Raw genomic sequence first — 72,089 nt, forward strand, 5'->3', positions numbered from 1 at the left:
AAGCCACGTGTTACAACAGCGTGGCTTCATAGTAAAAGAGTGCGGGTAGTAGACTGGCCTGCCTGTAGTCCAGACCTGTCTCCCATTGAAAATGTGTGGCGCATTATGAAGTGTTTTGTACATAGAAAAATGTAAAAAGTTGACAAAATACAGAAATTAAAGAAAAACATTTTCAAAAAGTAAAATATAATAATAGATAGGATTAAATAAACTGGATAAATAAATGGAAAAATACATATTAAAATGTGTATTTTCTGTTTTATTAATTACAATATATAAAGATAAATGGTGAAATAATTACAATGGAGTGGAAAACCCTGACAGATTAAAGCAGTGATGAAGGAAAAAGAGAATAAAAAAGTTTTAATAAATAAATAGATTGGAATAATTGCAATGTATCAGCAAATATAAAATAAATGACAGTGCATAAAGATGAACGATTAAATAAATAAAAATGAGTAAAGCCTGTGTGGTGACAAAGGAAAAAGAACAAAAAACAAATGGGAATAATTAAGATTGATCAATAAATAAAAAATCAATTCCAATGTATGAATATAAATGTCTGAATAAAAAAGTGTGTGGTTCCTTCTTTGGCTATTTTTAAGACCATTCTTAAAACCCATTTTTATTCACTGGCTTTTAACCCAGCATGAGACTTTAAACTGTTTTTAACTTTTAACTTTTTTAACTGTTTTTAACCTTTTTAAACTGCTTTTTATCCAACAAATTGTTCTTAGGGTAATTTGCATTTGCTTTTTCAATGTATATTTTTATTTCTGTTTTAAATGTTATTTTTTAGTCTGTCCTTTGCCTCTGTTTCTTTGTGGTGTACAGCCCTATGTTCTTCAACTGTGCTTGTTTTTAAAGGGCTTTATAAATAAAGTTTGTATGGTACGGTATAAAGGAAAAAGAAGAAAGTTTTGAAGAATGAATTAGTGAATAATAATCACATAAATACAAATCTGTGAACTTGATGATTTAGATTAAGCAACAACTTCGATGATGTCATATTTAGCCTGATGTAATAAAAGCAGTGAAAAGTTGTTTATTGCATCATTATGTTTTAGCATCTATGTAACAACATAGTAATAACATGCATATCTGCAAAAAAAATAAAACATTCTCGACTTATTGACGCGAGAAAATGTCTGTTTGATGCTCAGCTATCGTGCTAGTGCGCCCCCTGGTGGCTGTGGGCGGTGCTGGGATGAGATCAGAGCGGTCCAGGAAGTGCTAGCATGTTCCGGCGCCGTGTTTTACGCGCGTGTTCGACTTCCTCGCGTGTGTTCATCCTACAGCAAAAGTCCAAAATTAAGGACTCGTGCTCGGTCACTGGACCAACTGGTCGCGCAGAAGAAGCGGGTTGTGACGTCATCGCTCCGAGAGCGAATAATAGAAAGGCGTTGAATTCGCCAAAATTCACCCATTTAGAGTTCGGAAATCGGTTAAAAAAATATATGGTCTTTTTTCTGCAACATCAAGGTATATATTGACGCTTACATAGGTCCGGTGATAATGTTCCCCTTTAACAACCTTTGTGAACCATTTCAATCGGGGTGGACTACTCTTCTGAATAATCATATATTGTGTCTAACTGGGGCTGCTGAAATTACCCTTCTTCCTTCAGAAGCAGCCTCAGTGATGTAACCAGGGACCTCCCAAATAAATAGAGGAGCACATAGGACTGTACCTTAGAGCGTAGGTTGGAACTGTAACTAAGTGTACAGCCCAATACATCTCTCCTCAATGAGCAAAATTGATCCCTGTCTCTGCATGATTCCTTGCTTCTTGTCTGTTCAATAGATGTCATCAGTGTTTGAACCTGACCAAAATGTTGAAAGAGCCATATTGGACTACAAATACAAAAAAGTAATCTGACTGGAGCCGCAAAAATCAAAAGACTTATAAAAGTGTTATAATGATGGCAACACATGATGTAAGTGGCTAATTAGCTATATTAGCCTACTATCAAAATGTGTCTCAGGCTGTCGCAAATCTTCGTTGACAGAAATGTTGAAATGTAATATTTATTCTACACATTTTTACACCATTGGAAAACATTAGTAAAACTTCTGGAAATGAATGTCTTAGAATGACCAAAGGTATAGATGTGTGTGTCCAAGTTAAAGGAAACAACAGGCTGTCTTCTTCTAATGGATTTATTACAATCTTTACAAGCTGGGTAACGTTTGCTGTGGTCTGGAACAACATCGCCCACAAACAACTATCAGAAATGCAGCCAATATTACATACAGATAATGTATCATGAGACATGGAAAAATGAACTAAATACACAGAGGACATAAGTAAAGGAAATTAAATATACCTACAAACAACACATAATGATGCAATATGTACATACAGCTAGCCTAAATAGCATGTTAGCATTGATTAGCTTACAGTCATGCAGTGACCAAATATGCCTGATTAGCACTCCAACAAGTTAATAACATCAACAAGGCTCATCTTTGTGCATTCACGCACAGCATAAAACATTTGGTGGACAACATGAGACGAAGAAGGAGTGGCATAAAACATGTCCTTCTGTGGCGTGGCGGCGTCGGAGAAAGTTGTATATGTACACCAACTGTTGAGTCACAGTCCGCACAACGGTGAGTTCAAGGGCCGCTGAAAGTAGTAGGACCAAACGGCGCTCGGCAAATACTCTCATCAGTGAAGCATAAACACAAACATATCAAACAGTGGGCTTTCTAACAATCAGGAAGGTTTGTGTCGTGTTTGTGCTCCTACAGAAACCACATTACAACAAATAACATTTTTCATCCCATTTTTTTCCCATTTTTATACATTTTCGAAAAAGCTCCATGGAGCCACCAGGGCGCCGCTAAAGAGCCGCATGTGGCTCTAGAGCCGCAATCCTCTGACTCCCGCCTTAAAGCCCCAGGCATGTTTTTAAAAGTGTGTTGAAGTTCTTAGAGGAACCTGCAAAGAAAATATTAAAGAAAAGTGCATTTCATGAGGGTGTTTTAATCATGCATGTCAATTAAATAGAGAGGAAGAAAACCACTTCTTCCTCTCTAATTCTTTGAACGTCATGACCACTTCCTCTTTGCGACCTGTAGACGCACACATTTCTACTTGTTCACTTACTCCAATATGAGTCTGAAGACAGGCTTTGTGGTCCTCCTTCTCTGCGTGCCAGGTACTACACCTCTACTTTTTTATTTGCTTAAAGTCCTGAATGTGATTGATAAAATATTGCGTTCCTACATAGACTCTCTGCATGCATTTTTTTTTTAAAATCAGTAATCTCAGCTAAATGTGCGATTTGCAGTGAAACATTCATTATTAACATAATTCATGAAGGAAAAGGAATTATAAAGTGACAAACTTTCAAGCTAAATAATGTTGCGTCTGCTCTGAAGTGGACTTTTTCATGTGCAAGTTGAGAATTGTGCTTGCTCACTTCCTGAGATAGACAACATCTTCTCAGTCATTGCAATCAAGTGTTAAGTGGCCAACAGGCGTGGAGGAAAGAAGCAAATGTTCATATTAAGTATATATATATACATATATATGTATATATATGCAGTCCTCAAATTTTAACTTTTCAGGTCAAGGCAAGTGTTCCCTTAAAGAAGGGCTCATATTTTAGAGCACCAAGGCAAACATTTTCTTTCGAGGCACATGTATATATGTAGCAGGTATATAAAATATATGTTATGCATTCCACCAAAATTCCCTCACGTTTTATTTGATTGCTCTATTGTATTCATTGTCACTTTTATTTTGTAATTTTTTCAGCAAATAGTTCGATTTGGGAGCATTTGTCATTTTATTTTGAAGTCCTACCTTCTTCCGGTAGTGACGTTGTCGTCCTCACTTGCTGTTGAGACATGCTGTGAGGAGGTGAGTGTTTTTCTCTGCTCTCGTCTTTTAAAGAGAATGTAGCTGTGAAACGAGGTTATAAGTTACTCTTGTGCTGATAATGTTACTGACATGGTCATGTACACTTGTTTTGCTCAGAGTTTGAGTGTTTTAGCAAACGTTTTGCTAGTGTACTGTTCGCTAGCACTTTTCACTCACACACAGTGGCTGCGGCACTTCATTGAAGTTTTCCCTCCATTTTAGACTGCTGTGCTGCAGAGTCGCGTGTTAATGCTGCCGCATTATTTCCTGTGTATTTCATACATTATTTCCTGTGTATTTCATACATTATTTCCTGTGTATTTCATACATTATTTCCTGTGTATTTCATACAGCAATAAATACGCCACCTGTTTCGGCTAAAGGCAACCACCGAGTCCCCTTGTCTTCCAAGCAACACCAGCAATACACAACGCAGACTCGAACCGGCTACATATACATACCCTGTTTCCATATGAGTTGGGAAATTGTGTTAGATGTAAATATAAACGGAATACAATGATTTGCAAATCATTCTCAACCCATATTCAGTTGAATATGCAACAAAGACAACATATTTGATGTTCAAACTGATAAATATATATATTTTTTTTGCAAATAATCATTAACTTTAGAATTTGATGCCAGCAACACGTGACAAAGAAGTTGGGAAAGGTGGCAATAAATACTGATAAAGTTGAGGAATGCTCATCAAACACTTATTTGGAACATCACACAGGTGAACAGGGCAAATTGGGAACAGGTGGGTGCCATGATTGGGTATAAAAGTCAGATTCCATGAAATGCTCAGTCATTCACAAACAAGGATGGGGCGAGTGTCACCACTTTGTCAACAAATGCGTGAGCAAATCGATGAACAGTTTAAGAAAAACCTTTCTCAAGCAGCTATTGCAAGGAATTTAGGGATTTTACCATCTACGGTCTGTAATATCATCAAAGGGTTCAGAGAATCTGGAGAAATCACTGCACGTAAGCAGCTAAGCCCGTGACCTTCGATCCCTCAGGCTGTACTGCATTAACATCAGTGTGTAAAGGATATCACCACATGGGCTCAGGAACACTTCAGAAACCCACTGTCAGTAACTACAGTTGGTCGCTACATCTGTAAGTGCAAGTTAAAACTCTCCTATGCGAGGCGAAAATCGTTCATCAACAACACCCAGAAACGCCGTCGCCTTTGCTGAGCCTGAGCTCATCTAAGATGGACTGATACAAAGTGGAAAAGTGTTCTGTGGTCTGACGAGTCCACATTTCAAATTGTTTTTGGAAACTGTGGACGTCGTGTCTTCCGGACCAAAGAGGAAAAGAACCATCCGGATTGTTATAGGCGCAAAGTTGAAAAGCCAGCATGTGTGATGGTATGGGGGTATATTAGTGCCCAAGACATGGGTAACTTACACATCTGTGAAGGTGCCATTAATGCTGAAAGGTACATACAGGTTTTGGAGCAACATATGTTGCCATCCAAGCAACGTTACCATGGACGCCCCTGCTTATTTCAGCAAGACAATGCCAAGCCACGTGTTACATCAACGTGGCTTCATAGTAAAAGAGTGCGGGTACTAGACTGGCCTGCCTGTAGTCGAGACCTGTCTCCCATTGAAAATGTGTGGCGCATTATGAAGCCTAAAATAGCACAACGGAGACCCCCGGACTGTTGAACAACTTAAGCTGTACATCAAGCAAGAATGGGAAAGAATTCCACCTGAGAAGCTTCAAAAATGTGTCTCCTCAGTTCCCAAACGTTTACTGAGTGTTGTTAAAAGGAAAGGCCATGTAACACAGTGGTGAACATGCCCTTTCACAACTACTTTGGCACGTGTTGCAGCCATGAAATTCTAAGTTAATTATTATTTGCAAAAAAAAAAAAAAAAGTTTATGAGTTTGAACATCAAATATCTTGTCTTTGTAGTGCATTGAACTGAATATGGGTTGAAAAGGATTTGCAAATCATTGTATTCCGTTTATATTTACACCTAACACAATTTCCCAACTCATATGGAAACGGGGTTGTATATATATATATATATATATATATATATATATATGTATGTATGTATGTATTAATTATCATTATTATCGCGGTAATTTTAAATATGCTCAACATTTTCAAAAGCTACCTATACTGAAATCCTTTAACCAAGTTAAAAAAAAAATGTAAACACAAACAACACATTCAAAATGTATATATGTACCTCAAGTAGAAAGTTGAATGTGCATATGAAAGCAACACAAGCATTTTAAACAAAGTAATATGGCAGAAACAAAATAATACTATAAATAAATACAAATAAATGTGATTTTTTTTTCACATAACATGTAACTGCACTTTTGGTCCATATAGATAAAGATAGTGTTCATATATGAGGTCAAGTCTTACATATGGGACTGCACGATTCTGGGCAAAATAATAATTAAGATTATTTTCATCAATATTCCAATCAGGATTATTCACTATGTTAGGTAAAACAGTGTTGGGGTGTGAACGCGACTCCATCATGCAATTTGGAATATCTCATAAAAATGCTCGAGGTTCTAGATCTATATATTTAAAGACAAATATTTGTGTTTTTGTTCATAAATAGTATCAGCCTGTCAGATTTGTTAGTACGTGATGCCTTTATCTGTATTTTTACATTTTCATAGAGAGAGGTATTTTTTACATGTACTAAGGGTTATTATTTTTGTAACAGCCCGATAAGCAGCACGGTTACAGTATTAATAAATATTTCTGAATGAAGTAGTCATCTTTACTGTCAGCTAGCACATGCCTAAAATACATACTTGCCAACCCTCCCGAATTTTCCGGGAGACTCCCGAAATTCAGCGCCTCTCCCGAAAATCTCCCGGGATAAACATTCTACCGAAAATCTCCCGATTTTCAGCCGGAGCTGGAGGCCACGCCCCCTCCAGCTCCATGCGGACCTGAGTGAGGACAGCCTTTTTTCACGACGGGAGGACAACTGGGTGACAAGAAATAAATCATCCAAACTAGAGATGAATTGTATTATTATGTTTATCTTACCTACAAATAAATATATTTATTAATTTAAAAAAAAATAAAATAAATAAATACATTTTTACTATATTTTGCTAAAAACATCAAAATTAATTGTATTTTTTCTGACTCCTTATTACGTCCAGGCATTAGAATTATACATTAAAATAAACATATTTTAAATAATTAATTTTAAATTATCATAATAATTCATTTGAAATGACCATATTTAATTATTAAAATAATTGCTTGTTTATCAACAACTTTAGCATTTTATTCATTATTACATTTTGAAGCTCTCAGAAGTCAAGTTATGTTATATTCCTTAATATTTATTTATGCAAGTTTGAAGTATCAATTATCTAAACACAGTTTTGTGTGCATATTTTCAGGATGTATATATATATATATATATATATATATGTATATGTATATATGTATGAAACGCTTGACTTGGTGAATTCTAGCTGTCAATATACTCCTCCCCTCTTAACCACGCCCTCAACCACGCGCTGCCCCACCCCCGACCACACCCCCACCCCCCACCCCCCACCTCCCAAAATCGGAGGTCTCAAGGTTGGCAAGTATGCTAAAATATGACACAACTCTAAAGGCCTTTGGCTGAATTAGAACTACTGAATATGTTTACACTCAATAATCTGATTAGTCGACTAATCTTTAAAATAGAATTGATGACATGTCAATGGATGTTGTCATTCATCCAGGTCATTGTCATCTCAATCCATCACAACTGGACCGTTTGGTTTGTCTTAGAAGACGTTTCGCCTCTCATCAGTAGACTTCATCAGTTCATGCTCATAGACTTAGGCTGGTCGGATCTAGTCTTAGATCTAGTCTAGCGGCTAGATCTCTCACATACAACACCGTCCTTTCAACCTTTCCTAAAAGACTCTGCAATTTAGCCTCCAACAGATAAACAACAGAAGGTGACTAGAATGCCAATTGTGCCATTTGTTTACAACTGAATTGAACGCTAACGCGGGGGATTACGAATATTTTGGACTAGTAGTAGTCGATTCACAGCGGTCGTTCTGCCACACAACACCTGAAAGCTAATGAGGGGAAATTACACTTCAATGACTGTCGTTGGCTTGGACAGTTAGGATTGCTCGATTGCATCAAAACAGTTGTTTTTCTCACTACAATAGGGAATAACCATCCTTCACCAGACACACCCTCCTGGTTTTGAATTGTGAGTATTTGGGGTTTTGGCACCAGCTGCTAAACTAGATCTGACCAATCTAAGTCTATGACTAGATCTGACCAGTCTATGTCTAATACTAAATGTGACCAATTTAAGTCTAAGAATAGATGTGATGAATTTAAGTTTAAGACTAGATCAGACCAATCTAAATCTAAGACAAGAGCAGAACACTCTAAGTCTAAGACTAAATCTGACCAATTTAAGTCTGAGACTAGATCTGACTAGTCTAAGTCTAAGACTAGATCTGACTAAACAAAGTCTAAGACTAGATCCGACCAATCAAAGTCTATGATCATGAATTAATGAAGTCTACTTGGATGAGAGGTGGAACATCTAAGACAAACCAAACAGTCCTGTTGTGATCGATGGAATGCATGAAGTACTTGATGAAGTATTTGATGTAGTACTTGTGATGTTGTGTGTTTCAGGGCTGCTCAGTGTGGATTTGGGGGGGACCTACACTGAGAAGGAGATCTGTGCAATTAAAGGATCCACCGTGAAGCTTCAGTGCTTCTTTAAGTTCCCGCCCACAGATGACGGGCGTGTGATCAAGGTCAAGGAAGCATTTTGGTTCACCAAAGATTCAAAAGAAGATTTGAGACTGGACCCTCAGTACTTTGGTGGTGTGCAGTCTGAGTGTCATGGCAACCTCTGCAGTCTGACCATCGCAGACGTGAGACGGAGTGACGAGTACACGTTCAGATTCTCAACTAACCATTCCAGAGGAGCCTTCACCGTCAGGCCTGGTGTCAAAGTGACCGTCACTGGTACTGCTTTCCATGAAACACATTTCCACCAAGCTCAGTCCAGTTTGAGGTCAGGAAGTCCAAGTGCTGATTGTCTGCTGTGAGTAGGCGGGGCCAGCCACAGTGACATCTTGTTTTTGGTCTTCTTCACATTCTGGAAATGACCATTTGCTGTCCTCCAATCAACACACTGCACTGTGTCTGACTCCGCACTTTTAGCTGCTCTACAACCGTACTTGGTACCCTGACAAGTTATTTTAGTACCCTTCACAACTTTTGAGAACAGAAACTGATCCAAACTGTACTGCCTTTGGTGGAAGTGGAGATTAAGACTTTTATTTTGGAATTATTTAAGTTCTCCTTTCATTCCAGATCTGAAAGTACAAGTGCCCGCAAGTGCCAGTTATATTGGGAAAAGTCATTGGTATGATCTGAAGTGTGTCAGCACCACTTGCAGTCCTTGGTCTCCTTCTTCATACGTCTGGTATGAGAATGGAGAGGAAATCCATCATGCAAAGTCTCAAGAGTACAAAGCAGAGTATGACTCCACAGACAGTTACTCCTGTGCTGTAAGAGGACACGAGCAAGATGTGTCTCCTCCAGTGTGTGAGTGGACTCTTCAGTCTTCTGCTGCACGTCACATGTAACTTTGTGCTGACTCAGTTCAATGCTTCTTCTGTCTTTCAGGTGTGTACAGGTCATGTCACAAGGTGGTTTACTACCAGAGACACATCTGTGCCATCCAAGGATCATCAGTGGACTTTAGCTGTGAATACACGAGCTATGAAAGTATCCAGAAAAAATTGTGGTACCGTGCAGATTCTAGTCACTGGGGAAATCTCTCCATGACTGAAGATCTCCTGTCAGACTCTCAGTATGAAGGTCGTTTTGAATTACCTTCAGTGCCTTCTGGAAAAAGCAGACTGAGAATAAAAGATGTGAGGCAGAGTGATTCTGCTGAGTACCACTTCAAATTCACCACTGATGATGGTGTTGAATGGAGGAGTATTTTACCTGGAAGCACCTTGACAGTAGCAGGTATGAACACACCTGACCAAACATGCCCAATAACACAACTATATTACAAGGAATACTTTAGATTAGATAATGAAATATACTGTATATGCAAACCCCGTTTCCATATGAGTTGGGAAATTGTGTTAGATGTAAATATAAACGGAATACAATGATTTGCAAATCATTTTCAAGCCATATTCAGTTGAATATGCTACAAAGACAACATATTTGATGTTCAAACTGATAAACATTTTTTTTGTTGCAAATAATCATTAACTTTAGAATTTGATGCCAGCAACACGTGACAAAGAAGTTGGGAAATGTGGCAATAAATACTGATAAAGTTGAGGAATGCTCATCAAACACTTATTTGGAACATCCCACAGGTGAACAGGCAAATTGGGAACAGGTGGGTGCCATGATTGGGTATAAAAGTAGATTCCATGAAATGCTCAGTCATTCACAAACAAGGATGGGGCGAGGGTCACCACTTTGTCAACAAATGCGTGAGCAAGTTGTTGAACAGTTTAAGAAAAGCCTTTCTCAACCAGCTAATGCAAGGAATTTAGGGATTTCACCATCTACGGCCCCTAATATCATCAAAGGGTTCAGAGAATCTGGAGAAATCACTGCATGTGAGCAACTAAGCCCGTGACCTTCGATCCCTCAGGCTGTACTGCATCAACAAGCGTGTAAAGGATATCACCACATGGGCTCAGGAACACTTCAGAAAGCCACTGTCAGTAACTACAGTTGGTCGCTACATCTGTAAGTGCAAGTTAAAACTCTTCTATGCAAGGCGAAAACCGTTTATCAACAACACCCAGAAATGCCGTCGGCTTCGCTGGGCCTGAGCTCATCTAAGATGGACTGATACAAAGTGGAAAAGTGTTCTGTGGTTTGACCAGTCCACATTTCAAATTGTTTTTGGAAACTGTGGACGTTGTGTCCTCCGGACCAAAGAGGAAAAGAACCATCCGGATTGTTATAGGCGCAAAGTTGAAAAGCCAGCATGTGTGATGGTATGGGGGTGTATTAGTGCCCAAGACATGGGTAACTTACACATCTGTGAAGGCACCATTAATGCTGAAAGGTACATACAGGTTTTTAGCAACATATGTTGCCATCCAAGCAACATTACCATGGACGCCCCTGCTTATTTCAGCAAGACAATGCCAAGCCACGTGTTACATCAACGTGGCTTCATAGTAAAAGAGTGCGGGTACTAGACTGGCCTGCCTGTAGTCCAGACCTGTCTCCCATTGAAAATGTGTGGTGCATTATGAAGCCTAAAATAGCACAACGGAGACCCCCGGACTGTTGAACAACTTAAGCTGTACATCAAGCAAGAATGGGAAAGAATTCCACCTGAGAAGCTTAAAAGATGTATCTCCTCAGTTCCCAAACGTTTACTGAGTGATGTTAAAAGGAAAGGCCATGTAACACAGTGGTGAACATACCCTTTCACAACTACTTTGGCACGTGTTGCAGCCATGAAATTCTAAGTTAATGATTATTTGCTAAAAAAAATAAAGTTTATGAGTTTGAACATCAAATATGTTGTCTTTGTAGTGCATTCAACTGAATATGGCTTGAAAAGGATTTGCAAATCATTGTATTCCGTTTATATTTACATCTAACACAATTTCCCAACTCATATGGAAACGGGGTTTGTACTATGTACAATACTGTATATTACATTATGTTTGAATTTTCTGCCGAATCACTAATCTTTTCGAGTATTTTAACGCGGGTCAGGTGTAATTTTATTTAGAAATAAGTCAGCAGCCAATCAAAAGCAAGCTGTGGGCTGCAAACTGGACTTTGGACAGCAGATGAAGCAGTCATGTGTGTGTGTTGTGTGACTTGTATCTAAAATGAATATTAATATGACATGTTTCATGTTTGCTCCTCTGGCCTCCAGCTGTGCAGGTGCAGGTGATGTCAGTCAGAGTTGAAGATTCTCACCTTGTTGCACAAATGTTGTGTCACACAAGCTGCCTTCCAGAAGGTACTTTGTCTTTTGTGTGGCAGCAGAATGGAGTGAATATAAAGCAAGGAACCATGATGGAAGTCACCTTGTCACCTGGAGACTACATCACCTGTACTGCACAACATTATCAACATATCAGCATCTCTCCTCACCTGTGTGAGTGCTTCTTTCTTCTGGAAAAACATGGTGCGCTACAAAGCATTTCAGTAGGAAAACAACACAAATCTTTCTTGTTTCTCTTCCAACTACAAAGTAGTAAACAACACAAACGTAAATCACCTCCCAGCTGATGAACACGTTTAGCCAGCTAGCAGAAGCAGCAACAAGTCAACACATTAGTTTTTATTCCTGCTTACGTCGCACTTGTTGCTAGGTAGACTTCAAAGGGAACTTTGACGGACAGGGAGAGGCGGCAGAAAAAACAGCATTTTAAATATTATGAGACTTGAACCTTTCATTGGATCACTACTCTGTATTGACTATAAAATACTTCTTGTAAATAAATATTTATACATTACTAAACATTCTTTGCATATTTGCATCATCTGTTAATCTATATAAATGTATGAATAAAAAAAAAGGGTTTATTTCTATGAATAGATACTAATTAAATGAGCAGTTTTTTGTGTGAAGTATGTATATTACACAGATATTATACGTACATCATGCGTGTATGTTGGGACTTTGGGGTCCCCCTGTGGTCTGGCATTAGTGCAAAGTGAGGCAGTGAGCCACCAGATCCAGCAGATGGCGCTGCATGTGTACTGTGATGCACTGTCAAGTGTAATGTGCACTGGCGCCTTGGTGGAGGTCTGCTGCTGCTTTACTGACTCATGTTCTTGTCTGTGCTGAAAAGAAGAACGTGTTTGTTTAAAACTTCTATGTTCTTCCTCCAGATGTTCTGAAAAGACCCTCAGTGTCTCTAAATGATACTGGTGACATATTGGAGGGTCGTCCACTGACACTGACCTGCTACATCGACAACTACGACTACTCCTCAGCAACAGTTGATTACCGGTACTGCTGGTACAAGAAGAAGAAAGTGTCTTCAAAAGTTAAAGTCCTCAGTAAAGATCCACAACTGGTCTTCAAGTCCATCAACTTTACAGACTCAACAGAGTTTTGGTGTACTGTGGAGGACCAGCTGGGGAAGAAGACATCAGTACCCGTCTTCATTGATGTCCAATGTGAGTACATCTACGTCTTTGAGATATGTGGTGACACTGTCCCTCAGATCCTCCAAGACGGCCCTCTTTGATCGTCAGTCCGTCTTATGTCATCGTTGAGGGACAGTCGGTGAATCTGACCTGCAGGAGCAAAGCTAACCCGGCCGCCAACTACCGTATTTTCCGCACTATAAGGCGCACCGGATTATTAGCCGCACCTTCTATGAATTACATATTTCATAATTTTGTCCACCAATAAGCCGCCCCGGACTAAAAGCCGCGCCTACGCTGCGCTAAAGTGAATGTCAAAAAAACGCTGCGCTAAAGTGAATGTCAAAAAAACAGTCAGATAGTTCAGTCAAACTTTAATAATATATTGAAAACCAGCGTTCTAACAACTCTGTCCCAAAATGTACAAATGTGCAATCACAAACATAGTAAAATTCAAAATGGTGTAGAGCAATAGCAACATACCGGTAATGTTGCTCGAACGTTAATGTCACAACACACAACACACAAAATAAACATAGCGCTCACTTTCTGAAGTTATTCTTCATTCGTACCGGTAAATCCTTCGAATTCTTCGTCTTCGGTGTCCGAATTGAAAAGTTGCGCTAGCGTGGCTTCCAAAATGGCGGGCTCCGTCTCTTCGAAATCATCGGATTCAGTGTCGCTGTTGTTGTGCAGCAGTTCTGTGAATCCTGCCTTCCGGAAAGCTCGGACCACAGTTGTGACAGAAATATCTGCCCAGGCATTTACAATCCACTGGCAGATGTTGGCGTATGTTGTCCGGCGTTGTCTGCCCGTCTTAGTGAAGGTGTGTTCGCCTTCGGTCATCCATTTTTCCCACGCAGTTCGCAGTCGTGATTTGAATGCCCTGTTGACACCAATATCCAGCGGTTGGAGTTCTTTGGTTAATCCACCCGGAATGACGGCGAGTGTTGTATTTGTGTGCTTCACTTGTTTTTTGACACCATCTGTGATGTGGGCGCGCATAGAGTCATATATCAACATGGACGGAGCAGCGTGAAAAAAGCCACCCGGCCGCTTCGCGTAAACTTCCCTTAACCACTCGCTCATCTTTTCTTCATCCATCCATCCCTTCGAGTTAGCTTTTATGATGACGCCGGCTGGAAAGGTCTCTTTTGGCAAGGTCTTCCTTTTGAATATCACCATGAGTGGAAGTTAGCATGGCAAGCTAGAACCACAGTGAAGGATGACTTCTCATTCCCTGTGGAGCGAATATTCACCGTACGTGCTCCCGTTCCACAGTGCGGTTCAGTTGCTGTGAAATACGGTAGTAATCCGTGTGCGGATGGAGAGATTGCGTCTTTTTATGACCCGGATCGTTTAGTAGGAGCCATTTTGTGGTCTTTACAGATGTAAACAGGAAATGAAACGTACGGTGATATCCGCGCGTTTTTTCTTCTTCTTCCGGGGGCGGGTGAAGCGCTTCCTGTTCTATGGGGGCGGGTGAAGCGCTTCCTGTTCTATGGGGGCGGGTGCTTTCCTTGGCGGTTGCTTGCGTAGAAGAAGAAGCGCTTCCTGTTCTACCGGGAAAAAAGATGGCGGCTGTTTACCGAAGTTGCGAGACCGAAACTTTATGAAAATGAATCGTAATAAAGCGCACCGGGTTATTAGGCGCACTGTCAGCTTTTGAGAAAAATTGTGGTTTTTAGGTGCGCCTTATAGTGCGGAAAATACGGTACACCTGGTACAAGGACAGCCAAACTTTAACCCAAAAAAAAAAACATTACAGTTTCCCCTCCATCCGACCTGAAAATGCTGGAACATTCCACTGCATGTCTGAGAATAAACATGAACGTGTCAACTCTTCATCAGTCGTCATAAACGTCCAACGTAAGTACCAAGGTCTGACATGGACGTACAGTACTCAACCGACATCGACTCAATCCAACACGGAGGTCTAGTTTAGGTACCAAAGTCCAACATGGACATCCCCTGTCCAACATGGATTTCCAATTCAGGTACCCAAGTCCATCAGTCCAAGATGGTGGTTCTCAGTCCAACATAGAAGTCCATTTTAAGTACCCAAGCCCAACATGGATTTCCAGTTTAGATACCAAAGTCCAATTGGTATCATTGATTTTACGTACGTACTTATGTGTTTCACTTTTTACTTTAGACTAAATGTTGTTGTATATTATTTACAATGAATCTATCCATGTATGTAGTGGACTTCAAGACCAGAGTTCACGGCTTAGAGTATGTTCCTCACCAGATGTTCCCAGGGTCTCACTGACGCATTTGAGTTGTAGCCTCAACTCGACAATGAGGCTCCAAGTGAAGACCAGAAAGTGGTCGGCTGGTCACTTCCTGGATGCTCTGATTGTTGCCATAGTAACTGTGATGCCGGTGTTCCTGTCAGGTTCCTGGGTCCTCACAATGGCGGCAGCTGTGGGCTCAGTCGCTAGCATTGTTCTGGTGGTCCTGGTTCTCACCGCCTTCCTGGTGTTGAGGTGAAGATTTAGACTCGTGTTGTAGTCCAGGATGCACTTTTGTTGTAGTCCAGGATGTTGCTCATACTTCTTCTTCTTCTCCTTCTAGGAAAAGGAGGCAATCAAAGGAGTCCAAAGCCCAGGTGACACAATAAGTCTGTAAAGTGATGATAATGATTTTTTTTGTTTTTTTCTCAATTTCCAAAAATGAAGCAGTGTTGATGTCTAGACTGGTGTGCCTTGCCATGCAATATACGTAGGGTCTGATTTACTAAAGGATTGACTAAAAAAGGCGCAAACTCCATAGCACACAAAGCTGATGGACTAAACGTGTGCAAAGTGGACTGCGTCTTTGAAGTGAGCAGAATAAGGCGTGCAATCCATTTTTGCGTCTCTGTCTTCATGAACATGCAGAAGAAATACTGCTCATCAAAACGCCCACAATACTGGGAGGAGAAGATGCAATTATAAGTATTTATCTCACTCAATGTGATTTATTAAGACTCGTCACCGTTTTGGGAGCACTATTTTGCGTTTTATTTAGCACGTTTGAAAAGGACGCGCACTATGTGACGCCACAGGAAAATGGACGGGTGTATATAACGATGGTTAAAATCAGGCACTTTGAAGCTTTTTTTAGGGATATTGCGTGATGGGTAAAATTTTGAAAAAAACTTCAAAAAATAAAATAAGCCACTGGGAACTGATTTTTAATGGTTTTAACCCTTCTGAAATTGTGATATTGTTCCCCTTTAACCAAAAATAGGAATTGTGCGCTCAGTCTTTGCATTTTTGAGAGAGAGAGTTGAAATAAAATAGTATTCCACGCGTTAGTGCCTGAGATTTTTTTCTTCATACTGGCAACAAGACCCTCGGTTGCCGTGTTCGTCAATCAAGGGACGAATGTGAAGTCATAGTGAAGATCGATGATTGGTCATTTTTGGGTTTATTTTTTGAACGCCTGAGGATCAACCAGCACACCCTTCCAGGATCAACCGGAAGCTCACGATCGACGTAACAGGCCTGTTCTACATCATCGTCCAACGCGGCCTTCCAATATTTTCTATGTTCTATCTGATAAACGTAAAACAGTGGAAGGTTTATGCTGGTGTTTGATTTGCTGAGTCATAGCTTTCAGGTTTGTAAAAAAACCTATTTCTGTGCAGTGGCTCACCCCTCTGGTAGAAAAGGGTACTACAAGATTGGCTCCATGGAAGAACTGATTGTTAATGAAATGTAGGTGTCCTGTATGCTGATGTACGTTTTTAACTCCACAGTCCAGGGCGGGCGCAGCTTGTGGCGAGGCTCCAAACCAGGAGAGGAATGAAGTCGTCTATTCTGAGATCCGCTTCGCCAATTCAAGCGACGGTCCCGTCGACGCCAACACCACGCCAGTCATGCCCCTCAGACGCCTGGTGGAGGAGGAGGAAGATGGCTTGGAGTACGCCACAGTTAAAAGTCGCGTCTCTCGGTGAGTGCAGGGTGAGCTCCTTACACTTTCATTATTGTTGTCCCAGCTGAAGAGGGGCAGATGCAGGTTAGTTTACCCTCATAAGGGGAGGTCTCGCCTCTGACCTCCACTGGAGCCTGAAAGGCCTTGGTATCGGGCCTTTTGCCAATGTCGGCCATCTGTTGAACACTTTCTGGAACCATGCTGAAATTGGGTTCGGATCCACAACAGATTATTTTTTCATTTTATCAGAAAGGAACCTAATGTCCTCTGAGGCCTCAGGGAAGGATCAATCAGGGGCTGTGTTATTAGGGATGAAGGTGCAGCAGAGGTCCTCCTTTTTCCACAAGGAGTCCATCCAAGGTCAAACTATTTTGGAGTGTGTTGCGTCTGACTGGTCTACCTCTCAGGAAATTAAAGTTACTGGTCAATCCCAAGTTCTTTCAGATGACATATATGCAGAGTAATGAACATCCGAGGTGAAAGAAAACCAACACTTCCCATCCAAGTTGATTGCGCTTGAGAGGTGCTGCAAAGAGGAATGAGAGAAAGTGCCCAAAGATAGGTGTGCCAAGCTTGTGGCATCGTGTTCAAAAAGACTTGAGGCTGGAACTGCTGCCATAGGTGCATCAACAAAGTATTGAAGAAAGGCTCTAAAATCTAAATACTTAGGGTTCGGGTTTTTATTTCTAATAAATTTGCAAACATTTTAAAATCAGAACGTTTTCACATTGTCATTGTGGGGTATTGTGTGTAGAATTCTGAGGACAGAAGTGAAGTGAATACAGTCTATTATGCAGCATTATTCACATGTGAATAATATAAATACAGTCTATTATACAGCATTATTCACATGTGAATAACATAAATACAGACTATTATACAGCATTATTCACATGTGAATACTATAAATACAGTCTATCATACAGCATTATTCACATGCGAATAACATAAATACAGTCTATTATACAGCATTATTCACATGTGAATAATATAAATACAGTCTATTATACAGCATTATTCACATGTGAATAATATAAATACAGTCTATTATACATAATTATTCACATGTGAATAATATAAATACAGTCTATTACACAGTATTATTCACATTTTAATAATATAAATACAGTCTATTATACAGCATTATTCACATGTGAATAATATAAATACAGTCTATTATACGGCATTATCCACATGTGAATAATATAAATACAATCTATTATACAGCATTATTCACGTGTGAATAATATAAATACAGTCTATTATACAGAATTATTCATATGTGAATAATATAAATACAGTCTATTATATGGCATTATTCACATGTGAATAATATAAATACAGTCTATTATACAGCATTATTCACATGTGAATAATATAAATACAGTCTATTATACGGCATTATTCACATGTGAATAATATAAATACAGTCTATTATACGGCATTATTCACATGTGAATAATATAAATACAGTCTATTATACAGCATTATTCACATGTGAATAATATAAATACAGTCTTTTATACAGCATTATCCACATGGGAATAATATAAATACAGTCTATTATACAGCATTAAACACATGTGAATAATATAAATACAGTCTATTATGCAGCATTATTCACATGTGACTAATATAAATACAGTCTATTATACAGCATTATTCACATGTGAATAATATAAATACAGTCTATTATACAGCATTATTCACATGTGAATAATATAAATACAGTCTATTATACAGAATTATTCACATGTGAATAATATAAATACAGTCTATTATACAGCATTATTTACATGTGAATAATATAAATACAGTCTTTTATACAGCATTATCCACATGGGAATAATATAAATACAGTCTATTATACAGCATTATACACATGTGAATAATATAAATACAGTCTATTATGCAGCATTATTCACATGTGACTAATAAAAAATACAGTCTATTATGCAGCATTATTCACATATGAATAATATAAATACAGTCTATTATACGGCATTATTCACATGTGAATAACATAAATACAGTCTATTATGCAGCATTATTCACATGTGAATAACATAAATACAGTCTATTATACGGCATTATTCACATGTGAATAATATAAATACAGTCTATTATGCAGCATTATTCACATGTGACTAATAAAAAATACAGTCTATTATGCAGCATTATTCACATGTAAATAATATAAATACAGTCTATTATACGGCATTATTCACATGTGAATAACATAAATACAGTCTATTATGCAGCATTATTCACATGTGAATAACATAAATACAGTCTATTATACGGCATTATTCACATGTGAATAATATAAATACAGTCTATCATACAGCATTATTCACATGTGAATAATATAAATACAGTCTATCATACAGCATTATTCACATGTAAATATTATAGATACAGTTTATTATACAGCATTATTCACATGTGAATAATATAAATACAGTCTATTATACAGCATTATTCACATGTGAATAATATAAATACAGTCTATTATACAGCATTATTCACGTGTGAATAATATAAATAGTCTATTACACAGCATTATTCACATGTGAATAATATAAATACAGTCTATTATACAGCATTATTCACATGTGAATAATATAAATACAGTCTATTATACAGCATTATTCACGTGTGAATAATATAAATACAGTCTATTATACAGAATTATTCACGTGTGAATAATACAAATACGGTCTATTATACGGCATTATTCACATGTGAATAATATAAATACAGTCTATTATACAGCATTATTCACATGTGAATATATAAATACAGTCTATTATACGGCATTATTCACATGTGAATAATATAAATACAGTCTATTATACAGCATTATTCACATGTGAATAATATAAATACAGTCTATTATACAGAATTATTCACATGTGAATAATATAAATACAGTCTATTATACAGCATTATTCACATGTGAATAATATAAATACAGTCTTTTATACAGCATTATCCACATGGGAATAATATAAATACAGTATTATACAGCATTATACACATGTGAATAATATAAATACGGTCTATTATACGGCATTATTCACATGTGAATAATATAAATACAGTCTATTATACAGAATTATTCACATGTGAATAATATAAATACAGTCTATTATACAGAATTATTTACATGTGAATAATATAAATACAGTCTTTTATACAGCATTATCCACATGGGAATAATATAAATACAGTCTATTATGCAGCATTATTCACATGTGAATAATATAAATACAGTCTATTATACGGCATTATTCACATGTGAATAACATAAATACAGTCTATTATGCAGCATTATTCACATGTGAATAATATAAATACAGTCTATCATACAGCATTATTCACATGTGAATAATATAGATACAGTCTATTATACAGCATTATTCACATGTGAATAATATACATACAGTCTATTATACAGCATTATTCACATGTGAATAATATAAATACAGTCTATTATACAGCATTATTCACATGTGAATAATATAAATACAGTCTATTATACAGAATTATTCACATGTGAATAATATAAATACAGTCTATTATACAGAATTATTTACATGTGAATAATATAAATACAGTCTTTTATACAGCATTATCCACATGGGAATAATATAAATACAGTCTATTATACAGCATTATACACATGTGAATAATATAAATACAGTCTATTATGCAGCATTATTCACATGTGACTAATAAAAAATACAGTCTATTATGCAGCATTATTCACATGTGAATAATATAAATACAGTCTATTATACGGCATTATTCACATGTGAATAATATAAATACAGTCCATCATACAGCATTATTCACATGTGAATAATATAAATACAGTCTATCATACAGCATTATTCACATGTGAATAATATAGATACAGTATATTATACAGCATTATTCACATGTGAATAATATACATACAGTCTATTATACAGCATTATTCACATGTGAATAATATAAATACAGTCTATTATACAGCATTATTCACATGTGAATAATATAAATACAGTATATTATACAGCATTATTCACATGTGAATAATATAAATGCAGTCTATTATACAGCATTATTCACATGTGAATAATATAAATACAGTCTATTATACAGCATTATCCACATAGGAATACTATAAATACAGTCTATTATACGGCATTATACACATTTTAATAATATAAATACAGTCTATTATGTAGCATTATTCACATGTGAATAATATAAATACAGTCTATTATACGGCATTATTCACATGTGAATAACATAAATACAGTCTATTATACGGCATTATTCGCATGTGAATAATATAAATACAGTCTATCATACAGCATTATTCACATGTGAATAATATAAATACAGTCTATTATACAGCATTGTTCACATGTGAATAATATAAATACAGTCTATTATACAGCATTATTCACATGTGAATAATATAAATACAGTATATCATACAGCATTATTCACATGTGAATAATATAAATACAGTATATTATACAGCATTATTCACATGTGAATAATATAAATGCAGTCTATTATACAGCATTATTCACATGTGAATAATATAGATACAGTCTATCATACAGCATTATTCACATGTGACTAATATAAATACAGTATATTATGTAGCATTATTCACATGTGAATAATATAAATACAGTCTATTATACGGCATTATTCACATGTGAATAACATAAATACAGTCTATTATACGGCATTATTCGCATGTGAATAATATAAATACAGTCTATCATACAGCATTATTCACATGTGAATAATATAAATACAGTCTATTATACAGCATTATTCACATGTGAATAATATAGATACAGTCAATTATACAGCATTATTTACATGTGAATAATATAAATACAGTCTATTATACAGCATTATTCACATGTGAATAATATAAATACAGTCTATTATACAGCATTATTCACATGTGAATAATATAAATACAGTATATTATACAGCATTATTCACATGTGAATAATATAAATGCAGTCTATTATACAGCATTATTCACATGTGAATAATATAAATACAGTCTATTATACAGCATTATTCACATGTAAATAATATAAATACAGTCTATTATACAGAATTATTCACATGTGAATAATATAAATACAGTCTATTATACAGCATTATTCACATGTGAATAATATAAATACAGTCTATTATACAGCATTATTCACATGTGAATAATATATTAATACAGTCTAATATACATTTAAGTACAGTCAAAAAGGAACATATGCATGATACAGTCCGATGGCTGTCGGTATCATTTGAAGTCTGTGTGAGTGAGATGAAAATAAAACTGCATTTTAACAAATGCTTGCTTTATTTTGATGAATGGGCATATGTTTTGACCGAAGTGTTGTCATTTTGCAAATAATTTAGGAACTAAGAAAATTGCACTTGGTGTTTGGAAAAGTGTGTACATCTCTTGAAAAAAGACACGCAGTTAGTAAAATTGCGTGTAAACAAATGGGGAAATAATTGTATACAAACGCCTTGTATATTTGCAGATCACCTTAATGTGACCATAAAAAACACTATTTGCAGTTTAAAGCAGGGGAAATAAATCTGTAAAAATACCAAACCAAGAAACGTGTCAAATGTTTATTGTATTTTTTCCCCACATTCTCAGTTAAACTAAACTTACCGTAAGACTTGTGTATTGTTCATATATTTGTAAGAAGGTACAAACCCTTGGAGGTTTAAATACTTCTTTTCTCCACTCTTTACTTGACTCGTGCAGGCCGAAGCCAAAAGGGGGCGCTGGTGAGAACCTCAACTGATGAAGACGCCCAACGCAGTAGGGATGGATGCAGCTTCTGAACTGTTGCTCGTCTTTTCACTTTTTTGGGAATGAATCAACCTCAGGCCCAGCAGGACTCACATTCAAATAATCCAAATAAGTACAGGAAATACATAAATACAAAAAATCGTCACATCTCGCTTCCAAGTTTGCAGCTTCACTCTCTGGCAGATTTTTTTAAAGCATGTTTTACTTCTTTTTGGCCTATGTTACGCATTTTCCAGCATAAACATGTCTGAATGAAGTAAAAAAAGATCACTACTACAGTATTAATGGCCACTAGACAAGACCAAACCAATCAGAATGCACGCTTCAGTATCGTGGCCAATGATTGGCTCAGCCTCAGCCAGCATTACTAGATTGTATCAAAGAAATGAACAAGTGACAAAAGGGTTTTATACCATTTTTGGGGGGTTATAATCATGTTTAAAAAACATTTTTAGAAGGTCAGAAGCAGTTTTTGTTTATTCGCAAGTTAGGAAAATATTTATAATATAGACTTGGCGGTAATTAATTTACCAGGACCAAATGAGGGTTCACTCTACTAGGATCGTGTATTCAAGTGCATGTCAACACACGTTGAAAAGGTATTTTATTTCAAAAAGGGAAATGTTTCAGGGTTGTTTTTCAATGCTGATGATTATAGTTTAATAAAGGAAAATAGAAATTCAGTAGATCATAAAATGTAAACAATCGTCGAAAAGATGATCGTAAACGACTGATTTGTGCACCAATCAGCTTCCTGAACCTCGTCTTAATTGAAATATGTTTGCATGTTATTCTCATTATTTCCTGTAAATACTTCAAAATGTTTTTACTGGACCACTATCTGTGTCTTTTATAATTGTATTTTATTGTATTGATTCGTTTTTATGTTTTATTCAATTTTATTGAGGTATTTTATTATTTGATTCTAATAAATATATATATATATATATATATATATATGTGTATTTTATTATTTTATTCTATTATATATATATATATATATATATATATATATATATTATTATATTATATATATATATATATATATATATATTATTATATTATTTTATTATATATATATATATATATATATATATATATATATATATATATATATATATATATATATATATATATATATATATATATATATAATAGAATAAAATAATAAACTACATAAAAAACAAAAAAATACTTTATATTTTTTTACTTGTTTCATTTTAAATGCTTGTAATTTGATTAGTTTTTATTGTTTCTTTTTAATGTGCAGCACTCTGGAGACAGTTTTGTTGTAATAGTGCTGTATTAATAAATGGGGATTGGATTGGATTTAACACAACCTTTATGATGAATGTTTTTTTAGCAATTTTAGCTTTTTTTTAAAATTCATTAAAAGGGTCTGCATCAAAAAGAGGAGAAGAATTGGACTATTAAAAATTGTAATATTATGAACACTTTTCTTCTTTTTATACAGTTGTATGATGTTAGAATGTGACTTCTGACATTGCTTGCACGCTCAATAAAGCTTTCATGATGGCCACAATTTGACCTGGGAACAGATTATTTCTATTATTTCCAACGGGGGGAAATATATTTTTATAATATGAACACACGTGGCCAATGTTTACCACCGATAATATGTGTTATTTATTTAGCTTAATAACATGGAAGCTCAAATGTACTGGAATGAAAGAGCAAAAGTACACTGTAAAAAATAAAAAATATTTGAAATTTTAGCGACTAAACTGCCAGAATTTTATTTTGAAAATAAAAGTATTGTATAATATATTTAGTGGTAGTTTTTTTAGTAGTAATACGGAAGCAGTAGTAATCGTAGTAGTAGTCATAGTAGTAGTAGTAATAGTGATGGCAGTAGTCATAGTAGTTTTTTTTGTTTTTTTTAAAAAGGTTTTAAATGGAAAGTGTAAAAATAATTGCTAAGTTTTTTCAAATTTGTATATTTCTTTCTTCTTCTTTTTTTAAATGTTGTGGTAGTTTTACTAAAATAAATAAACCTTTCCCACCTAATACACACATATATACAGTATTATTTACACACATAAAACAGTATCATTTACACAAATACATGTACAAACACAATTACACACATACTGTATATATATATATATATATATATATATATATATATATATATATATATATATATATATATATATATATATTGTTGCATTTTATGACCAGTTGTTCCTCCCAGGGAATTCAAGTCACAAGTCGCTCCCAAGCTTTTTACGACACTTAAAGCTGAGTTGAAAAACCACCAGAGACAGAATAGGTATTTTGTAAAATATTTGCAAAGCTTTGCAGATATACATTACAGAGACAGCATAGAACATTCGGCTCGCCCCGCTAAGATGGTCTGTCTCCCCGACCCAAAACCCTCTCCCCTCTTAAGTCGCAGGCAGTCCTCTCTCTCTAGCCAAAACAAATGCTTATTATCGCTCTCTCTAACATTCCTCACTTCAAGGTTAAGCACACAGTTTTGCAGACAACCAAAAGACCACATTTGGAAGAAAAACACTAGCTGTTTTGTAATATGACAATGAAATAAAAATAAGTAACATTTAAATTCGGATATATGTAAATATCTGCCTCCGACAATTCCCCCTTCAGATCTTCTAAAAAGATCTTTATCACTAGTACAACACTTCTAAAATACGCCCCTCTTTGAGCAAGCTAGTAAAAAATTAAAAGCATAGTTACATGGGAGATAAACGGATGGAATCTATGTCATTGTCGTCACTGTCAGGGAAGGAAACTAGCATTTCTTGAAAGTCACCACTTAGCTTGACCCCCCTCAGTGACATAGCAAACCCAGAAATAGGGTGGGGTTGTCCTTCTACAGCTCTAACAATGATGCGGGTGCATAAAGACCTAGCACAAGGGGCGATAAAGCAACCGCATGAGGCTATGATGGCCAAGACAACTCCAACGGGGATCAGGGCAGACTTAATTAGGTCAGACCACCTTCCAAAGGTGCTTTGAAGCCAATCTTTGAAGGGGTCAGAGACACCGGAAACTTTAGTAAGTTCCTTAGACAGGGCATGGAGGCCCTCCAGGGCCCTCAGGACCGAGTCATCGGGTGGGGCGTTGTTAAGAATGAAGGTACAGCATTGGTCACCAAACATTACACACACACCTTCTTCCTTGGCTAGGATACAGTCAAGGGCTATGCGGTTCTGGACGGTGTTGAGGGAAGTTGGGGCAAGTTGCTCAGCAAGCCCCTCAACAGCATCACGAGTCAGGTTGGTCAGTCTCAACAGATTATAAAAAACATAGTTAATGCGTTCTACATTTCTAGTAGCAGTCACAGGGAAAATAGCACCAATTATAGGAAGGTTCTCGAAACCTGCACAGGATTCACACCACAATTTATGTTGTGGTGGGACCCCCCTTGGTTGTCCAATTGCATCAAAGTAAACACCCTCAGGGTTTCTCATCAAATCAAAGGAGCCCGTTACACTCCTCCGAGATAAAACATGGCGTCTTCTGCGGGAAGTTAGAGAGGCCGCTGAAACAGGAGTTCCAAGGGGTGTTAATTTGGTACCCACTAGGGTGAGTGGGGTCACCAGTCTAACCATAGCACAAAGTCCAACGGCTGACGTCGGGATTCTAATGTACAATCTGTGCTCCCCACAATACCAGAATAAGTCAGCTTGTGCCCAAGGGCCTATCCTTGAGCCATCTATCAGGGTGGTGCACCAGGAGGGGTTAATGTCACCCAATTTGTAGGGGGATGTTGAGGGTCCTGTAAATTGAAAACACGTGTATTTCAGCTTTTGGGCCACAAAGGGAAGAAGTCGGGTGAAATTGTCAACAGGAGGGTACACACTAGCCAACAAATCACAACCTGGCGGTGTGGGTTCAGAAAACAAGGAGATAAGACAGTTTGAGCCATTCATGTCAGTCAACTTAAAAGGGGCGGGGTAAGTGTGGGGAAAAGGACGTCCAGCGGAACAAGCAACACAGTCACCCAGGTTTTGGCTCTTAGCCATGCTAGTCATCCACCTAAGCCACAGGTTGCCTGCACCTGCTCCTAAGGTCAAAGCTACCAGGTCTTCGGTGGTGATGTCATTAGTATACACAGATGTGAGAGCCTTTGTAAGCATAACACCTGCTCTGGCAATTGTAAGGGAAAGGGGGTTCTGGGACCGATCAAAGTTCCTCTGAAAGGTCATCCCTCTCAGAAATACTTTGAATTGTGGAGGTATGTTGGAAAATAAAGGGTCATGGTAGTCTAAGGGCCCTGTGTAGTGGCTTACCTGCTTTTATTCACGGACATTCGAATGATCATTAACGCTAATTGCAACATGTCAATCCAATTCAATTTGGTCTGTGCAAAGATTTTAGCCAATTCGTTTTTGATGTTCTGGTTCATCCTTTCAACCTTACCTTGGGAAAGAGGATGGTACCCCGAACTGAACCTGTGTTCTAGTCCAAGAGCATTTTCGACCAAGGCTAAGTGAGTATTTTTTAAATGGGTGCTTTTGTCTGACCTAATCTTTTTGGGGAAACCATGTCAGGGAATTAGGTCATTCACAAGCCATTTAATTACTGATTTTGCATCCTCTTTTGAAGTTGGGGTTGCTTCCGGCCAACCACTGTGATTGTCAACACAAGTCAGCAAGTATCTTTTCCCTTTCACCGGATTGATCATATCAATGAAATCAAAAACTATACACGGTTCACCCTCACCACCTCCATATTCCAAATTGATTTACTAAACTACTATCGATGTGCAAAATGGCTATTTTCAAGTTAAATTTACAAACTTACAACAATTTAGTTATAACTTCTTACCCACAGGAATATTGTTAAAGCTATTTTGTTGTACGGAGTCTGAATCCAAGTCTCTGAATCCACCCTCACCTCCTAGAAACTAGAAAAATACTAACCTTATGGCGGATGCCTTTGCAGTCGTAATTTGAAATTTTACCACGCCTGGTGGCCACAATAACAAATTAAGTCAAGCTCATGTTGTAGAAAGTCGAATGATGCGGACACGTTTGTTACTGAATACTTTCTATCAGACTTCTGTCATCGCGACTGTATGTAAGCAACTATAATTATTTGATATGCTTTAATGTAATGTGTCGTTTTAGCTCAGCTGTTGTGTAGCTGCTAGCTCCCCGTAGCCTACAGCCGGGGTGTCCAAAGTGCAGCTCATAGCTATGTGTTTAACAGAAAACTTAAACAAGAGGAAAATGTGGTTTTGGGTGTCGGTGCAATGAGTGGCAGCTACGCCGTGTTTTATCATTGGACCTAAGTCTTTGGTTTTGTAGGCGGGGCAAAGAGCAAGAGAACAATGTGGGACAGCAATTGTGTCTATCTTATACTATGCTAGTTATAGCAAAGATATGTCAACATGAGCAGCCACACCTTGAGTTCCAACATATATAAATATAAAGGAGTCAAAGGCCTCCTGGCATGAACATGAGGCGAGTCGGGTGGCGGTACACACGGAAGCATCTCAGTCAGCCAGGGTTTTCACTGATAGAGCAGTTGGAGATGTCAGCCATTTCTGGTGTTTCAGGCTGTGGTATGAGCTCATGGAGGAGCTTTGGTAGTGGTGTCGCAGCTTGGTGGCTGAGCCGTCAGGTAACACCAGGAAGGTTCCTTCTGTGCAATATTGAATGTCAGGGTACAGTCTGTAAAGGAGGTCATTACCAATTAGGCAAGGTGTGTGCAGGTCAACCACAAAGGGGTACTTCAACGAGAGTCCAGCAATCTGAACTGGAAGAGGTTTGGTCACAGGTACCATTCTTGTGACCTCAGCGAAGCCTTTGACCTTCAAAAAGGAAGCACACAGTTTCTTTGGTACCTCTGCATTCAGAAATGAGTGGGTGGCACCAGTGTCAATCACAAACTGATAACATTGTCCGTTGACAATTATGTCCAGCAGGGGGCCTGTCTGTATTTCTTGCTGGGGCTTCTGCCTTGGGCGTCCTTTGCCATGCCTGTATGATGTTTTGGCTGCAATTGGGAGCCTGTCTCGTTCAGAGGAGTTAGGACATTCACGTTGCCAGTGACCGGGCTGGTCACAGATGAAACAGTTTTCACCCTGTCTTGGCCTTAAAGCACCGTGTCCACCACCCGAGTCCAACCGTCTGGTCGCACGTCTGTTGAAGATTCTTTCCTCCACCTGCTGGGACTCAAAAGCAGCTGAATATACCCTAGCTGATCTTTGACCTTTTGGTTCTTTTAACTTTTCATCTTCAGCGATCTGTAATTTAAGTAGTTGTTTCCTTGTTATTCTACCACCAGCCTTGTTGTTTTCATCCTGCTCTGTCCAATTTTGCATGTGATGAATAAGATGTCCTGCCATGTGTTGTTTCTGGCACCGTGTATATCAGGGTTAGCTTTGTCCAAAGTGTTCAGCCAAAGGTTCCCTCCCTGAGGTACAGGTGGGAAAGCAAGGTCAACAATGGCTTGCATGTCTGTGACGGCAAAAGGCTTATATTGAAATTGGCCCCTAATAGCAGCTTTATGTGTCAACAATGTCTGGTATGCACGCGTGAGGTTGCCATCTGCTGGAGGAAAATGGTCGGACGTGCAAAGGAAGGGGTTAAGAATTTGAGCCGATGGAGACATTTTAAGTTTTGGAGGTAGGTTCAATCTTAGAGAGGGCGTGTGAGTACCTCCCTAGCTTGTAACTGGAGTAGGGGGCGTTGGCTTAGTCAAAGTCTGGGCGGGTCTTTTGAATAGTCTGGTGCATGCGCGACATGTGAAAGAACAGCCCGTCCATTTTATCTTATTGTTCTCTAACTTTCTTTTCTCTTCCGTCAAACTCTTAAATTCTCGAGCACATAAGTTCTGTAAGCCTTCTTCTTTTGAACGGTTAGGTTCCTCAACCTGTGCTCGAGTCATGTCCTTAACTAATTCACCTTGTTCCCCCACCTGCCCGTCTCTCCCCGCGTCCCCGCGGACTCCACTGTCACCAATAGCAACACAGGCACACACAAACGAGCGCACACACACACAAAATCACGCGTATGCTCTCAGCACACACACACACACACACACACACACACACACACACATACATACAACCAGCAGCACACACACACACACACACACAACCAGCAGCACACACACGCCCACGCAACCAGCAGCACACACACACCCAAGGAAGAAACTGCACGAAAGCTCTTTCTCTGCGTTTCACTTTACCATAAAACTTCCAGTTACTTTTCTTAATTTACCAAACGTTTGAGTTCACGACTTTTCGAGTATTGTAAACTCCCTCTTAACCCTTTCAAGAAACGTTCTCTTTTTTTTTTTTTTAAACTCTGCCTTCTAATTTCATTGTCGACAACAGAATATTCATCACACTTTCTCCCCAACTGCCATCACATTCCTATCTGTCACACTCCGTGGCCATTGTGTCTTTGTCTCCGAATTTATCGTCCCAGACGAAGGGCCTCAAACCCGTTACTTCAGAATTTATCGTCCCAGACGAAGGGCCTCGAACCCATTACTTCAGAATTTATCGTCCCAGACGAAGGGCCTCGAACCCGTTACTTCAGAATTTATCGTCCCAGACGAAGGGCCTCGAACCCGTTACTTCAGAATTTATCGTACCATACGAAGGGCCTCGAACCCGTTACTTCAGAATTTATCGTCCCAGACGAAGGGCCTCGAACCCGTTACTTCAGAATTTATCGTCCCAGATAAAGGGCCTCGAACCCGTTACTTCAGAATTTATCGTACCATACGAAGGGCCTCGAACCCGTTACTTCAGAATTTATCGTCCCAGACGAAGGGCCTCGAACCCGTTACTTCAGAATTTATCTTACCATACAAAGGGCCTCGAACCCGTTACTGGTTTAGGCGACGACCAATGACCCAGGGTGAGCTACACCCAACTATTAGTTTATTCGTCAATGAAACTGCCTGTCACGGTAGTCGAGACACAATGACACGAGTTGACCACTTATTTACAACTTTTTATGTAATGGCGGACAAGGCAAACATGCAATCAATCCATCAAAATGTCCACTCTGTGTCTTGGGTACAAACAGTGTTTGACTTACATACTTCAAGACAGAATCCTAAAGCAGATTTTAGAAAAAGGCTCTGCTTATCTTGTTTATGTTTGGCCACTAGTGAGTCTGTCCAGAAGAAAGCAAGAGGTGTCCAATTCTCAGCATGTCGCCCGGACGAGCCCCCAAATTGTTGCGTTTAGGACCAGTTGTTCCCCCCAGGGAATTCAAGTCACAAGTCGCTCCCAAGCTCTTTACGACACTTAAAGCTGAGTTGAAAAACCACCAGAGACAGAATAGGTATTTTGTAATATATTGGCAAAGCTTTGCAGATATACATTTGAGACCAGTCCAGCATAGAACGTTCTATCGCGCCGCCAAAATGGTCTGTCTTCCCGACCCCAAAACCCTCTCTCCTCTCTCCTCTCTCTAGTCAAAACACATGCTAGTCAAAACACATTCCAAAGAATTCAAGGTTAACACACACAGTTTACTTGCAGAGAAACAGAAAGAGAATAAATGGAAAACACGAGCTGTTTTCAAATGTGACTATGAAAGAAAATAAGTAACACTAAAATTCGGATATATGTAAATATCTGCCTCCGACAGGGTGTATTAGTGCCCAAGACATGGGTAACTTACACATCTGTGAAGGCACCATTAATGCTGAAAGGTACATACAGGTTTTGGAGCAACATATGTTGTCATCCAAGCAAAGTTACCATGGACGCCACTGCTTATTTCAGCAAGACAATGCCAAGCCACGTGTTACAACAGCGTGGCTTCATAGTAAAAGAGTGCGGGTACTAGACTGGCCTGCCTGTAGTCCATACCTGTCTCCCATTAAAAATGTGTGGCGCATTATGAAGTGTTTTGTACATAGAAAAATGTATCACAATAAATGAAGTTAAATGGCTAAATAGGAGTATAAGTGACAAAAGAAAAAAGAGAAGAAAAAAGGGTTCAAATGTTTTAAAATAGTAATTAAATTGATCAATACATAGAAAATTAAAATACATAATGGAATAATAATAATAGATAGTTGAATAGAAAAGAAAAATGACATAAATAAAGATAAATGATTAAATAAATGTAACATTTTTTTTTACATATTTCAAGCCGGTGCTGTGATGAAGAAAAATGTGTTTTAAAAGTGTAAATGATAAATGAACACACAACATTGATCAATAATTGGAACACAAAAATTGAAATGTAAAAAGTTGACAAAATACAGAAATTAAAGAAAAACATTTTCAAAAAGTAAAATATAATAATAGATAGGATTAAATAAACTGGATAAATAAATGGAAAAATACATATTAAAATGTGTATTTTCTGTTTTATTAATTACAATATATAAAGATAAATGGTGAAATAAATACAATGGAGTGGAAAACCCTGACAGATTAAAGCAGTGATGAAGGAAACAGAGAAGAAAAAAGTTTTAATAAATAAATAGATTGGAATAATTGCAATGCATCAGCAAATATAAAATAAATGACAGTGCATAAAGATGAACGATTAAATAAATAAAAATGAGTAAAGCCTGTGTGGTGACAAAGGAAAAAGAATAAAAAACAAATGGGAATAATTAAGATTGATCAATAAATAAAATATCAATTCCAATGTATGACTATAAATGTCTGAATAAAAAAGTGTGTGGTTCCTTCTTTGGCTATTTTTAAGACCCTTCTTAAAACCCATTTTTATTCACTGGCTTTTAACCCAGCATGAGACTTTAAACTGTTTTTAACTTTTAACTTTTTTAACTGTTTTTAACCTTTTTAAACTACTTTTTATCCAACAAATAGTTCTTAGGGTAATTTGCATTTGCTTTTTCAATGTATATTTTTATTTCTGTTTTAAATGTTATTTTTTAGTCTGTCCTTTGCCTCTGTTTCTTTGTGGTGTACAGCCCTTTGTTCTTCAACTGTGCTTGTTTTTAAAGGGCTTTATAAATAAAGTTGGTATGGTATGGTACGGTATAAAGGAAAAAGAAGAAAGTTTTGAAGAATGAATTAGTGAATAATAATCACATAAATACAAATCTGTGAACTTGATGATTTAGATTAAGCAACAACTTCGATGATGTCATATTTAGCCTGATGTAATAAAAGCAGTGAAAAGTTGTTTATTGCATCATTATGTTTTAGCATCTATGTAACAACATAGTAATAACATGCATATCTGCAAAAAAAATAAAACATTCTCGACTTATTGACGCGAGAAAATGTCTGTTTGATGCTCAGCTATCGTGCTAGTGCGCCCCCTGGTGGCTGTGGGCGGTGCTGGGATGAGATCAGAGCGGTCCAGGATGTGCTAGCATGTTCCGGCGCCGTGTTTTACGCGCGTGTTCGACTTCCTCGCGTTTGTTCATCCTACAGCAAAAGTCCAAAATTAAGGACTCGTGCTCGGTCACTGGACCAACTGGTCGCGCAGAAGAAGCAGGTTGTGACGTCATCGCTCCGAGAGCGAATAATAGAAAGGCGTTTAATTCGCCAAAATTCACCCATTTAGAGTTCGGAAATCGGTTAAAAAAATATATGGTCTTTTTTCTGCAACATCAAGGTATATATTGATGCTTACATAGGTCTGGTGATAATGTTCCCCTTTAACAACCTTTGTGAACCATTTCAATCGGGGTGGACTACTCTTCTGAATAATCATATATTGTGTCTAACTGGGGCTGCTGAAATTAACCTTCTTCCTTCAGAAGCAGCCTCAGTGATGTAACCAGGGACCTCCCAAATAAATAGAGGAGCACGTAGGACTGTACCTTAGAGTGTAGGTTGGAACTGTAACTAAGTGTACAGCCCAATACATATCTCCTCAATGAGCAAAATTGATCCCTGTCTCTGCATGATTCCTTGCTTCTTGTCTGTTCAATAGATGTCATCAGTGTTTGAACATGACCAAAATGTTGACAGAGCCATATTGGACTACAAATACAAAAAAGTAATCTGCCTGGAGCCGCAAAAATCAAAAGACTTATAAAAGTGTTATAATGATGGCAACACATGATGTAAGTGGCTGCTATATTAGCCGACTATCAAAATGTGTCTCAGGCTGACGCAAATCTTCGTTGACAGAAATGTTGAAATGTAATATTTATTCTACACATTTTTACACCATTGGAAAACATTAGTAAAACTTCTGGAAATGAATGTCTTAGAATGACCAAAGGTATAGATGTGTGTGTCCAAGTTAAAGGAAACAACAGGCTGTCTTCTTCTAATGGATTTATTACAATCTTTACAAGCTGGGTAACGTTTGCTGTGGTCTGGAACAACATGGCCCACAAACAACTATCAGAAATGCAGCCAATATTACATACAGATAATGTATCATGAGACATGGAAAAATGAACTAAATACACAGAGGACATAAGTAAAGGAAATTAAATATACCTACAAACAACACATAATGATGCAATATGTACATACAGCTAGCCTACATAGCATGTTAGCATTGATTAGCTTACAGTCATGCAGTGACCAAATATGCCTGATTAGCACTCCAACAAGTCAATAACATCAACAAAGCTCATCTTTGTGCATTCACGCACAGCATAAAACGTTTGGTGGACAACATGAAACGAAGAAGGAGTGGCATAAAACACGTCCTGCTGTGGCGGCGTCGGAGAAAGTTGTACATGTAAACCAACTGTTGAGTCACAGTCCGCACAACGGTGAGTTCAAGGGCCGCTGAAAGTAGTAGGACCAAACGGCGCACGCCAAATACTCTCATCAGTGAAGCATAAACACAAACATATCAAACAGTGGGCTTTCTAACAATCAGGAAGGTTTGTGTCGTGTTTGTGCTCCTACAGAAACCACATTACAACAAAAAACATTTTTCACCCCATTTTTTTTCCCCATTTTCATACATTTTCAAAAAAGCTCCATGGAGCCACCAGGGCGCCGCTAAAGAGCCGCATGTGGCTCTAGAGCCGCAATCCTCTGACTCCCGCCTTAAAGCCTCAGGCATGTTTTTAAAAGTGTGTTGAAGTTCTTAGAGGAACCTGCAAAGAAAATATTAAAGAAAAGTGCATTTCATGAGGGGGTTTTAATCATGCATGTCAATTAAATAGAGAGGAAGAAATCCACTTCTTCCTCTCTATTTCTTTGAACGTCATGACCGCTTCCTCCTTGCGACCTGTAGACGCACACATTTCTACTTGTTCACTTACTCCAATATGAGTCTGAAGACAGGCTTTGTGGTCCTCCTTCTCTGCGTGCCAGGTACTACACCTCTACTTTTTTATTTGGTTAAAGTCCTGAATGTGATTGATAAAATATTGTGTTCCTACATAGACTCTTTGCATGCATTTTTTTAAAAATCAGTATTCTCAGCTAAATGTGCAATTTGCAGTGAAACATTCTTAATTAACATAATTCATGAAGGAAAAGGAACTATAAAGTGACAAACTTTCAAGCTAAATAATGTTGCGTCTGCTCTGAAGTGGACTTTTTCATGTGCAAGTTGAGAATTGTGCTTGTTCACTTCCTGAGATAGACAACATCTTCTCAGTCATTGCAATCAAGTGTTAAGCGGCCAACAGGCGTGGAAGAAAGAAGCAAATGTTCATATTAAGTATATATATATATATATATACATATATATGTATATATATATGCAGGCCTCAAATTTTAACTTTTTCAGGTCAAGGCAAGTGTTCCCTTAAAGAAGGGCTCATATTTTAGAGCACCAAGGCAAACATTTTCTTTTGAGGCACATATATATATATATATATATATATATATATATATATATATATATATATATATATATATATATATGTATATATATATATATATATATATATATATATATATATATATATATATATATATATATGTATGTATGTATTAATTATCAATATTATCGCGGTAATTTTAAATGTGCTCAACATTTTCAAAAGTTACCTATACTGAAATCCTTCAACCAAGTTTAATTTTTTTTTCTAACACGAAGAACACATTCAAAATGTATATGTGTACCTCAAGTAGAAAGTTGAATGTGCATATGAAAGCAACACAAGCATTTTAAACAAAGTAATATGGCAGAAACAAAATAATACTATAAATAAATACAAATAAATGTGATTTTTTTTTTTTGACATAACATGTAACTGCACTTTTGGTCCATATAGATAAAAATAGTGTTCATATATGAGGTCAAGTCTTACATATGGGACTGCACGATTCTGGGCAAAATAATAATTACGATTATTTTCATCAATATTCCAATCAGGATTATTCACTATGTTAGGTAAAACAGTGTTGGGGTGTGAACGCGACTCCATCATGCAATTTGGAATATCTCATAAAAATGCTCGAGGTTCTAGATCTATATAATTAAAAGACAAATATTTGTGTTTTTGTTCATAAATAGTATCAGCCTGTCAGATTTTTTATTACGTGATGCCTTTATCTGTATTTTTACATTTTCATAGAGAGAGGTATTTTTTACATGTACTAAGGGTTATTATTTTTGTAACGGCCCGATAAGCAGCACGGTTACAGTATTAATAAATATTTCTGAATGAAGTAGTCATCTTTATTGTCAGTTAGCACATGCCTAAAATATGACACAACTCTAAAGGCCTTTGGCTGAATTAGAACCACTGAATATGTTTACACTCAATAATCTGATTAGTCGACTAATCTTTAAAATAGAATTGATGACATGTCAATGGATGTTGTCATTCATCCAGGTCATTGTCATCTCAATCCATCACAACTGGACCGTTTGGTTTGTCTTAGAAGATGTTTCGCCTCTAATCAGTAGACTTCATCAGTTCATGCTCATAGACTTAGGCTGGTCGGATCTAGTGTAGCGGCTAGATCTCTCACATACAACACTGTCCTTTCAACCATTCCTAAAAGACTCTGCAATTTAGCCTCCAACAGATAACAAACAACAGAAGGTGGCTAGAATGCCAATTGTGCCATTTGTTTACAACTGAATTGAACGCTAACGCGGAGGATTTCGAATATTTTGGACTGGTAGTAGTCGATCCACAGCGGTCGTTCTGCCACACAACACCTGAATGCTAATGAGGGGAAATTACACTTCAATGACTGTCGTTGGCTTGGACAGTTAGGATTGCTCGATTGCATCAAAACAGTTGTTTTTCTCACTACAATAGGGAATAACCATCCTTGACCAGACACACCCTCCTGGTTTTGAATTGTGAGTATTTGGGGTTTTGGCACCAGCTGCTAAACTAGATCTGACCAATCTAAGTCTATGACTAGATCTGACCAGTCTATGTCTAATACTAAATGTGACCAATCTAAGTCTAAGAATAGATGTGATGAATTTAAGTTTAAGACTAGATCAGACCAGTCTAAATCTAAGACAAGAGCAGAACACTCTAAATCTAAGACTAAATCTGACCAATTTAAGTCTGAGACTAGATCTGACTAAACAAAGTCTAAGACTAGATCCGACCAATCAAAGTCTATGATCATGAATTGATTAAGTCTATTTGGATGAGAGGTGGAACATCTAAGACAAACCAAACAGTCCTGTTGTGATCGATGGAATGCATGAAGTACTTGATAAAGTACTTGATGAAGTATTTGATGAAGTACTTGTGATGTTGTGTGTTTCAGGGCTGCTTGGTGCTGAGTGGGGGGGGACCTACACTAGGAAGGAGATCTGTGCAATTAAAGGATCCACTGTGAAGCTTCAGTGCTCCTTTAAGTTCCCGCCCACAGAAGACGGGCGTGTGATCAAGGTCAAGGAAAAATTTTGGTTCACCAAAGATCCAAATGAAGATCTGAGACTGGACCCTCAGTACTTTGGTGGCGTGCAGTCTGAGTGTCATGGCAACCTCTGCAATCTGACCATCGCAGACGTGAGACGGAGTGACGAGTACACGTTCAGATTCACAACTAACCATTCCAGAGGAGACTTCATCGTCACGCCTGGTGTCAAAGTGACCGTCACTGGTACTGCTTTCCATGAAACACATTTCCACCAAGCTCAGTCCAGTTTGAGGTCAGGAAGTCCAAGTGCTGATTGTCTGCTGTGAGTAGGCGGGGCCAGCCACAGTGACATCTTGTTTTTGGTCTTCTTCACATTCTGGAAATGACCATTTGCTGTCCTCCAATCAACACACTGCACTGTGTCTGACTCCGCCCTTTTAGCTGCTCTACAACCGTACTTGGTACCCTGACAAGTTATTTTAGTACCCTTCACAACTTATGAGAACAGAAACTGATCCAAACTGTACTGCCTTTGGTGGAAGTGGAGATTAAGACTTTTATTTTGAAATAATTTAAGTTCTCCTTTCATTCCAGATCTGAAAGTACAAGTGCCCTCAAGTTCCAGTTATATTGGGGGAAAATATTGGTATGATCTGAAGTGTGTCAGCAGCACTTGTAGTCCTCGGTCTCCTTCTTCATACGTCTGGTATAAGAATGGAGAGGAAATCCATCATGCAAAGTCTCAAGAGTACAAAGTAGAGCATAACTACACAAACAGTTACTCCTGTGCTGTAAGAGGACACGAGCAAGATGTGTCTCCTCCAGTGTGTGAGTGGACTCTTCAGTCTTCTGCTGCACGTCACATGTAACTTTGTGCTGACTCAGTTCAATGCTTCTTCTGTCTTTCAGGTGTGTTGTACTGGTTATGTAACAAGGTGGTTTACTACCAGAGACACATCTGTGCCATCCAAGGATCATCAGTGGACTTTAGCTGTGAATACACGAGCTATGAAAGTATCCAGAAAAAATTGTGGTACCGTGCAGATTCTAGTCACTGGGGAAATCCCTCCATGACTGAAGATCTCCTGTCAGACCCTCAGTATGAAGGTCGTTTTGAATTACATTCAGTGCCTTCTGGAAAAAGCAGACTGAGAATAAAAGATGTGAGGCAGAGTGATTCTGCTGAGTACCGCTTCAAATTCACCACTGATGATGGTGTTGAATGGAGGAGTATTTTACCTGGAAGCACCTTGACAGTAGCAGGTATGAACACACCTGACCAAACATGCCCAATAATACAACTATATTACAAGGAATACTTTAGATTAGATAATGAAATATACTGTATATGCAAACCCCGTTTCCATATGAGTTGGGAAATTGTGTTAGATGTAAATATAAACGGAATACAATGATTTGCAAATCATTTTCAACCCATATTTAAATGAATATGCTACAAAGACAACATATTTGATGTTCAAACTGATAAACATTTTTTTGTTGCAAACAATCATTAACTTTAGAATTTGATGCCAGCAACACGTGACAAAGAAGTTGGGAAAGGTGGCAATAAATACTGATAAAGTTGAGGAATGCTCATCAAACACTTATTTGGAACATCCCACAGGTGAACAGGCAAATTGGGAACAGGTGGGTGCCATGATTGGGTATAAAAGTAGATTCCATGAAATGCTCAGTCATTCACAAACAAGGATGGGGTGAGGGTCACCACTTTGTCAACAAATGCGTGAGCAAGTTGTTGAACAGTTTAAGAAAAACCTTTCTCAACCAGCTATTGCAAGGAATTTAGGGATTTCATCATCTACGGTCCGTAATATCATCAAAGGGTTCAGAGAATCTGGAGAAATCACTGCACGTAAGCAGCTAAGCCCGTGACCTTCGATCCCTCAGGCTGTACTGCATCAACAAGCGACATCAGTGTGTAAAGGATATCACCACATGGGCTCAAGAACACTTCAGATGCCCACTGTCAGTAACTACAGTTGGTCGCTACATCTGTAAGTGCAAGTTAAAACTCTTCTATGCAAGGCGAAAACCGTTTCTCAACAACACCCAGAAATGCCGTCGGCTTCGTTGGGTCTGAGCTCATCTAAGATGGACTGAAACAAAGTGGAAAAGTGTTCTCTGGTCTGACGAGTCCACATTTCAAATTGTTTTTGGAAACTGTGGACGTTGTGTTCTCCGGACCAAAGAGGAAAAGAACCATCCGGATTGTTATAGGCGCAAAGTTGAAAAGCCAGCATGTGTGATGGTATGGGGGTGTATTAGTGCCCAAGACATGGGTAACTTACACATCTATGAAGTTGCCATTAATGCTGAAAGGTACATACAGGTTTTGGAGCAACATATGTTGCCATCCAAGCAACGTTACCATGGACGCCCCTGCTTATTTCAGCAAGACAATGCCAAGCCACGTGTTACATCAACGTGACTTCTTAGTAAAAGAGTGTGGGTACTAGACTGGCCTGCCTGTAGTCCAGACCTGTTTCCCATTGAAAATGTGTGGTGCATTATGAAGCCTAAAATAGCACAACGGAGACCCCCGGACTGTTGAACAACTTAAGCTGTACATCAAGCAAGAATGGGAAAGAATTCCACCTGAGAAGCTTCAAAAATGTGTCTCGTCAGTTCCCAAATGTTTACTGAGTGTTGTTAAAAGGAAAGGCCATGTAACACAGTGGTGAACATGCCCTTTCCCAACTACTTTGGCACGTGTTGCAGCCATGAAATTCTAAGTTAATTATTATTTGCAAAAAAAAAATTAAGTTTATGAGTTTGAACATCAAATATGTTGTCTTTGTAGTGCATTCAACTGAATATGGCTTGAAAAGGATTTGCAAATCATTGTATTCCATTTATATTTACATCTAACACAATTTCCCAACTCATATGGAAACGGGGTTTGTACTATGTACAATACTGTATATTACATTATGTTTGAATTTTCTGCCGAATCACTAATCTTTTCTAGTATTTTAACGCGGGTCAGGTGTAATTTTATTTAGAAATAAGTCAGCAGCCAATCAAAAGCAAGCTGTGGGCTGCAAACTGGACTTTGGACAGCAGATGAAGCAGTCATGTGTGTATGTTGTGTGACTTGTATCTAAAATGAATATTAATATGACATGTTTCATGTTTGCTCCTCTGGCCTCCAGCTGTGCAGGTGCAGGTGATGTCAGTCAGAGTTGAAGATTCTCACCTTGTTGCACAAATGTTGTGTCACACAAGCTGCCTTCTAGAAGCTCCTTTGTCTTTTGTGTGGCTTCACAATGGAGGCAATAAAAAGAATGGTACCAAAGTAGAAGTCACCTTGTCACCTGGAGACTACATCACCTGTACTGCACAACAACATCAACATATCAGCATCTCTCCTCACCTGTGTGAGTGCTTCTTTCTTCTGGAAAAACATGGTGCGCTACAAAGCACTTCAGTAGGAAAACAACACAAATCTTTCTCGTGTCTATTTCAACTACAAAGTAGTAAACAACACAACACAATTTAAATCACCTCCTAGCTGATGAACACGTTTAGCCAGCTAGCAGAAGCAGCAACAAGTCAACACATTAGTTTTTATTCCTGCTTACGTCGCACTTGTTGCTAGGTAGACTTCAAAGGGCACTGTGGCGGACAGGGAGAGTCGGCAGAAAAAACAGCATTTTAAATATCATGAGACTTGAACCTTTCATTAGATCACTACTCTGTATTGACTATAAAATACTTCTTGTAAATAAATATTTATACATTACTAAACATTCTTTGCATATTTGCATCATCTGTTAATCTATATAAATGTATGAATAAAAAAAGGTTTTATTTCTATGAATGGATACTAATTAAATGAGCAGTTTTTTGTGTGAAGTATGTAGATATTATACGTACATCATGCGTGTATGTTGGGACTTTGGGGTCCCCCTGTGGTCTGGCATTAGTGCAAAGTGAGGCAGTGAGCCACCAGATCCAGCAGATGGCGCTGCATGTGTACTGTGATGCACTGTCAAGTGTAATGTGCACTGGCGCCTTGGTGGAGGTCTGCTGCTGCTTTACTGACTCATGTTCTTGTCTGTGGTGAAAAGAAGAACATGTTTGTTTAAAACTTCTACCTTTCTTCCTCCAGATGTTCTGAAAAGACCCTCAGTGTCTCTGAGTCATACTGGTGACATATTGGAGGGTCGTCCACTGACACTGACCTGCTACATCGACAACTTCGACTACTCCTCAGCAACAGCTGATTACTGCTGGTACAAGAAGAAGAATGTGTCTTCAAAAGTTAAAGTCCTCAGTAAAGATCGACAACTGGTCTTCAAGTCCATCAAGTCTTCAGACTCAGCAGAATATTGGTGTACTGTGGAGAACCAGCTGGGGAAGAAGACATCAGAACCCGTCTTCATTGATGTCCAATGTGAGTACATCTGCGTCTTCAAGACGTGTGGTGACACTGATGAGGACAATGTCCTGTTCCTCAGATCCTCCCAGGCCGTCCTCTTTGTCTGTCCAGAAGGGACAGTTCGGGACTCTGACTTGCAGCAGCGATGCTAACCCGGCCGCCAGCTACACCTGGTACAAGGAGAACATGTCGTCTCCTCTGGCATCAGGTCAGACGCTGACCATCAAAGACATCAGTCCAGGTCAGACGCTGACCATCAAAGACATCAGTCCAGGTCAGACCCTGACCATCAGGAACATCACAGAGCAGGGTGGCCATGATTACTACTGTGAGGCCAACAACAGCAGGGGGCGCCACATCATTGGTGTGCACGTGAGCGTGAATGGTAAGACCCCTCATGTCCAAAACACATCTGTGTCTCCTGAAGACATCTACTGTATGTCCATGTGTAGGAATGTCCTGTAGAACGATAAACATCATCAGGCTGTTCTGTTCTGCTGTTGTGTTCGTGGGCATCCTGATCATCCTGACTCTGCACTTCAGGTAAAAAGTAGGACTGTCAAAATGAACGCATTAATGCAGATGAATCCATCATCATTAATATGATTGAACATTGTAAGACAATTAACACACAAGCAGAAATGTTGTTTTGTAAAAACGGATCATGTTTTTGTTAAAGGGGAACATTATCACAATTTCAGAAAGGTTAAAACCATTAAAAATCAGTTCCCAGTGGCTTATTTTATTTTTCGAAGTTTTTTTCAAAATTTTACCCATCACGCAATATCCCTAAAAAAGCTTCAAAGTGCCTGATTTTAACCATCGTTATATACACCCGTCCATTTTCCTGTGACGTCACATAGTGATGCCAACTCAAACAAACATGGCGGAAAGAACAGCAAGCTATAGCGACATTAGCTCGGATTCAGACTCGGATTTCAGCGGCTTAAGCGATTCAACAGATTACGCATGTATTGAAACGGATGGTTGTAGTGTGGAGGCAGGTAGCGAAAACGAAATTGAAGAAGAAACTGAAGCTATTGAGCCATATTGGTTTGAACCGTATGCAAGCGAAACCGACGACCAGCGACACAGGAGAAAGCGAGGACGAATTCGGCGATCGCCTTCTAACCAACGATTGGTATGTGTTTGTTTGGCATTAAAGGAAACTAACAACTATGAACTAGGTTTACAGCATATGAAATACATTTGGCAACTACATGCACTTTGAGAGTGCAGACAGCCCAATTTTCATCAATTGATATATTCTGTAGACATACCATCATCCGCGCTCTTTTCCTGAAAGCTGATCTGTCCAGTTTTGGAGTTGATGTCAGCAGGCCAGGAAAGCTAGGGTCGATATTCTTCTCTAGATCATCTTCGGTGGCATAAGGGACGGTGTGAGCCAAGACATCCAGGGGGTTTAGCTCGCTTGTCTGCGGGAACAAACTGCCGCCATTGCTTGCCGTGCTACCGAGGTCCTTTGTCCCTGAATTGCTCACACACTCCGGCAGATTCAATGGGGGTCTGGCGGCAGATTTCTTTGACTTTATGGTTGGAAATGCATCTGCTTTGAGTGTCGCAGGATATCCACACATTCTTGCCATCTCTGTCGTAGCATAGCTTTCGTCGGTAAAGTGTGCGGAACAAACGTCCAATTTCTTGCCACTTTCGCATCTTTGGGCCACTGGTGCAACTTGAATCCGTCCCTGTTCGTGTTGTTACACCCTCCGACAACACACCGACGAGGCATGATGTCTCCAAGGTACGGAAAACAATCGAAGAAACGGAAAATAACAGAGCTGATTTGACTCGGTGTTTGAGAAAATGGCGGATTGCTTCTCCGAGAGCGAATAATTGAAAGGCGTTTAATTCGCCAAAATTCACCCATTTAGAGTTCGGAAATCGGTTAAAAAAATATATGGTCTTTTTTCTGCAACATCAAGGTATATATTGACGCTTACATAGGTCTGGTGATAATGTTCCCCTTTAATGCAGATTCGTCTCACTAAACATTGTAGCACAAGCAGAAATGTTATTTTGTAAAAACGGATCATTGTTTTCATGAACATGAACATGATGCTAAAGGTGTTCACTCGTACTTCCCGACAAGCTCAGCAGGTTGTATTTATTTCCCGATCGCAGGACGGCGACGTCTCCCTCGTCCACCGCAGATCCAAATGAGCTCGTCCAGCCTGCAGAGGTGACATCTTGTTGGTTCTGGTGTCATGAATCCAGTCTCACTGTCATCACGTGTCCTCTTGTCAGCAGCTGGACCATGGCGACTATGAGAACATTTATGCCGCAGTGCTGAGACACCAACGCCAGAAAAAGGACGTGCTGTGACCGATATCTTGAGCATGAACAACAAAGATGTTTTGAAGCATTTATTTTTTACCTCTTAAATATAAAACCCAAAAGCAGTGAAGTTGTCACGTTGTGTAAATGGTAAATAAAAACAGAATACAATGACTTGCTAATCCTTTTCAACTTATATTCAATAGACTGCAAAGACGAGATACTTAACGTTCGAACCGGAAAACTTTTGTTATTATTTTGCAAATATTAGCTCATTTGGAATTTGATGCCTGCAACATATTTCAAAAAAGCTGGCACAAGTGGCAAAAAAGACTGAGAAAGTTGAGGAATGCTCATCAAAAGTCTTTTTTGGAACATCCCACAGGTGAACAGGCCAATTGGGAACAGGTGGGTGCCATGATTGGGTATAAAAGCAGCTCCCATGAAATGCTCAGTCATTCACAAACAAGGACGGGGCGAGGGTCACCACTTTGTCAACAAACGCCTGAACAAATTGTTTAAGAACAACATTTCTCGACCAGCAATTGCAAGGAATTTAGGGATTTCACCATCCACGCTCCGTAATATCATCAAAAGATTCAGAGAATCTGGAGAAATCACTGCACGTTAGCGATGATATTACGGACCTTCGATCCCTCAGGCGTGACTGCATCAAAAAGCGACATCAGTGTGTAAAGGATATCACCACATGGGCTCAGGAACACTTCAGGAAACCACTGTCAGTAACTACAGTTGGTCGCTACATCTGTGAGTGCAAGTTAAAGCTCTACTATGCAAAGCGAAAGCCATTTATCAACAACACCCAGAAACGCCGCCGGCTTCGCTGGGCCCGAGCTCATCCAAGATGGACTTTCAAATTGTTTTTGGACACTGTCGATGTTGTGTCCTCCGGAACAAAGAGGAATAGAACCATTCGGACTGTTATAGGCGGAAAGTTCAAAAGCCAGCATGTGTGATTGTATGGGAATTGTTGTGTTTAGGACCAGTTGTTCCCCCCAGGGAATTCAAGTCACAAGTCGCTCCCAAGCTCTTTACGACACTTAAAGCTGAGTTGAAAAACCACCAGAGACAGAATAGGTATTTTGAAATATATTGGCAAAGCTTTGCAGATATACATTTGAGACCAGTCCAGCATAGAACATTCTATGGCGCCGCCAAAATGGTCTGTCTTCCCGACCCCAAAACCCTCTCTCCTCTCTCCTCTCTCTAGTCAAAACACATGCTAGTCAAAACACATTCCAAAGAATTTAAGGTTAACACACACAGTTTACTTGCAGAGAAACAGAAAGAGAATAAATGGAAAACACGAGCTGTTTTCAAATATGACTATGAAAGAAAATAAGTAACACTAAAATTTCGGATATATGTAAATATCTGCCTCCGACATATCCCCCTTCAGATCTTCTAAAAAGATCTTTATCACTAGTACAACACTTCTAAAATACGCCACTCTCTGAGCAAGCTAGTAAAAAAAATTAAAAGCATCGTTACATGGGAGATAAACGGATGGAATCCATGTCAATGTCGTCACCCTCAGGGAAGGAAACTAGCATTTCTCGAAAGTCACCACTTTGCTTGACCCCCTTCAGTGACATAGCAAACCCAGAAATAGGGTGGGGTTGTCCTTCTACAGCTCTAACAATGATGCGGGTGCATAAAGACCTAGCACAAGGGGCGATAAAGCAACCACATGAGGCTATGATGGCCAAGAAAACTCCAACGGAGATCAGGGCAGACTTAATTAGGTCAGACCACCTTCCAAAGGTGCTTTGGAGCCAATCTTTGAAGGGGTCAGGGACACCGGAAACTTCAGGGAGTTCCTTAGACAGGACCGAGCCATCGGGGGCGGTGTTGTTAGGAATGAAGGTACAGCATTGGTCACCAAACATTGCAAACACACCTTCTTCCTTGGCTAGGATATGGTCAAAGGCTATGCGGTTCTGGACGGCCATGAGGGAAGTTGGGGCAAGTTGTTCAGCAAGCCCCTCAACAGCATCACGAGTCAGGTTGGTCAGTCTCAACAGATTATAAAAAACATAGTTAATGCGTTCTACATTTTTAGTAGCAGTCACAGGGAAAATAGCACCAATTATAGGAAGGTTCTCGAAACCTGCACAGGATTCACACCACAATTTATGTTGTGGTGGGACCCCCCTTGGTTGTCCAATTGCATCAAAGTAAACACCCTCAGGGTTTCTCATCAAATCAAAGGAGCCCGTTACACTCCTCCTAGATAAAACATGGCGTCTTCTGCGGGAAGTTAGAGAGGCCGCTGAAACAGGAGTTCCAAGGGGTGTTAAATTGGTACCCACTAGGGTGACTGGGGTCACCAGTCTAACCATAGCACAAAGTCCAACGGCTGACGTCGGGATTCTAATGTACAATCTGTGCTCCCCACAATACCAGAATAAGTCAGCTTGTGCCCAAGGGCCTATCCTTGAGCCATCTATCAGGGTGGTGCCCAAGGGCCTATCCTTGAGCCATCTATCAGGGTGGTGCACCAGGAGGGGGTAATGTCACCCAATTTGTAGGGGGATGTTGAGGGTCCTGTAATTTGAAAACACGTGTATTTCAGCTTTTGGGCCACAAAGGGAAGAAGTCGTGTGAAATTGTCAACAGGAGGGTACACACTAGCCAACAAATGACAACCTGGCGTTGTGGGTTCAGAAAACAAAGAGATAAGACAGTTTGAGACATTAGTGTCAGTCAACTTAAAAGGGGCGGAGTAAGTGTGGGGAAAGGGACGTCCAGAGGAACAAGCAACACAGTCACCCAGGTCTTGGCTCTTAGCCATGCTAGTCATCCACCTAAGCCACAGGTTGCATGCACCTGCTCCTAAGGTCAAAGCTACCAGGTCTTCGGTGGTGATGTCAGTAGTATACACAGATGTGAGAGCCTTTGTAAGCATAACACCTGCTCTATCAATTGTAAGGGAAAGAGGGTTCTGGGACCGATAAAGTTCCTCTGAAAGGTCATCCCTCTCAGAATAACTTTGAATTGTGGAGGTATGTTGGCATATAAAGGGTCATGGTAGTCTAAGGGCCCTGTGTAGTGGGTTACCTGCTTCCACGAGGGGCACCACTTACCAGAGTATGTTGTCCGCATCCGACACCAATAGTTCAGGTTTGAGTCGTAACAAAGATAGAGGTTACTAGCACGGTAAGAACAAATTTTCCCCTCGCACTTTATCACACTGCACAGGTCAAAAAAGTAAGTCTTGCTGTCCCCCTTGACCCAGTCTATTTCAAGTCCGCCGTACGTTCTAAGACACTTGTCAGTCACTGTCGTCGGGAAGGAAGAACTGAGACACAAGGTCAGTAGAGCAAGCCCAAACACCAGTCCGTCAGGGAATCCTACTGGGTATAACATCCTGCCTTTCAGAAATCAAAATCAGAGTAATTCAGGTAACGAAACGGGGATAAACATCAAACTTTTCGCTTAATGTAACGACACAAATAGTTATGCTGAAAACAAGCAAGAAAAACTAAGAAACAATTAGCCTATGGACTGGTCTCAAGCAATGGTATACAATATAGAAATTGATCAGAGTAATGTAGGTATAAAATCTGGAAGATCTACACGACGGTAGACGGCAGCTCCAACGGAGTGAGGTGTCTCTCAGCGTCGTCTTCTGGGCCCCTTCCGTGGCAGGCTCCTCCGCGGGAGTGCGGAGGTAGAGGTGGTACCAGGTGTCCCCTGTGCCAGCTAGTCGAAGGGCGTGGGACGTCCGTACCACGACCTTGAAGGGACCAGTCCACCTGGGCTCCGTCCACGTACGTTTGATGACCTTGATCTTGACCCTCTCAGTGGACGGAAGGGAATCTGGAGTGGCGGGCTGTCATCCTCGAATCTGTACAGAAGAACTGGCACACAAATTCTGCATTTTGTGTAAAATACCATTTTGGTTTTACGCTGATTCCTTCTTCCAGGGGGGTGTTGATCCTGGGAAGGGGCTGACCTGTATGCAGTTCATAGGGTGAAAAACTCAAAGGGCGGTAAAACAGTTTTATTCATGGACATTCGAATGATCATTAACGCTAATTGCAACATGTCAATCCAATTCAATTTGGTCTGTGCACAGATTTTAGCCAATTCGTTTTTGATATTCTGGTTCATCCTTTCAACCTTACCTTGGGACTGAAGATGGTACCCCCAAACCGAACCTGTGTTCTAGTCCAAGAGCATTTTCGACCAAGGCTAAGTGAGTATTTTTAAAATGGGTGCTTTTGTCTGACCTAATCTTTTTGGGGAAACCATGTCGGGGAATTAGGTCCTTAACAAGCCATTTAATTACTGATTTTGCATCCTCTTTTGAGGTTGGGGTTGCTTCCGGCCAACCACTGTGATTGTCAACACAAGTCAGCAAGTATCTTTTCCCTTTCACCGGATTGATCATATCAATGAAGTCAAAAACTATACACGGTTCACCCTCACCTCCTCCATATTCCAAATTGATTTACTAAACTACTATCGATGTGCAAAATGGCTATTTTCAAGTTAAATTTACAAACTTACAACAATTTAGTTATAACTTCTTACCCACAGGAATATTGTTAAAGCTATTTTGTTGTACGGAGTCTGAATCCAAGTCTCTGAATCCACCCTCACCTCCTAGAAACTAGAAAAATACTAACCTTATGGCGGATGCCTTTGCAGTCGTAATTTGAAATTTTACCACGCCTGGTGGCCACAATAACAAATTAAGTCAAGCTCATGTTGTAGAAAGTCGAATGATGCGGACACGTTTGTTACTGAATACTTTCTATCAGACTTCTGTCATGGCGACTGTGTGTATGCAATAAGCAACTATAATTTTTTGATATGCTTAAATGTAATGTGTCGTTTTAGCTCAGCTGTTGTGTAGCTGTTAGCTCCTCGTAGTCTACAGCCGGGGTGTCCAAAGTGCAGCTAATAGCTGTGTGTTTAACAGAAAACTTAAACAAGAGGAAAATGTGGTTTTGGGTGTCGGTGCAATGAGTGGCAGCTACGCCGTGTTTTATCATTGGACCTAAGTCTTTGGTTTTGTAGGCGGGGCAAAGAGCAAGGGAACAATGTGGGACAGCAATTTTGTCCATCTTATACTATGCTAGTCGTAGCAAAGATATGTCAACATGAGGAGCCACACCTTGAGTTCCAACATATATAAATATAAAGGAGTCAAAGGCCTCCTGGCATGAACATGAGGCGAGTCGGGTGGCGGTACACACGGAAGCATCTCAGTCAGTCAGGGTTTTCACTGATAGAGCAGCCATTTCTGGTGTTTCAGGCTGTGGTATGAGCTCATGGAGGAGCTTTGGTAGTGTTGTCGCAGCTTGGTGGTTGAGCCGTCAGGTAACACCAGGAAGGTTCCTTCTGTGCGATATTGAATGTCAGGGTACAGTCTGTAAAGGAGGTCATTACCAATTAGGCAAGGTGTGTGCAGGTCAACCACGAAGGGGTGCTTCAGTGTGTGTCCAGCAATCTGAACCGGAAGAGGTTTGGTGACCGGTAACATTCTTGTGACCTCAGCAAAGCCTTCGACCTTCAAAAAGGAAGCACACAGTTTCTTTGGTACCTCTGCATTCAGAAATGAGTGGGTGGCACCAGTGTCAATCACAAACTGATAACATTGTCCGTTGACACTTATGTCCAGCAGGGGGCCTGTCTGTATTTCCTGCTGGGGCTTCTGCCTTGGGCGTCCTTTGCCATGCCTGTATGATGTTTTGGCTGCAATTGGGAGCCTGTCTCGTTCAGAGGAGTTAGGACATTCACGTTGCCAGTGACCCGGCTGGTCACAGATGAAACAGTTTTCACCCTGTCTTGGCCTTAAAGCACCGTGTCCACCACCCGAGTCCAACCGTCTGGTCGCACGTCTATTGAGGATTATTTCCTCCACCTGCTGGGACTCAAAAGCAAGGTCACCCACTGCTGAATATACGCTAGCTGATCTTTGACCTTTTGGTTCTTTTAACTTTTCATCTTCAGCGATCTGTAATTTAAGTAGTTGTTTCCTTGTTACTCTACCACCATCCTGCTCTGTCCAATTTTGCATGTGATGAATAAGATGTCCCTGCCATGTGTTGTTTTTGGCACCGTGTATATCAGGGTTATCATTCATCCTGCGTCTCACCACAGTTGGCATTGCGTCAAGTACTGCTCGTCTAAAAAACTGTCGGTGTTCCCCTTCTTTACTGGGATGCACACCTGTAGCACGTGACCACTGCTCTTTAGCTTGGTCTATAAATACATAAGGTGACTCACCATCTTTCCACCGATATGTAGGAGTGGTATTTTGACACGGAAGAGGAAACAGACTGCGCATAGCAGTAGCTATGCCTCTTATGTACGGTGTTACCGGTGAAGTCGAAGATTCAGCCAATAATCCTGCTTGTTGTTCCATATTTTGGCCATCTTGTGTGGAAACACAACGATACAAAATGCCTCTAAAGTCTGCTACGGAGAGAGTGTATCCCGCTGTTCGTTTGTCTAACGTGTTAAGCCAAAGACTCCCTCCTTCAGACACAGGTGGGAGTTTGTCAACAATGGATTGCATGTCTGCAACAGCAAAAGTCTTATATTTTGAAATTGGCCACTAATTTCAGGAAAAAATGGATATGCATGTCCTTCTACCTTTTTGGAGCGTGTGTTGTATGCATGTGGGTCATGTGGTTGTTTGTCAATGTAGCCTTCCAGCGAGCCTTTAGCGGTTACAGGAGACCACAAAGTCTGCCTCTGTTGTGTATTATTCAAGAATGTCTGTTGTGCACGTGAGAGGTTGTTATCTACTGGGGGAAAATGGTCAGATGTGCAAAGGAAGGGGTTAAGAATTTGAGCCGATGGCTTAGAGAGGGCGTGTGAGTACCTCCCTCTCTTGGCACTTGAGTAGGGGGCGTTGGCTTAGTCAAAGTCTGGGCGGGTCGTTAGAATAGTCTCGCGCATGCGCGAGTCATGTCCTTATCTAATTCGCCTTGTTCCCCCCCTACGTCTCTCCCCGCGGACTACACCGTCACCAATAGCAACACACACACACACAAGCACGCGCACACACACACACAAGCAAGCGTATGCTCTCAGTAGACACACACAAGCACACGTACACACACACACACACACACACTCCTACGCAACCAGCAACACACACACACACAAGGAAAAAGCTGCACGAAAGTTCTTTCTCTGCGTTTAACTTTACCATAAAACTTCCAGTTACTTTTCTTTATTTACCAAACGTTTGAGTTCACGACTTTACGAGTGTTGTAAACTCCCTCTTAACCCTTATTTTTCAAAGAGAGTGTTGTAAACTCCCTCTTAACCCTTTCATGAAACGTTCTCCTTTTTTTTTTTTCTTCTTTTTTTTCTTTTCTTTTTTTTCTTTTTTTTTCTTTTTTCTTTTTAAACTCTACCTGCCAATTTCATTGATCATTAAACGGTAGCCATTCATCACATTTCCCCCATCCGCCATCACATTCCTGTCTGTCACACTCCGTAGCCATTGTGTCTTTTATCTCAGAATTTATCGTCCCAGACGAAGGGCCTCGAACCCCTTACTTCAGAATTTTTCATCCCAGACGAAAGGCCTCGAACCTGTTACTCGTTTAGGCGACGACCAATGACCCAGGATGAGCTACACCCAACTATTAGTTTATTCGTCAATGAAACTGCCCGTCACGGTAGTCGAGACACAATGACGCGAGTTGACCACTTATTTACAGCTTTTTATGTAATGGCGGACAAGGGAAACATGCAATCAATCCATCAAAATGTCCACTCTGTGTCTGGGGTACAAACAGTGTTTGACTTACATACTTCAAGACAGACTCCTAAAGCAGATTTTAGAAAAAGGCTCTGCTTACCTTGTTTTATGTTTGGCCACTCATGAGTCTGTCCAGAAGAAAGCAAGAGGTGTCCAATTCTCAGCGTGTCGACCGGACGAGCCCCCAAATTGTTGCGTTTTGGACCAGTTGTTTCTCCCAGGGAATTCAAGTCACAAGTCGCTCCCAAGCTCTTTACGACACTTAAAGCTGAGTTGAAAAACCACCAGAGACAGAATAGGTATTTTGTAATATATTGGCAAAGCTTTGCAGATATATTTTCACAGAAACAGCATAGAACATTCGGATCGCCCCGCTAAAATAATCTGTCTTCCCAACCCCAAAACCCCCTCTTTTCTTCCCTCTCCCTAGTCATAATACATGCACAACGTCTCCCTAGTCAAAATACATTCCAAAGAACTCAAGGTTAACACACACAGTTTACTTGCTGGAAAAAAGAAAGAAAATGAAATGGAAAACAAGAGCTGTTTTCAAATATGACTATGAAAGAAAATAAGTAACACTAAAATTCGGATATATGTAAATATCTGCCTCCGACAGCATCTATGTAACAACATAGTAATAACATGCATATCTGCAAAAAAAATAAAACATTCTCGACTTATTGACGCGAGAAAATGTCTGTTTCATGCTCAGCTATCGTGCTAGTGCGCCCCCTGGTGGCTGTGGGCGCTGCTGGGATGAGATCAGAGCGGTCCAGGAAGTGCTAGCATGTTCCGGCGCCGTGTTTTACGCGTGTGTTCGACTTCCTCGCGTGTGTTCATCCTACAGCAAAAGTCCAAAATTAAGGACTCGTGCTCGGTCACTGGACCAACTGGTCGCGCAGAAGAAGCGGGTTGTGACGTCATCGCTCCGAGAGCGAATAATAGAAAGGCGTTGAATTCGCCAAAATTCACCCATTTAGAGTTCGGAAATCGGTTAAAAAAATATACGGTCTTTTTTCTGCAACATCAAGGTATATATTGACGCTTACATAGATCTGGTGATAATGTTCCCCTTTAACAACCTTTGTGAACCATTTCAGTCGGGGTGGACTACTCTTCTGAATAATCATATATTGTGTCTAACTGGGGCTGCTGAAATTACCCTTCTTCCTTCAGAAGCAGCCTCAGTGATGTAACCAGGGACCTCCCAAATAAATAGAGGAGCACATAGGACTGTACCTTAGAGCGTAGGTTGGAACTGTAACTAAGTGTACAGCCCAATACATCTCTCCTCAATGAGCAAAATTGATCCCTGTCTCTGCATGATTCCTTGCTTCTTGTCTGTTCAATAGATGTCATCAGTGTTTGAACCTGACCAAAATGTTGAAAGAGCCATATTGGACTACAAATACAAAAAAGTAATCTGACTGGAGCAGCAAAAATCAAAAGACTTATAAAAGTGTTATAATGATGGCCACACATGATGTAAGTGGCTAATTAGCTGTATTAGCCTACTATCAAAATGTGTCTCAGGCTGACGCAAACCTTCGTTGACAGAAATGTTGAAATGTAATATTTATTCTACACATTTTTACAACATTGGAAAACATTAGTAAAACTTCTGGAAATGAATGTCTTAGAATGACCAAAGGTATAGATGTGTGTGTCCAAGTTAAAGGAAACAACAGGCTGTCTTCTTCTAATGGATTTATTACAATCTTTACAAGCTGGGTAACGTTTGCTGTGGTCTGGAACAACATGGCCCACAAACAACTATCAGAAATGCAGCCAATATTACATATAGATAATGTATCATGAGACATGGAAAAATGAACTAAATACACAGAGGACATAAGTAAAGGAAATTAAATATACCTACAAACAACACATAATGATGCAATATGTACATACAGCTAGCCTAAATAGCATGTTAGCATTGATTAGCTTACAGTCATGCAGTGACCAAATATGCCTGATTAGCACTCCAACAAGTCAGTAACATCAACAAAGCTCATCTTTGTGCATTCACGCACAGCATAAAACGTTTGGTGGACAACATGAGACGAAGAAGGAGTGGCATAAAACACGTCCTTCTGTGGCGGCGTCGGAGAAAGTTGTACATGTAAACCAACTGTTGAGTCGCAGTCCGCACAACGGTGAGTTCAAGGGCCGCTGAAAGCAGTAGGACCAAACGGTGCTCGGCAAATACTCTCATCAGTGAAGCATAAACACAAACATATCAAACAGTGGGCTTTCTAACAATCAGGAAGGTTTGTGTCGTGTTTGTGCTCCTACAGAAACCACATTACAACAAAAAACATTTTTCACCCCATTTTTTTCCCATTTTCAAAAAAGCTCCATGGAGCCACCAGGGCGCCGCTAAAGAGCCGCATGTGGCTCGAAAGCCGCAATTCTCTGACTCCCGCCTTAAAGCCTCAGGCATGTTTTTAAAAGTGTGTTGAAGTTCTTAGAAGAACCTGCAAAGAAAATATTAAAGAAAAGTGCATTTCATGAGGGGGTTTTAATCATGCATGTCAATTAAATAGAGAGGAAGAAGGCCACTTCTTCCTCTTTATTTCTTTGAACGTCATGACCGCTTCCTCCTTGCGACCTGTAGACGCACACATTTCTACTTGTTCACTTACTCCAATATGAGTCTGAAGACAGGCTTTGTGGTCCTCCTTCTCTGCGTGCCAGGTACTACACCTCTACTTTTTTATTTGGTTAAAGTCCTGAATGTGATTGATAAAATATTGCTTTCCTACGTAGACTCTCTGCATGCATTTTTTTTTTAAATCAGTAATCTCAGCTAAATGTGCAATTTGCAGTGAAACATTCATTATTAACATAATTCATGAAGGAAAAGGAACTATAAAGTGACAAACTTTCAAGCTAAATAATGTTGCGTCTGCTCTGAAGTGGACTTTTCATGTGCAAGTTGAGAATTGTGCTTGCTCACTTCCTGAGATAGACAACATCTTCTCAGTCATTGCAATCAAGTGTTAAGTGGCCAACAGGCGTGGAGGAAAGAAGCAAAAGTTCATATTAAGTATATATATATATACATATATATGTATATATATGCAGGCCTCAAATTTGAACTTTTTCAGGTCAAGGCAAGTGTTCCCTTAAAGAAGGGCTCATATTTTAGAGCACCAAGGCAAACATTTTCTTTCGAGACACATATATATATATATATATATATATATATATATATATATATATATATATATATATATATATATATATATATATATATATATATATAAATATATATATATATATATATATATATATATATATATATATATATATATATATATGTATGTATATGTTAATTATCAATATTATCGCGGTAATTTTAAATGTGCTCAAAATTTTCAAAAGTTACCTATACTGAAATCCTTTAACCAAGTTTAATTTTTTTTTCCAACACGAACAACACATTCAAAATGTATATATGTACCTCAAGTAGAAAGTTGAATGTGCATCTGAAAGCAACACAAGCATTATAAACAAAGTAATATGGCAGAAACAAAATAATACTATAGATAAACACAAATAAATGTGATTTTTTTTTTGACATAACATGTAACTGCACTTTTGGTCCATATAGATAAAAATAGTGTTCATATATGAGGTCAAGTCTTACATATGGGACTGCACGATTCTGGGCAAAATAATATCCATCCATCCATCCATCCATCCATCCATCCATCCATATTCTTCCGCTTATCCGAGGTCGGGTCGCGGGGGCAGCAGCTTAAGCAGGGGAGCCCAGACTTCCCTCTCCCCAGCCACTTCGTCCAGCTCCTCCCGGGGGATCCCGAGGCGTTCCCAGGCCAGCCGGGAGAGATAGTCTTCCCAGCGTGTCCTGAGTCTTCCCCGTGGCCTCCTACCGGTCGGACGTGCCCGAAACACCTTCCTAGGGAGGCGTTCGGGTGGCATCCTGACCAGATGCCCGAACCACCTCATCTGGCTCCTCTCGATGTGGAGGAGCAGCGGCTTTACTTTGAGCTCCCCCCGAATGACAGAGCTTCTCACCCTATCTCTAAGGGAGAGCCCCGCCACTCGGCAGGGGAAACTCATTTCGGCCGCTTGTACCCGTGATCTTGTCCTTTCGGTCATGACCCAAAGCTCATGACCATAGGTGAGGATGGGAACGTAGATCGACCGGTAAATCGAGAGCTTTGCCTTCCGGCTCAGCTCCTTCTTCACCACAACGGATCGATACAGCGTCCGCATTACTGAAGATGCCGCACCGATCCGCCTGTCGATCTCACGATCCACTCTTCCCCCACTCGTGAACAAGACTCCGAGGTACTTGAACTCCTCCACTTGGAGCAAGATCTCCTCCCCAACCCGGAGATGGCACTCCACCCTTTTCCGGGAGAGAACCATTGACTCGGACTTGGAGGTGCTGATTCCCATCCCAGTCGCTTCACACTCGGCTGCGAACCAATCCAGCGAGAGCTGAAGATCTTGGCCAGAGGAAGCCATCAGGACCACATCATCTGCAAATAGCAGAGACCTAATCCTGCAGCCACCAAACCAGATCCCCTCAACGCCCTGACTGCGTCTAGAAATTCTGTCCATAAAGGTTATGAACAGAATCGGTGACAAAGGGCAGCCTTGGCGGAGTCCAACCCTAACTGGAAACGTGTCCGACTTACTGCCGGCAATGATTATACAGGGAGCGAACTGCCACAATAAGACAGTCCGTTACCCCATACTCTCTGAGCCCTCCCCACAGGACTTCCCGGGGTACACGGTCGAATGCCTTCTCCAAGTCCACAAAGCACATGTAGACTGGTTGGGCAAACTCCCATGCACCCTCAAGGACCTTGCCGAGAGTATAGAGCTGGTCCACAGTTCCACGACCAGGACGAAAACCACACTGTTCCTCCTGAATCCGAGGTTCGACTATCCGGCGTAGCCTCCTCTCCAGTACACCTGAATAGACCTTACCGGGAAGGCTGAAGAGTGTGATCCCACGATAGTTGGAACACACCCTCCGGTTCCCCTTCTTAAAGAGAGGAACCACCACACCGGTCTGCCAATCCAGAGGTACCGCCCCCGATGTCCACGCGATGTTGCAGAGTCTTGTCAACCAACACAGCCCCACAACATCCAGAGCCTTAAGGAACTCCGGGCGGATCTCATCCACCCCCGGGGCTTTGCCACCGAGGAGCTTTTTAACAACCTCGGCAACCTCAGCCCCAGAAATAGGAAAGCCCACCACAGATTGCCCAGGCCCTGCTTCCTCATAGGAAGATGTGCTGATAGGATTGAGGAGGTTTTCGAAGTATTCCCTCCACCGATCCACAACATCCGCAGTCGAGGTTAGCAGAGCACCATCCCCACCATACACGGTGTTGACACTGCACTGCTTCCCCTTCCTGAGGCGGTGGATGGTGGTCCAGAATTGCTTCGAAGCCGTCCGGAAGTCTTTTTCCATGGCCTCCCCGAACTCCTCCCATGTCCGAGTTTTTGCTTCCGCGACCGCTGAAGCCGCACACCGCTTGGCCTGTCGGTTCCTGTCTGCTGCCTCAGGAGTCCCATGAGCCAAAAGAACCCGATAGGACTCCTTCTTCAGCCTGACGGCATCCCTCACCGCCGGCGTCCACCAACGGGTTCTAGGATTACCGCCACGACAGGCACCAACTACCTTGCGGTCACAGCTCCATTCGGCCGCCTCGACAACAGAGGTACGGAACATCGTCCACTCGGACTCAATGTCCAGCGCCTCCCTCGTGTTCAAAGTTCTTCCGGAGGTGGGAATTGAAACTCTCTCTGACAGGAGACTCTGCCAGGCGTTCCCAGCAAACCCTCACAATGCGTTTGGGCCTGCCAGGTCTGTCCGGCATCCTACCCCACCATCGCAGCCAACTCACCACCAGGTGGTGATCGGTAGAAAGCTCCGCCCCTCTCTTCACCCGAGTGTCCAAAACATGAGACCGCAAATCCGATGACACAACTACAAAGTCGATCATGGAACTGCGGCCTAGGGTGTCCTGGTGCCAAGTGCACATATGGACACCCTTATGTTTGAACATGGTGTTTGTTATCGACAATCTGTGACGAGCACAAAAGTCCAATAACAGAACACCACTCGGGTTCAGATCCGGGCGGCCATTCTTCCCAATCACACCTCTCCAGGTTTCACTGTCGCTACCAACATGAGCGTTGAAGTCCCCCAGTAGAACGAGGGAATCACCCGGGGGAGCACTCTCCAGTACTCCCTCGAGTGAATCCAAAAAGGGTGGGTACTCTGAGCTGCCGTTTGGCGCGTAAACGCAAACAACAGTCAGGACCCGTCCCCCCACCCGAAGGCGGAGGGAAGCTACCCTCTCGTCCACCGGGTTGAACTCCAACGTGCAGGCTTTGAGCCGAGGGGCAACAAAAATTGCCACCCCAGCCCGTCGCCTCTCACTGCCGGCAACGCCAGAGTGGAAGAGTCCAGCCCCTCTCAAGAAAAGTGGTTCCAGAGCCCTTGCTGTGCGTCAAAGTGAGTACGACTATATCTAGCCGGAACATCTCCACCTCACGCACTAGCTCAGGCTCCTCCCCCCCCAGCGAAGTGACGTTCCACGTCCCAAGAGCCAGCTTATGTAGCCGAGGATCGGACCGCCAAGCGCCCTGCCCTCGGCTGCCGCCCAGCTCACACTGCACCCGACCTCTATGGCCCCTGCTATGGGTGGTGAGCCCATTGGAGGGGGGACCCACGTTGCCTCTTCCAGGCGCTCGCCATCATGCCCCACCTCCGGGCCTGGCTCCAGAGGGGGGCCCCGGTGACCCGCGTCCGGGCGAGGGAAATCTGGGTCCTTTGTGTTTGTTCTTCATCGAGGTCTTCGAGCTGCTCTTTGTCTGATCCCTCACCTAGGACCAGTTTGCCTTGGGAGACCCTACCAGGGGGCATAGAAACCCCCGGACAACATAGCTCCTAGGATCATTGGGACACGCAAACTCCTCTACCACGGTAAGGTGGCAGCTCAGAGAGGAGGCAAAATAATAATTAAGATTATTTTCATCAATATTCCAATCAGGATTATTCACTATGTTAGGTAAAACAGTGTTGGGGTGTGAACGCGACTCCATCATGCTAATTGGAATATCTCATACAAATGCTCGAGGTTCTAGATCTATATATTTAAAGACAAATATTTGTGTTTTTGTTCATAAATAGTATCAGCCTGTCAGATTTTTTATTACGTTAAGCCTTTATCTTACACAAGGCGAATCAGTAAAGAATCTGGGTATTATCTTCGACCCAGCTCTCTCGTTTGAATCACACATTAAGAGTGTTACTAAAACGGCCTTCTTTCATCTCCGTAATATCGCTAAAATTCGTTCTATTTTATCCACTAGCGACGCTGAGATCATTATTCATGCGTTCGTTACGTCTCGTCTCGACTACTGTAACGTATTATTTTCGGGTCTCCTTATGTCTAGCATTAAAAAATTACAGTTGGTACAAAATGCGGCTGCTAGACTTTTGACAAGAACAAGAAAGTTTGATCATATTACGCCTATACTGGCTCACCTGCACTGGCTTCCTGTGCACTTAAGAAGTGACTTTAAGGTTTTACTACTTACGTATAAAATACTACACGGTCTAGCTCCGTCCTATCTTGTCGATTGCATTGTACCATATGTCCCGGCAAGAAATCTGCGTTCAAAGAACTCCGGCTTATTAGTGATTCCCAGAGCCCAAAAAAAGTCTGCGGGCTATAGAGCGTTTTCTATTCGGGCTCCAGTACTATGGAATGCCCTCCCGGTAACAATTAGAGATGCTACCTCAGTAGAAGCATTTAAGTCCCATCTTAAAACTCATTTGTATACTCTAGCCTTTAAATAGCCCCCCTGTTAGACCAGTTGATCTGCCGTTTCTTTTCTTTTCTCCTCTGCTCCCCTTTTCCTTGAGGGGGGGGGGGCACAGGTCCGGTGGCCATGGATGAAGTGCTGGCTGTCCAGAGTCGGGACCCGGGGTGGACCGCTCGCCTGTGCATCGGCTGGGAACATCTCTGCGCTGCTGACCCGTCTCCGCTCGGGATGGTGTCCTGCTGGCCCCACTATGGACTGGACTCTTACTACTATTATGTTGGATCCACTATGGACTGGACTCTCACAATATTATGTCAGACCCACTCGACATCCATTGCTTTCGGTCTCCCCTAGAGGGGGGGGGTTACCCACATATGCGGTCCTCTCCAAGGTTTCTCATAGTCATTCACATCGACGTCCCACTGGGGTGAGTTTTTCCTTGCCCGTATGTGGGCTTTGTACCGAGGATGTCGTTGTGGCTTGTGCAGCCCTTTGAGACACTTGTGATTTAGGGCTATATAAATAAAGATTGATTGATTGATGATTGATATCTGTATTTTTACATTTTCATAGGGAGAGGTATTTTTTTACATGTACTAAGGGTTATTATTTTTGTAACAGCCCGATAAGCAGCACCGTTACAGTATTAATAAATATTTCTGAATGAAGTAGTCATCTTTATTGTCAGTTAGCACATGCCTAAAATATGACACAACTCTAAAGGCCTTTGGCTGAATTAGAACTACTGAATATGTTTACACTCAATAATCTGATTAGTCGACTAATCTTTAAAATAGAATTGATGACATGTCAATGGATGTTGTCATTCATCCAGGTCATTGTCATCTCAATCCATCACAACTGGACCGTTTGGTTTGTCTTAGAAGATGTTTCGCCTCTCATCAGTAGACTTCATCAGTTCATGCTCATAGACTTAGGCTGGTCGGATCTAGTCATAGATCTAGTCTAGCGGCTAGATCTCTCACATACAACACTGTCCTTTCAACCATTCCTAAAAGATTCTGCAATTTAGCCTCCAACAGATAACAAACAACAGAAGGTGGCTAGAATGCCAATTGTGCCATTTGTTTACAACTGAATTGAATGCTAATGCGGGGGATTAGGAATATTTTGGACTAGTAGTAGTCAATCCACAGCGGTCGTTCTGCCACACAACACCTGAATGGTAATGAGGGGAAATTACACTTCAATGACTGTCGTTGGCTTGGACAGTTAGGATTGCTCGATTGCATCAAAACAGTTGTTTTTCTCACTACAATAGGGAATAACCATCCTTGACCAGACACACCCTCCTGGTTTTGAAATGTGAGTATTTGGGGTTTTGGCACCAGCTGCTAAACTAGATATGACCAATCTAAGTCTATGACTAGATCTGACCAGTCTATGTCTAATACTAAATGTGACCAATCTAAGTCTAAGAATAGATGTGACGGATTTAAGTTTAAGACTAGATCAGACCAATCTAAATCTAAGACAAGAGCAGAACACTCTAAGTCTAAGACTAAATCTGACCAATTTAAGTCTGAGACTAGATCTGACTAGTCTAAGTCTAAGACTAGATCCGACCAATCAAAGTCTATGATCATGAATTAATGAAGTCTACTTGGATGAGAGGTGGAACATCTAAGACAAACCAAACAGTTCTGTTGTGATCGATGGAATGCATTAAGTACTTGATGAAGTACTTGATAAAGTACTTGATAAAGTACTTGATGAAGTATTTGATGAAGTACTTGTGATGTTGTGTGTTTCAGGGCTGCTTGGTGCTGAGTGGGGGGGGACCTACACTGAGAAGGAGATCTGTGCAATTAAAGGATCCACTGTGAAGCTTCAGTGCTCCTTTAAGTTCCCGCCCACAGAAGACGGGCGTGTGATCAAGGTCAAGGAAACATTTTGGTTCACCAAAGATTCAAAAGAAGATCTGAGACTGGACCCTCAGTACTTTGGTGGCGTGCAGTCTGAGTGTCATGGCAACCTCTGCAATCTGACCATCGCAGACGTGAGACGGAGTGACGAGTACACGTTCAGATTCACAACTAACCATTCCAGAGGAGACTTCACCGTCACGCCTGGTGTCAAAGTGAACGTCACTGGTACTGCTTTCCATGAAACACATTTCCACCAAGCTCAGTCCAGTTTGAGGTCAGGAAGTCCAAGTGCTGATTGTCTGCTGTGAGTAGGCGGGGCCAGCCACAGTGACATCATGTTTTTGGTCTTCTTCACATTCTGGAAATGACCATTTGCTGTCCTCCAATCAACACACTGCACTGTGTCTGACTCCGCACTTTTAGCTGCTCTACAACCGTACTTGGTACCCTGACAAGTTATTTTAGTACCCTTCACAACTTTTGAGAACAGAAACTGATCCAAACTGTACTGCCTTTGGTGGAAGTGGAGATTAAGACTTGTATTTTGTGATTTAAGTTCTCCTTTTATTCCAGATCTGAAAGTACAAGTGCCCGCAAGTCCCAGTAATATTGAGAAAAGTTATTGGTATGATCTGAAGTGTGTCAGCAGCACTTGCAGTCCTTGGTCTCCTTCTTCATACGTCTGGTATAAGAATGGAGAGGAAATCCATCATGCAAAGTCTCAAGAGTACAAAGCAGGGTATGACTCCACAGACAGTTACTCCTGTGCTGCAAGAGGACACGAGCAAGATGTGTCTCCTCCAGAGTGTGAGTGGACTCTTCAGTCTTCTGCTGCATGTCACATGTAACTTTGTGCTGACTCAGCTCAATGCTTCTTCTGTCTTTCAGGTGTGTGGGACTGGTCATGTAACAAGGTGGTTTACTACAAGAGACACATCTGTGCCATCCAAGGATCATCAGTGGACATCAACTGTGAATACACGAGCTATGGATATACCCAGAAAAAATTGTGGTACCGTGCAGATTCTAGTCATTGGGGAAATCTCTCCATGACTGAAGATCTCCTGACAGACCCTCAGTATGAAGGTCGTTTTGAATTACCTTCAGAGACTTCTGGAAATAGCACACTGAGAATAAAATATGTGAGGCAGAATGATTCTGCTGAGTACCGTTTCAAATTCACCACTTATTATGGTGTTGAATGGAGGAGTATTTTACCTGGAATCACCTTGACAGTAACAGGTATGAACACACCTGACCAAACATGCCCAATAACACAACTATATTACAATGAATACTTTAGATTAGATAATGAAATATACTGTATATACAAACCCCGTTTCCATATGAGTTGGGAAATTGTGTTAGATGTAAATATAAACGGAATACAATGATTTGCAAATCATTTTCAACCCATATTCAGTTGAATATGCTACAAAGACAACATATTTGATGTTCAAACTCATAAACTTTTTTTTGTTGCAATTAATCGTTAACTTTAGAATTTGATGCCAGCAACACGTGACAAAGAAGTTGGGAAAGGTGGCAATAAATACTGATAAAGTTGAGGAATGCTCATCAAACACTTATTTGGAACATCCCACAGGTGAGCAGGCAAATTGGGAACAGGTGGGTGCCATGATTGGGTATAAAAGTAGATTCCATGAAATGCTCAGGCATTCACAAACAAGGATGGGGCGAGGGTCACCACTTTGTCAACAAATGCGTGAGCAAATTGTTGAACAGTTTAAGAAAAACCTTTCTCAACCAGCTATTGCAAGGAATTTAGGGATTTCACCATCTACGGTCCGTAATATCATCAAAGGGTTCAGAGAATCTGGAGAAATCACTGCACGTAAGCAGCTAAGCCTGTGACCTTCGATCCCTCAGGCTGTACTGCATCAACAAGCGACATCAGTGTGTAAAGGATATCACCACATGGGCTCAAGAACACTTCAGATGCCCACTGTCAGTAACTACAGTTGGTCGCTACATCTGTAAGTGCAAGTTAAAACTCTTCTATGCAAGGCGAAAACCGTTTATCAACAACACCCAGAAATGCCGTCGGCTTCGCTGGGCCTGAGCTCATCTAAGATGGACTGATACAAAGTGGAAAAGTGTTCTGTGGTCTGACGAGTCCACATTTCAAATTGTTTTTGGAAACTGTGGACGCCGTGTCCTCCGGACCAAAGAGGAAAAGAACCATCCGGATTGTTATAGGCGCAAAGTTGAAAATCCAGCATGTGTGATGGTATGGGGGTGTATTAGTGCCCAAGACATGGGTAACTTACACATCTGTGAAGGTGCCATTAATGCTGAAAGGTACATACAGGTTTTTAGCAACATATATGTTACCATCCAAGCAATGTTACCATGGACGCCCCTGCTTATTTCAGCAAGACAATGCCAAGCCACGTGTTACATCAACGTGGCTTCATAGTAAAAGAGTGCGGGTACTAGACTGGCCTGCCTGTAGTCCAGACCTGTCTCCCATTGAAAATGTGTGGTGCATTATGAAGCCTAAAATAGCACAACGGAGACCCCCGGACTGTTGAACAACTTAAGCTGTACATCAAGCAAGAATGGGAAAGAATTCCACCTGAGAAGCTTAAAAGATGTGTCTCCTCAGTTCCCAAACGTTTACTGAGTGATGTTAAAAGGAAAGGCCATGTAACACAGTGGTGAACATACCCTTTCACAACTACTTTGGCACGTGTTGCAGCCATGAAATTCTAAGTTAATGATTATTTGCTAAAAAAAATAAAGTTTATGAGTTTGAACATCAAATATGTTGTCTTTGTAGTGCATTCAACTGAATATGGCTTGAAAAGGATTTGCAAATCATTGTATTCCGTTTATATTTACATCTAACACAATTTCCCAACTCATATGGAAACGGGGTTTGTACTATGTACAATACTGTATATTACATTATGTTTGAATTTTCTGCCGAATCACTAATCTTTTCTAGTATTTTAACGCGGGTCAGGTGTAATTTTATTTAGAAATAAGTCAGCAGCCAATCAAAAGCAAGCTGTGGGCTGCAAACTGGACTTTGGACAGCAGATGAAGCAGTCATGTGTGTATGTTGTGTGACTTGTATCTAAAATGAATATTAATATGACATGTTTCATGTTTGCTCCTCTGGCCTCCAGCTGTGCAGGTGCAGGTGATGTCAGTCAGAGTTGAAGATTCTCACCTTGTTGCACAAATGTTGTGTCACACAAGCTGCCTTCTAGAAGCTCCTTTGTCTTTTGTGTGGCAGCACAATGGAGCGTATATAAAGTATGGAACCATAGTAGAAGTCACCTTGTCACCTGGAGACTACATCACCTGTACTGTACAACAACATCAACATATCACCACCTCTCCTCACCTGTGTGAGTGCTTCTTTCTTCTGGAAAAACATGGTGCGCTACAAAGCACTTCAGTAGGAAAACAACACAAATCGTTCTCGTGTCTATTCCAACTACAAAGTAGTAAATAACACAAACAAACATAAATCACCTCCCAGCTGATGAACACATTTAGCCAGCTAGCAGAAGCAGCAACAAGTCAACACATTAGTTTTTATTCCTGCTTACGTCGCACTTGTTGCTAGGTAGACTTCAAAGGGCACTGTGACGGACAGGGAGAGTAGGCAGAAAAAACAGCATTTTAAATATCATGAAACATGAACCTTTCATTGGATCACTACTCTGTATTGACTATAAAATACTTCTTGTAAATAAATATTTATACATTACTAAACATTCTTTGCATATTTGCATAATCTGTTAATCTATATAAATGTATGAATAAAAAAAGGTTTTATTTCTATGAATAGATACTAATTAAATGAGCAGTTTTTTGTGTGAAGTATGTAGATATTATACGTACATCATGCGTGTATGTTGGGACTTTGGGGTCCCCCTGTGGTCTGGCATTAGTGCAAAGTGAGGCAGTGAGCCACCAGATCCAGCAGATGGCGCTGCATGTGTACTGTGATGCACTGTCAAGTGTAATGTGCACTGGCGCCTTGGTGGAGGTCTGCTGCTGCTTTACTGACTCATGTTTATGTCCGTGCTGAAAAGAAGAACATGTTTGTTTAAAACTTCTTGGTTCTTCCTCCAGATGTTCTGAAAAGACCCTCAGTGTCTCTGAGTCATACTGGTGACATATTGGAGGGTCGTCCACTGACACTGACCTGCTACATCGACAACTACGACTACTCCTCAGCAACAGTTGATTACTGCTGGTACAAGAAGAAGAATGTGTCTTCAAAAGTTAAAGTCCTCAGTAAAGATCGACAACTGGTCTTCAAGTCCATCAAGTCTTCAGACTCAGCAGAGTATTGGTGTACTGTGGAGGACCAGCTGGGGAAGAAGACATCAGAACCCGTCTTCATTGATGTCCAATGTGAGTACATCTACGTCTTTGAGATATGTGGTGACACTGATGAGGACAATGTCCTGTCCCTTAGATCCTCCCAGGTCGTTGTCTTTGTCCGTCAGTCCGTCTAATGTCATCGTTGAGGGACAGTCGGTGAATCTGACCTGCAGCAGCGATGCTAACCCGGCCGCCAGCTACACCTGGTACAAGGAAAACCAAACTTTAACCCAAAAAAAAAACTATTACAGTTTCCCCTCTATCCAACCTGAAAATGCTGGAACATTCCACTGCATGTCTGAGAATAAACATGGACGTGTCAACTCTTCATCACTCGTCATAAACGTCCAACGTAAGTACCAAGGTCTGACATGGACGTACAGTACTCAACCGACATCGACTCAATCCAACACGGAGGTCTAGTTTAGGTACCAAAGTCCAACATGGACATCCCCTGTCCAACATGGATTTCCAATTCAGGTACCCAAGTCCATCAGTCCAACATAGAAGTCCATTTTAAGTACCCAAGTCCAACATGGATTTCCAGTTTAGATACCAAAGTCCAATTGGTATTGATTCTACGTACGTACTTATGTGTTTCACTTTGTACTTTAGACTAAATGTTGTTGTATATTATTTACAAAGAATCTATCCATGCATGTAGTGGACTTCAAGACCAGAGTTCAGGGCTTTAAGGGTGTGAGTAGAGTATGTTCCTCACCAGATGTTCCCAGGGTCTCACTGACGCATTTGAGTTGTAGCCTCGACTCGACAATGAGGCTCCAAGTGAAGACCAGAAAGTGGTCGGCTGGTCACTTCCTGGATGCTTTGATTGTTGCCATAGTAACTGTGATGCCGGTGTTCCTGTCAGGTTCCTGGGTCCTCACAATGGCGGCAGCTGTGGGCTCAGTCGCTAGCGTTGTTCTGGTGGTCCTGGTTCTCACCGCCTTCCTGGTGTTGAGGTGAAGATTTAGACTCGTGTTGTAGTCCAGGATGCACTTCTGTTGTAGTCCAGGTTGTTGCTCATACTTCTTCTTCTTCTCCTTCTAGGAAAAGGAGGCAATCAAAGGAGTCCAAAGCCCAGGTGACACAATAAGTCTGTAAAGTGATGATAATGATTTTTTTTGTTTGTTTTTTGTCAATTTCCAAAAATGAAGCAGTGTTGATGTCTAGACTGGTGTGCCTTGCCATGCAATATACTTAGGGTCTGATTTACTAAAGGATTGACTAAAAAAGGCGCAAACTCCATAGCACACAAAGCTGATGGACTAAACGTGTGCAAAGTGGACTGCGTCTTTGAAGTGAGCAGAATAAGGCGTGCAATCCATTTTTGCGTCTCTGTCTTCATGAACATGCAGAAGAAATACTGCTCATCAAAACGCCCACAATACTGGGAGGAGAAGATGCAATTATAAGTATTTATCTCACTCAATGTGATTTATTAAGACTCGTCACCGTTTTGGGAGCACTATTTTGCGTTTTATTTACCACATTTGAAAAGGACGCGCACTATGTGACGCCACAGGAAAATGGACGGGTGTATATAACGATGGTTAAAATCAGGCACTTTGAAGCTTTTTTTAGGGATATTGTGTGATGGGTAAAATTTTTAAAAAAACTTCGAAAAATGAAATAAGCCACTGGGAACTGATTTTTAATGGTTTTAACCATTCTGAAATTGTGATAATGTTCCCCTTTAACCAAAAATAGGAATTGTGCGCTCAGTCTTTGCATTTTTGGGAGAGAGAGTTGAAATAAAATAGTATTCCACGCGTTAGTGCCTGAGATTTTTTTCTTCATACTGGCAACAAGACCCTCGGTTGCCGTGTTCGTCAATCAAGGGACGAATGTGAAGTCATAGTGAAGATCGATGATTGGTCATTTTTGGGTTTATTTTTTGAACGCCTGAGGATCAACCAGCACACCCTTCAAGGATCAACCGGAAGCTCACGATCGACGTAACAGGCCTGTTCTACATCATCGTCCAACGCGGCCTTCCAATATTTTCTATGTTCTATTTGATAAACGTAAAACAGTGGAAGGTTTATGCTGGTGTTTGATTTGCTGAGTCATAGCTTTCAGGTTTGTAAAAAAACCTATTTCTGTGCAGTGACTCACCCCTCTGGTAGAAAAGGGTACTACAAGATTGGCTCCATGGAAGAACTGATTGTTAATGAAATGTAGGTGTCCTGTATGCTGATGTACGTTTTTAACTCCACAGTCCAGGGCGGGCGCAGCTTGTGGCGAGGCTCCAAACCAGGAGAGGAATGAAGTCGTCTATTCTGAGATCCGCTTCGCCAATTCAAGCGACGGTCCTGTCGACGCCAACACCACGCCAGTCATGCCCCTCAGACGCCTGGTGGAGGAGGAGGAAGATGGCTTGGAGTACGCCACGGTTAAAAGTTGCGTCTCTGGGTGAGTGCAGGGTGAGCTCCTTACACTTTCATTATTGTTGTCCCAGCTGAAGGGGGGCAGATGCAGGTTAGTTTACCCTCATAAGGGGAGGTCTCGCCTCTGACCTCCACTGGAGCCTGAAAGGCCTTGGTATCGGGCCTTTTGCCAATGTCGGCCATCTGTTTAACACTTTCTGGAACCATGCTGAAATTGGGTTCGGATCCACAACAGATTATTTTTTCATCTTATCAGAAAGGAACCTAATGTCCTCTGAGGCCTCAGGGAAGGATCCATCAGGGGCTGTGTTATTAGGGATGAAGGTGCAGCAGAGGTCCTCCTTTTTCCACAAGGAGTCCATCCAAGGTCAAACTATTTTGGAGTGTGTTGCGTCTGACTGGTCTACCTCTCAGGAAATTAAAGTTACTGGTCAATCCCAAGTTCTTTCAGATGACATATATGCAGAGTAAGAAGGATCATTAAGACAGAATAGGAATATTATCATGTTTTACTGAAGCTTCAAGAGACCAGCCCACATCAATACAGTCATACCGTCATCTCGGGGATGGTCTAACATTCAAACAGGAAGAGACAACTTCTTGAGTACGCAAACAACCCCCATCCTCTCCAGAAAGGAATACAGCCTCATTGTTCTAATACAGAAAATATAAAAAAGGGAGTACTCCAACTCCCACATTCCTTCGACCTTCAAGGTAAAGCACACAGTTTACTTGCGGACATAAGATACAAACACAAAAAGAGTACAGATGGAAAAACACTAGCTGATCTAAACATGACTATGAATAAAGAAAGAACTCTTAAACACACATGCATTCTTCACAAGTGCCATGAGCAAAGTGGCGCCTAACTGTGGATGAATAGCATCCTGTGCGTAGCATGTTAGTTTAGCAAGTTTTTGAACATTATAGTGGATGTACGGTTGACATTAACAAACGGGCGATGAAAGCACCCGCAAATCCAGATTTAATCGGGTCAGCCAATTTAAGATCATCTGGTACTCCCCGGGCTATGCCTATGGAATCAAAATAGATCAGAGAATTCTCCGATACATCTGGGATACTTCTCTTTTGACGTTGGCTCGACGGGGACTCCCAATCCCAAACAGAATTTGGGCCAGCAAATGGATCCATCTTGTAAAGCTGTAAGGGCATAATGGGAAAACAAAGATACAAATTAGGGAGTAGGGAATCTTACAGTAATCAAGTGCAGGGCTCACTTGGAAATGTTAAGGGGTGGACTTGAATCTCGCAGACTCAGATTTCCACACCCCAAGTGATTTGTTCCATTTTATTGTTGAAAAACAAGGATTGGGATCACTGCTAGGAGTGCAATGATCCTCAGGGTGATCAGTCCTGAAGTCTCACTGCATCCCAGGCGGCGAAGGAGCCCTGGTTTACCTCAAATTGTTCCTCGGTCTGGTTTTCCTCAACAAATTCCACTCATCAAGGAAATCCGCATTAACGAAAACCCTGAAAATCCCCCGCATGGCTGTGCCGTGCAGACATTGACTTTGCACCTCAAACTTGACAAGTTGCTGGGATCAGACTCAACGTTTGGCAAGGCGATGGATGTGAATAATCATTGTTATTATTTTTAATACAACTAGATGAAGCATGCTCAGGAGGGATTTCTTGAAAATGCTTGGTGCTGAACTAAAATGGCGTAGAATGTACGGAGAAGGACTCTGAACGTTGAAATGAGTTGAGAAATGTGGAAGTCAAAAGAAAGAAAGGTGTAAGTAGGTCTCTGGGAATTTTATGAACATCCGAGGTGAAAGAAAACCAACACTTCCCATCCAAGTTGATTGCGCTTGAGAGGTGCAGCAAAGAGGAATGAGAGAAAGTGCCCAAAGATAGGTGTGCCAAGCTTGTGGCATCGTGTTCAAAAAGACTTTAGGCTGGATCTGCTGCCATAGGTGCATCAACAAAGAATTAAAGAAAGGCTCTAAAATCTAAATACTTAGGGTTCGGGTTTTTATTTCTAATAAATTTGCAAACATTTTAAAATCGGAACGTTTTCACATTGTCATTGTGGGGTATTGTGTGTAGAATTCTGAGGACAGAAGTGAAGTGAATACAGTCTATTATGCAGCATTATTCAAATGTGAATAATACAAATACAGCCTATTATACAGCATTATTCACATGTGAATAATATAAATACAGTCTATTATACAGCATTATTCACATGTGAATAATATAAATACAGCCTATTATACGGCATTATTCACATGTGAATAATATAAATACAGTATATTATACAGCATTATTCACATGTGAATAATATAAATACAGTCTATTATACAGCATTATTCACATGTGAATAATATAAATACAGTCTATTATACAGCATTATTGACATGTGAATAATATAAATACAGTCTATTATACAGAATTATTCACATGTGAATAATATAAATACAGTCTATTATACAGCATTATTCACATGTTAATAATATAAATACAGTCTATTATACAGCATTATTCACATGTGACTAATATAAATACAGTCTATTATACAACATCATTCACATGTGAATAATATAAATACAGTCTATTATACAGCATTATTCACATGTGAAAAACATAAATACATTCTATTATACAGCATTATTGACATGTGAATAATATAAATACAGTCTATTATACAGAATTACTCACATGTGAATAATATAAATACAGTCTATTATACAGCATTATTCACATGTGAAAAACATAAATACATTCTATTATACAGCATTATTGACATGTGAATAATATAAATACAGTCTATTATACAGAATTACTCACATGTGAATAATATAAATACAGTCTATTATACAGCATTATTCACATGTTAATAATATAAATACAGTCTATTATACAGCATTATTCACATGTGAATAATATAAATACAGTCTATTATACAGAATTATTCACATGTGAATATAAATACAGTCTATTATACAGCATTATTCACATGTGAATATTATAAATACAGTCTATTACACAGCATTATTCACATGTGAATAATATAAATACAGTCTATTATACAGCATTATTCACATGTGAATAATATAAATACAGTCTATTATACAGCATTATTCACATGTGACTAATATAAATACAGTCTATGATACAACATCATTCACATGTGAATAATATAAATACAGTCTACTATACAGCATGATTCACATGTGAAAAATATAAATACAGTCTATTATACAGCATTATTCACATGTGAATAATATAAATACAGTCTATTATACAGCATTATTCACATGTGAATAATATAAATACAGTCTATTATACGGCATTATTCACATGTGAATAATATAAATATAGTCTAATATACATTTAAGTACAGTCAAAAAGGAACATATGCATTATACAGTCCGATGGCTGTCGTTATCATTTGAAGTCTGTGTGAGTGAGATGAAAATAAAACTGCTATTTAACAAATGCTTGCTTTATTTTGATGAATGGGCATATGTTTTGACCGAAGTGTTGTCATTTTGCAAATAATTTAGGAACTAAGAAAATTGCACGTGGTGTTTGGAAAAGTGTGTACATCTCTTGAAAAAATACTTGTAGTTAGTAAAAATGCGTGTAAACAAATGGGGAAAAAATTGTATACAAACGCCTTG

The 72,089-nt window shown here is 40.2% G+C and overlaps 3 protein-coding genes across 6 annotated transcripts in view; all 3 read left to right on the forward strand.

Moving 5' to 3' along the window:
* Positions 1–3,062: 3,062 nt before the first annotated feature.
* LOC133621879 (sialoadhesin-like) lies at positions 3,063–23,698 on the forward strand. Of its 3 annotated transcripts, none has more exons than XM_061984304.1 (12): positions 3,063–3,163; positions 8,540–8,878; positions 9,230–9,463; positions 9,545–9,895; positions 11,799–12,023; positions 12,764–13,054; positions 13,102–13,205; positions 14,740–14,893; positions 15,423–15,513; positions 15,602–15,635; positions 16,770–16,974; positions 22,749–23,698. In XM_061984304.1, the coding sequence occupies exons 1-11, from the start codon at positions 3,118–3,120 to the stop codon at positions 16,965–16,967; spliced, it is 2,067 nt and encodes a 688-aa protein (XP_061840288.1). In that variant the 5' UTR covers positions 3,063–3,117; the 3' UTR covers positions 16,968–16,974; positions 22,749–23,698. The 3 variants fall into 3 exon arrangements, with proteins under 3 accessions (XP_061840288.1, XP_061840286.1, XP_061840289.1); XM_061984302.1 differs by having other exon boundaries at positions 16,770–16,963; XM_061984305.1 differs by lacking the exons at positions 13,102–13,205; positions 14,740–14,893 and having other exon boundaries at positions 16,770–16,963.
* An 11,258-nt stretch (positions 23,699–34,956) lies between these two features.
* Positions 34,957–44,389, forward strand: LOC133621881 (uncharacterized). Of its 2 annotated transcripts, none has more exons than XM_061984306.1 (10): positions 34,957–35,037; positions 37,417–37,755; positions 38,107–38,340; positions 38,422–38,775; positions 40,689–40,913; positions 41,648–41,932; positions 41,997–42,302; positions 42,370–42,460; positions 44,063–44,120; positions 44,186–44,389. In XM_061984306.1, exons 1-10 carry the CDS (start codon positions 34,992–34,994, stop codon positions 44,261–44,263), a joined length of 2,016 nt encoding a protein of 671 aa, XP_061840290.1. In that variant the 5' UTR covers positions 34,957–34,991; the 3' UTR covers positions 44,264–44,389. The 2 variants fall into 2 exon arrangements, with proteins under 2 accessions (XP_061840290.1, XP_061840291.1); XM_061984307.1 differs by having other exon boundaries at positions 44,189–44,389.
* A 10,179-nt stretch (positions 44,390–54,568) lies between these two features.
* LOC133621968 (B-cell receptor CD22-like) overlaps positions 54,569–72,089 on the forward strand; it is an 18,747-nt gene continuing 1,226 nt past the window's right edge. The window contains exons 1-10 of the mRNA XM_061984464.2: positions 54,569–54,668; positions 61,571–61,909; positions 62,258–62,491; positions 62,573–62,926; positions 64,840–65,094; positions 65,798–66,082; positions 66,147–66,404; positions 66,924–67,014; positions 67,103–67,136; positions 68,274–68,467. Of these exons, the coding sequence (XP_061840448.1) occupies positions 54,623–54,668; positions 61,571–61,909; positions 62,258–62,491; positions 62,573–62,926; positions 64,840–65,094; positions 65,798–66,082; positions 66,147–66,404; positions 66,924–67,014; positions 67,103–67,136; positions 68,274–68,467 (2,090 nt within the window). The 5' untranslated portion in view covers positions 54,569–54,622. The remainder of the gene's footprint in view (positions 54,669–61,570; positions 61,910–62,257; positions 62,492–62,572; positions 62,927–64,839; positions 65,095–65,797; positions 66,083–66,146; positions 66,405–66,923; positions 67,015–67,102; positions 67,137–68,273; positions 68,468–72,089) is intronic.

Source organism: Nerophis lumbriciformis, linkage group LG25, assembly GCF_033978685.3.
Source record: "Nerophis lumbriciformis linkage group LG25, RoL_Nlum_v2.1, whole genome shotgun sequence".
NCBI classification, from domain to species: domain Eukaryota; kingdom Metazoa; phylum Chordata; class Actinopteri; order Syngnathiformes; family Syngnathidae; genus Nerophis; species Nerophis lumbriciformis.

What these genes read in the sequence shown, in the direction of transcription:
- LOC133621879 (XM_061984302.1), top strand. Translation starts at nt 3,118, where the DNA reads ATGAGTCTGAAGACAGGCTTTGTGGTCCTCCTTCTCTGCGTGCCAG. An exon ending in AAGCACCTTGACAGTAGCAG is followed by an intron (nt 9,896 to 11,798) that starts GTATGAACACAC and finishes TCTGGCCTCCAG; the next exon opens with CTGTGCAGGTGCAGGTGATG. An exon ending in AGTCGTCATAAACGTCCAAC is followed by an intron (nt 14,894 to 15,422) that starts GTAAGTACCAAG and finishes TGTTCCTGTCAG; the next exon opens with GTTCCTGGGTCCTCACAATG.
- LOC133621881 (XM_061984306.1), top strand. Translation starts at nt 34,992, where the DNA reads ATGAGTCTGAAGACAGGCTTTGTGGTCCTCCTTCTCTGCGTGCCAG. An exon ending in AAGCACCTTGACAGTAGCAG is followed by an intron (nt 38,776 to 40,688) that starts GTATGAACACAC and finishes TCTGGCCTCCAG; the next exon opens with CTGTGCAGGTGCAGGTGATG. An exon ending in CGTCTTCATTGATGTCCAAT is followed by an intron (nt 41,933 to 41,996) that starts GTGAGTACATCT and finishes CCTGTTCCTCAG; the next exon opens with ATCCTCCCAGGCCGTCCTCT.